The sequence below is a fragment of the Lampetra fluviatilis genome, chromosome 3 (assembly GCF_964198595.1).
Source record: "Lampetra fluviatilis chromosome 3, kcLamFluv1.1, whole genome shotgun sequence".
NCBI lineage: Eukaryota > Metazoa > Chordata > Hyperoartia > Petromyzontiformes > Petromyzontidae > Lampetra > Lampetra fluviatilis.
Window position 1 is genome coordinate 27,775,451 of NC_136277.1, and position 70,483 is coordinate 27,845,933.

The 70,483-nt window shown below is 48.2% G+C and overlaps 3 protein-coding genes, 1 long non-coding RNA gene and 2 other non-coding genes across 6 annotated transcripts in view; 5 read left to right on the plus strand and 1 right to left on the minus strand.

Moving 5' to 3' along the window:
* Positions 1-1,967: 1,967 nt before the first annotated feature.
* TMC3 (transmembrane channel like 3) lies at positions 1,968-35,900 on the plus strand. Its single transcript, XM_078880254.1, has 26 exons — positions 1,968-2,083; positions 5,140-5,289; positions 5,764-5,839; positions 9,548-9,629; positions 12,231-12,337; positions 13,333-13,431; positions 14,372-14,514; positions 15,434-15,581; positions 16,207-16,250; positions 16,388-16,535; positions 18,305-18,414; positions 19,222-19,300; positions 19,664-20,266; positions 21,684-21,812; positions 22,514-22,581; positions 22,945-23,073; positions 23,986-24,096; positions 24,570-24,695; positions 28,141-28,219; positions 29,388-29,430; positions 29,969-30,444; positions 33,444-33,463; positions 34,161-34,355; positions 34,865-35,035; positions 35,159-35,372; positions 35,526-35,900. Exons 1-26 carry the CDS (start codon positions 1,968-1,970, stop codon positions 35,898-35,900), a joined length of 4,041 nt encoding a protein of 1,346 aa, XP_078736380.1.
* A 6,268-nt stretch (positions 35,901-42,168) lies between these two features.
* Positions 42,169-47,598, plus strand: RPL4 (ribosomal protein L4). The gene is made up of 10 exons (XM_078885987.1): positions 42,169-42,287; positions 43,524-43,695; positions 44,503-44,609; positions 44,874-45,012; positions 45,273-45,397; positions 45,536-45,665; positions 46,210-46,366; positions 46,602-46,685; positions 46,871-46,991; positions 47,279-47,598. The coding sequence occupies exons 1-10, from the start codon at positions 42,285-42,287 to the stop codon at positions 47,501-47,503; spliced, it is 1,263 nt and encodes a 420-aa protein (XP_078742113.1). The 5' UTR covers positions 42,169-42,284; the 3' UTR covers positions 47,504-47,598.
* LOC144931131 (small nucleolar RNA SNORD16) lies at positions 44,695-44,795 on the plus strand. The gene has a single exon (XR_013636528.1). It is a non-coding gene; the product is annotated as a small nucleolar RNA SNORD16 (small nucleolar RNA).
* A 2,701-nt stretch (positions 47,599-50,299) lies between the features above and the next one.
* Positions 50,300-56,665, plus strand: LOC144955804 (uncharacterized). The gene is made up of 9 exons (XR_013641809.1): positions 50,300-50,351; positions 52,282-52,367; positions 52,906-53,161; positions 53,407-53,507; positions 54,285-54,418; positions 54,661-54,780; positions 55,531-55,665; positions 55,942-55,991; positions 56,408-56,665. It is a non-coding gene; the product is annotated as an uncharacterized LOC144955804 (long non-coding RNA).
* Positions 52,720-52,818, plus strand: LOC144931130 (small nucleolar RNA SNORD16). The gene has a single exon (XR_013636527.1). It is a non-coding gene; the product is annotated as a small nucleolar RNA SNORD16 (small nucleolar RNA).
* Positions 56,666-60,022: 3,357 nt separating the features above from the next.
* Positions 60,023-70,483, minus strand: part of MAP2K1 (mitogen-activated protein kinase kinase 1) — a 23,930-nt gene continuing 13,469 nt past the window's right edge. Inside the window, exons 5-11 of the mRNA XM_078885988.1 lie at positions 69,976-70,027; positions 67,814-67,938; positions 65,411-65,615; positions 63,433-63,497; positions 63,186-63,247; positions 62,533-62,578; positions 60,023-60,553 (exon numbers count right to left, since the gene is read on the minus strand). Coding sequence (XP_078742114.1) covers positions 60,440-60,553; positions 62,533-62,578; positions 63,186-63,247; positions 63,433-63,497; positions 65,411-65,615; positions 67,814-67,938; positions 69,976-70,027 — 669 coding nt within the window. The 3' untranslated portion in view covers positions 60,023-60,439. The remainder of the gene's footprint in view (positions 60,554-62,532; positions 62,579-63,185; positions 63,248-63,432; positions 63,498-65,410; positions 65,616-67,813; positions 67,939-69,975; positions 70,028-70,483) is intronic.

The following is a 70,483-nucleotide window of genomic DNA, read 5'->3' on the forward strand; positions in this document are numbered from 1 at the left end:
CAACAATCTGTTAAGGCTATATGGGGGATCCTTGTCTTGTGTGTGTTTGAGGGGCCGTAGTTTAGTGGTCAGCGCGCTGTGCTTCGAACCAACCAATCGACCCGAGTTGGTGGTTCACTGCTCACGATCAACATCAGTGGAGTATATCTAATCCGTTCCGAAGCCGGAGAACTCCGTGCCAACGGGGCTTGTGGTGGAATTCATCTCGAAAATATTAGAACCGTGCGATAATCGATAGTCTATCCCTAACCCTAACGCCACTCTCGCACAACACAGCGCTCTTATTATTCAAATGCAAGCCACCCGAGATGCAAACGTGGAAAGTCATGAACCATCATGGGGTGGTGGAACAGCGACGTAAAGGGGATTCATTCATTCATCGTGTCGTTTAAGAGCCTCAATTATTAGGCGAGACAGACGTGCGCGGAGTGGTGAGCACGCGCGCACGTGTGCGTCATTGCACCGTGTCTTCTGTCAATCCACAGCGGGGAGAGCAGTGGCGTGCAAGTGTGGGTGGTGGCCGCGGCTGAGCTGCGAGTTAGATTCCCGACACCTGGCTCTCGTCGGTGACGATATCAAAAGCGGCCCCACTCTCTCTTTCGCTCCCTCCGCCTCCACCAACCCCGAACTGACGAGCGTGATGAAGTATTGTGTCGTCGTGACGCCTCCTCGACCGAAAACGGAGACCTTCCCGAATTAAAGAGACCTTCCTTAATTATTGCATTAAACATCAAAGCTAGTCACATCACCTCCTCCTGCAGGCCTTAACAAAGAACATGTTCTCAATTTCCTGGCGGTGGTGCACAATATAACCCAGTACTATGCCACGGTAAATTGAAATCTGAACACATCCTGAACCTCAAATTTAGTAGATTCCAACCACACAGACTTTGGGGCGAGGGTCCAAGACACGATCCTATTGACAATATTTCCGTGACCCGCAGGGAATCTAACCGAGAGGGCCTGGTTTGTATGGCAGTGCATTAACCATTGCAAGATAAAGATCCTCCGTTTAGCCTTAACATGAGTTTGGTGCAAGTGCTGTTGGTGAGCCACTATGAAGGCCGGCTTGGCACACGAAGAAGTTGGTTGCCAGCACCACGCACGGCCGGTCGTCTTTATCTCCCGAGTAGCGATGTTTATACATCCCACCAGGTACTCGTCTGAGTCGACCTAGGAAAGGTTCAGGACTGGTTCAGATAATTGCCACTGGTGTTGGCTGTGAGCGGGAATCGAACTCGGCTCAGCCGGATTCGTAGCGCAGCGTAGCGCTAACAACCGCTGTGCCACCCCCCACACCCATCCATTCATCTACCCAGTAACCTACCATCCACACACACATCTACCCACCCATCCATCCTTACACCTACCCACATACCCAGACATACAGTCCACACAACCCTCCACATTCACACCTATCCACACACACACACACAGAGCCATCGGCAACCTACCCAGCCGCCCATACGCAAATCCACCCACGCGCCCAATCGCACACCCACCCAGACACCCACACAACCCTCCACAACCGAACCTACGTGCACTTACGCATACGCACACTTGTCCATATATCAGCCCATGCATCCTTCGCAACAACTACCCAGCCACCAACCACCCCGCACGCACTCATCCTACCCATGCACCCACCCACATCCACCCACCCATACCCACACCCACCCACCCACACTCACGCAGTGGCTCGAGCCCAACACAGGCGGCTGGCTACGTGAGCCGGAGCTGTACGCAGAGTCGGGGAGGAGCGCAGTGGCAGTGGCAGCGGCGGGCGGAGGGGTGTTGGCGCTGGGTGGGAGAATTCCACGTCGCGGCAGACAAGGCGGACAGCCACCGGGGGGGTCCGCTCGGCCAGACAGACGGGCAGACAGCGGGGGGGGTCACGGGGGTCAGATAGACAAGCGAGGGGATAAGCGAAGGAGGTAAGGGGGGGGGGTCCAGGACCGGGGGTCACGATGTCCGAAGCCAGCAACGCGCGCATGACCCGGGCCGCTCGGCGGCAGAAGACGGTGAGGAAGAAGTCGGTGAGTCTGCGTCTCCTCGCAGCTTACGAGGATGATCACGACGGCAGGTGAGTGTGCGTGTGTACGCGTGTGTGTGTGTACACGCGTGTGTGTGAGCACGCGTGTGTGTGTGTGAGCACGCGTGTGTGTGTGTGTACGCGTGTGTGCGTGAACACGTGTGTGTGTGTACGCGTGTGAGAGTGTGTGTGAGGAGCGGTGGCGTAGCGGTTAGCGCTACGCTGCGCTACGAACCCGGCGACCCGAGTTCGATTCCCGCTCACGGCCAAAATCAGTGACGATTGTCTGAACCGGTCCTGGGCCTCCCCTTGGTCGACTCAGCCTCAAATGAGTACCTGCTGCGGTGTGTAAACATCGCCACTGGGGGAGACAAAGGTGGCCGGGAGTGGTGCTGGCCACCCACCCCCTCGTGTGCCATTCTGAGCTTCATAGGCGCTCGCTAACAGCACTTTCCCCAACAGTCTGTTACAGGCTATACGGGGAATCTTTGCCTTTGTGTGAGAATGTACGGCTGGGTGTGTACACAGTAATTGTGTGAGCGTGATTGTGTATGACTATGTGTATGTATGTGTGAGACGGTGTTATTGTGTAACTGTGTGTGCTATTGTGTGACTGTGTGTATGAGATTGTGTGTTTGTGTCGTGGTTAGCGGATTAGCACGCTGTGTTACGAACTCAACCACCCGAGTTCGATTCCCGCTCACAACCACCAACACCAGTGACGAACATGTGAACCGGTCCGGGGCCTCCCCCTAGGTCGACTCAGCCTGAAATGAGTACCTGGTGCGATGTGTAAACATCGCCACCATACGGAGACAAAGCCGGCCGAGCGTGGTTTTGGCCACCCACCCCCTCGTGTTGCTGTGCCGATCTTCATAGGAGCTCGCAAACAGCCCTTGTCACGTATACCGCTATACGGGGGATCTTATGTGTGTATTTATAATCCTGTGCACAAAGAATTGTATATATATATCACATTAAGTGTGAGAAATATGATGCATATTGATTATGCTTGAAAGGTTGTGCAATATGGATTTGTATATGTGATATTGTGTATTTGATATACCGTATATAATTGCGTTATGTTTCTCTATAATTGTGTCTATAGCGGGGAGCTGCGGCTAGCGCATTTCTTTTTACGAATCCGAAAATGTGAGTTAGATTCCCGGCCATGTCTGATGTCAGCGGTGAGTGACATCTGAATGAAGAATGGTATCATGCACAGGCGGAGGAGTCAACCTATGCGGGAAGAGCCCGAGAGCTGGATATTAATGATATAGCTACAATGTTTTTCACACTCTTTTGGGCCGGTGTAATGTCGTGGTTTACAACGGGGGTTAGCAACCCAGAATATCTCAAGAGCCACAACGCACTCGATTGATTTAACGCCACGAATCAGTCCTCAAATAGCCTACACGCGGCTCCGAAGCTGCAGTTTGCCGACCCTTGGTTTCGGAGGTACACCCCACGTATGTATACGTTTCAAGAATAGCGTCAACGCAATAAAAGTACAACTGTAGGCAAGTTGAGTCGCGAGCAAATTGCATACAAGACATACACCGACAGCTTTATGGAAACGAATCATTACAATGCCATACCTTTAGTCCATTATCAATACAGAATCCTTCCTGTATTAATCAGTAGAGGATATTTGACCATACTTCACCACGATGGTCAGTGCTGGTTGGTGAAGGAGTAGTTGGGTGGGACAGACGGAACCGGCTTAGACATCACTCACCACTGGTGTTCATCGTCGCTTGGCTGGCTAGCCGTTCACAAATCGCGCAGTGCGCTAACCACCGCGCCACCGCTCCACCGCATTAACTACAACCCCGAATAACAGTTAACGATGACGATAACTCCAAGCTATACAGAATGAAGGAGCGAGCGTGGGTCAAAACATAACCGTGCATCGACGGAGATAATTGCTCATAGATTATATTTTTTTCTCAAGATAAACAAGAGTATTAAAGTCCATTATTATTTACGGCCTTGCATTGATCGCCCAGGTGGTGACCCTGTGTGTGGCATTGGAATGGAGAAACACCAAATGATGCCTATTACGCGGAATAATCTAGATCGATTGATTTCCCGAGCTGGGGGGCAATTACCCTTTTAATTGTTTTTCTTTCCCCCCCCTCTATGCGTTTGTCACAATCACATGCGGCCAAGAGACGCGTAATTCACTTGGGGGGGGGGGGGGGCGGCGAGTGGTGGTGCAGAGGTTAGCACACTGCGCTATGAACCCTGGCGATCTGAGTTCAGTTGATTCCTATGCCACGGCTAACATCGGTGGCGAGTGATAGATGAACCGATCTTGATCACGCACACTGCCCCCACCACCCCAACACCCCACCCCTTGATTGGCACCTTCACCAACCCGCACTGACCATAGCGGTGAAATATGGTCAAAGAACCCCCTCGCTCGAATGACCGATACGATATGGGGAGGTCTTCGTCCAGATATTATTTGTAAAAAAAATTCAAATGTGCTTATATTCACCAATGGTGTTAGGAGTGGCACTGCAGTACATATTAATATTCCAATTGGTGGCTCCGATGTTGTTAAAACTGAACTGCTTTTCCTGTACTTTAAAATACAGCATTAGATTCCGATACATTTCCACGAGTCTTATGAACCTAAATAAATGGACACCATTGAGAGGAAGGTTCTATTATCGATGTGATCAATGTTTTGTTTTTGATATAAAATGGGGTCTGTATAGAATTCGACAATAATTCTTCTTTTCTATTTGATGTCATCAACGTTCTCGATTGGACGTGACAACGGTTCTGTATCAGAAGTGACCAACTCTCTCCGTATGAGATGTGAGAAGGGTTCTCTATTGGATGTGACAATGGTTCGAGTTTGGATAGGAAGAGCGACAACACAGTAGGTTGTGGCCGTTGTGCTCCCATAAGTGATGTCTGTCATCAGCCATATTCTAACTAACAGCAAGCCTGGTCGAGATTTACACCTCACATCACAGCTATCCTCATCATCAGTCTTCGCCGTTGTCACAATCTTCATCACAATCATCATCACAATCATCATCACAATCATCATCATCGTCACCACTATCACAGCGGTTGCGATGTTTCTCCAGGGGCTCGGATGATGATGGAGGACTCGGGGACACGCAGGCGGAGTGGAGTGACCAGGAGGAGATCATGCAGAACATCCAGATCCAGAAGGACATCATCGCCAACATCCGTTGCCGGCCCTGGCCAATGAAGCAAAAGCTTAAAGTGCTCAAGTGCGTGATTGCTGGTCCCAGACTGCATCAGGGATGTGATTATTGAGGAGGCCACGTGGCCCAGGGCACAGTGCGCGCTGAGCTGGCACTGCTGAGAACCTGGGTTTAAATTCAGGTTTCAGTGTTCAGCTGACCGTCATTAAACTGGCTTTTCGGGCGGAGCGAGTTGATGGCCTCAGCCCAGCCACCAATTACCGCAACACGAAAACCTTCACCACACATACTACATTTGGGTTTACACTCAATTTTAGGCAAAATTCCTGCTGAAGAATTAATTTAATGACCATGAGTAGTTGTGTCTGGTGCGAAGTGGAAACATCGCCACTGGAGAGACAAAGGCGGCCGGGCGTGGTGCTGGCCACCCAACCCCTCGTGTGCCATGCCGGCCTTCATAGGTGCTACTCGCTAACGGCACTTGCCCCGACAGTCTTTTAAGGCTACACAGGGAATCTTTGTCTTGTCTTCGCTGCGCAGACAAGCCCGTCAGATTGTGGAGAAGTACGAGGGCCGCTTGACCAAGACGCGTGGATACCAGGCGGCAGGAGTGGCGGTACGTTCACGTTTGCTGGGTTCTCAAAACAGCTGATATCACACCTCCATGCATTCTCTCCCTTGGTGTACACATAAAAGTGTGCAGGCAGTGCAAATCCACCACGGCCCACGAGCCAGAGCGGCCCAGATGCGGGGCTATGAAGAAAGGGGAAGACAGACAGGGGGTCCCTTTTTAAATCCTTTATATTAAGTTCGCTTGCTTGCTTGCGCGCTTACGACCGTGCAAATCTTTCGGTCATTTTTTAACCCACTTCCCGTGATCCAATCGAGCTGACATTTTGCACACAGACTCGTTGTGCGTGACAATGCATTTTCGTGAAAAAAAAATTTCCAAAATGTTACACTGTTTAGGGAATTTTTTAAAATATTTAATTACCAATTGTTTAATGCTGCCAGACAATCATCTGACCCATAGGTGGCAGCCATCTCAAGCCAGAGGACGAGAGGACTCTAGCCGCCCCGATGCCACGCATATAAAGGATTTATAGTGAAAAACTTTGTTTTTACGGGTTTACTTGTAATTCGTTGTGCCAGGGCCCTTGCTCACTATGCTACACCACTACTACTAAAACTATTTTGATGTATACCAGGTAAGGCCCACTAAGCCATATAGCTTTTTATCAGAAGCGACCTGGCCACAAATGATAGCTCAATTAAGTGGCTTATCACGTGGGAATGTATAGCAGCCAAATACACATGTTTCTAAATCTTGGAGGGGAAAAACGGGAGGACCCAGAAAAAAATCCACACGACCACGGGAAAATATATTATAGGCGTCAGGGTCGGGATCGGACCCACGACTTCCTGTATATCCCAATCCCACCTTCACATCCTCAAGTCGCACCTTGTCACCCATTGCTACCTCTTACTACGATTTGTCCATCATGATTTGGGATCGAGATTATATTCGGGGTAAAACATCAAACCCCAGCCACCTATACGGAACGGTACACAAGCTAATTTTTTGATAATAGCAGATATAAACATGATACATTTGTTGTATCTCCACATGTATATATAAAAAATGTCCATCGGCCAATTGGATTTCAATACATATTATGCAGCAGAAATTATATAACTAGCAACAAATGCTGCTGCGTAATATTTGTCTGTAAAGCCAATAAGGCTGATGGACTAACCCCTTTTAATATACAGTATGTGGAGATACCCAACTCCGTATTAGAAAACTGGGTCTGTCCATCATGAGGTCACAGAGCGGGGCCCCCTTGATTAAAGCAGTGGAGGGTGAGTGAGGGTCACGGAAGCTTCACATTTGTCAGCTGGCATTAAGGCACGCATATTGGGGGTTAAGGCCACTTTTTGTGATTTAAGGACCCATTTAAATGCTGAGTGACCACCCCCCCTCCCTCCCCACAAGCACTGGTTTTGTTGATCGTTAAAAAAGTGTCTTTGCTCAGCGAGCGACCTGACATCTTCATTGGAGGTTTGAGCAGTCATTGGTTGCGGGGTGGCAGGTGTGGGTGCATCGGCGAGTGAAGAGTGGGGGGCGGTATCAGCAGTAGCAGTGAAATCGGACTTCCCTGCTTCCACGGCGCTCCCGATTTTTTTTTTCATTTTAAAGCCCGACACCGAAGCCTTGGGCTCTCGGCTATAAATCGCTGCTCCGTGCAGCGAGCATTATCAGGGCGCCATAAAAAAACGGAATGGGAAAAAAATAAAAATAAAATAAAAACATCCGCAAGGCTTGCTGAATGCGTACAAATGTGTATTTATGCTCACGGGCAGAACCGAGTAGATGCCTGTTTTACGTCTCGGGCACGGTCGTCTTGAAGTGAGGACATGGACAGATGCACTTTCTGCGTTGTAACAGCATCCTCCGTATGTATATATATAGATGTATACACGGTATTCACGATAAGGACTACATATTTTCTGGAGCTCAGCCGCAGACGGCTCCGGCTGGCATTAAATCCTCTACATGTCCCCGCGCTACACAGCTGCGCGGTATGTTTTAGTGGCAGAAGGCAGATCGGAACACCTGTGAAAAGGAAGTATCATCATCATCGTTGTCGTCAGTTGTGGTCACTGCCAATTCCGACATGCCAGATAGGCCCTGGGACAAGGATCCTCCAACTGAACATTGAGGCGCTCTCCCATGCGGCGTGCGAGTATCTTTACACGTAACATTGATGTCCTGACGCTCCAAAAAACCCACGTCTTGGATACCCTCCATGCTAGTCGCAACCACCCCCACTGCCGATTCCCACGATCCTGCAATGCATTAATCCACCTGCACGCGAGCTGATTTCATCGCTCCATCTCCTCTGTTGTGGACTTTCTCTCGAACGCGTTCCATTCCTTGGCTGCCACTGTCTCTCTTCTTGACCACCGGCCATCATCTATTCGAGCAATATGTCCCGTCCATGTCCCACTTACTCTTCTTAACGCTTTGAATTATGTAATTCATATGAACAGAATTAATCTGGTATTCTACGGTTCTTTCGGTAAAGTCACGTAGATAGCAAAACATATAATAACAATTAAATAATACAAATAAAAAGAAAGTGAATAGAAATAAATATATCACGACGTTTCGATCGCAAAACAAGCGGTGGTCATCTGGGCTCGAGGGGTGGGCCGGCGAGCTGATGGGATTCGCTGAGAAGCAAATGAGGAAGGTTGGGCTACAGAGTAGCGGTTGAGAGGGTGAAAGTGGGTGCTATTTGGTGGGGTGATGGTGTGACAAGGGGTTGGACAGGTGGTTGTGTGTGTGTGTGTGCGCGCTGGATATGATCACGATTTGCGTCTAATTTCACGGTTTTGGCGCTGGGAGGCTCTGCCATCTCCATCACGGCCTCGCGCCACGGGAAATGACCTTCATCTGGACTCGCTGAATCCATCGCCACACGCGCAGTGCATGGGAATGGAGTCATTTGTGCCTGCATGGCTGCCTTTGCAGTACATATTATACACTCACTCGTAACATTCACTGCATGTGCTGTCGATGTAATAAACATTTAAAAGTGTAAAAACAAGCGTGGAGATGCAATTATGGAATTACATTTGGAGACAGAAATAGTTTAACACGTGGGTCATAGAACATGTGCAGGTTAACGACAAACTGTGCATGAATGTGGGGCTCGGTGAGCACACAACGCTGGAAGAGATGATGGTCGAGGGTCAAGAACAACGAATGGCAGCCGTGGAATTGAACGTGTCCCGATAAAGCGTCAACTGACTGCCGAAGGTGGCGGCGGATTGGGGAGACCTTCATCCAGCAGTGGATTGATGATGATTACACTATTTATCAGTTAAAAGTAATCCTGATATTGGGTCAATGTGAATAATCTGCACTGTCTATTTCTCTGTATTTCCTGCAGGTCCCCTCGTGAGCGTTAGTACAGGTGTTAGCGTTAGTACAGGTGTGAGTGTTAGTACAGGTGTGCGCGTTAGTACAGGTGTTAGCGTTAGTACAGGTGTTAGCGTTAGTACAGGTGTGAGTGTTAGTACAAGTGTGAGTGTTAGTACAGGTGTGAATGTTAGTACAGGTGTGAGCGTTAGTACAGGTGTGCGTGCCACCCCCGCGTGAGAGTTAGTACAGGTGTGAGCGTTAGTACAGGTGTGAGTGTTAGTACAGGTGTGCGCGTTAGTACAGGTGTGCGTGTTAGTACAGGTGTGTGCGTCGGCAGGTGGCACGACTCCCTCCTGACGTGTGGCGAATCTGTCCCCTCCGCGTGGTTTGCAGCTCTTCCGAAAATTCCAGCGATGTCTCTACAACTTCATCTCGCTCTTCATTCCGTGGGAGATGCGCATCAAGAAGATCGAGAGTAAGCACCGGGCAGGACCGCGCGACCAGGCCAGGGCATGGCAAGGGCAGATGGGTGGGCAAGACAAGACATGGATAGGGCAGGGCAATGCAATACAGTATCGAAATCTTTATTCAGACTGGAAAAATCCGATGAGCTATGAAGCTTTTTATTCACAGATGTCCAATAGAGGCGGGTCAGGAAATTACAACAACAATACAAAAACAGAAAGGAGTGCAAAGTATGGGAAAGGTAAGCAAGTTGCTAAATAAAAATACATTTTCTTGGTTCTTTCGGTAAAGTCACGTAGAAGGGAAGTAACAAAATAATAAAAATAAAACATAATAAAACAATTCTCACGACGTTTCGGCCACAACTCAAGCAGCCGTCTGCTTGCGTTGTAGCCGAAACGTCGTGAGAATTGTTTTATTATGTTTTATTTTTATTATTTTATTACTTCCCTTCTACGTGACTTTACCGAAAGAACCAAGAAGATGAATCCCTGCAGTCACGAAAGCTTTAAATCGAAATAAAAATACATTAGTACAAAATTGCATAAGTACATCAATTCCTGGCGATTTTTCAACACCAAATAAAAGCAAAATCCGTCCCAGACCACACCAAGATAACGTGCAGTTTAAAAAAAAAATTCTATAAAGAAGGGCAAGGAAGAGAAGAATAGTACAAGGCAGAGAGCAGCAGGGCAAAGCGAGTGCAGAGTTGTAGCGGGAGATAAGGGGGCATGGCAGGGCAGGTCAGCGCATTGGAGGCAATGTAGGGCAGTATCATCATAATTTCTTATTATCTATCCCATGCAGGGTATCTCGATGCCCCGTAATAAATGGGTATTTGAGATAATTACAAGAACCATACTGAGTAAGGACACAATGCAACATCGAGACAGTATCCACAGCAAATGAGAATCAATAATACAAAAACATGTCTTTAATTTTCATAGTGTATGAAATAGTGTATGAAAATTTTCGGCGAAGCTGTTCCGCCACTTTGGTGCCCAAAACAGCCCCTATCACTAAATCTTCATTCAATCTGCTGCTTTTTTGTAATAAAAAAATGACCGGGTCCGTGAAGAGAGAGAGGGAGGGAGAGAGCGGTGCAGGGAAGGGTGGTGCAGATAGCAGCGGACAGCGTGACCCTGTTTATAGGAGGTGTGCTTGTGAGTATGCAGGGTGATTTAGGTTTTTTGGAATAACAAAACCCATTCATGGCTATAAATTCTCAATAATGACTGCACCCCCGGTGAGTCCATTATCTCTTACACCCCCCACCCCCGACCCCACCCATCCGTCCTCCCTACCGCCTATCGAGATTCGTTGAGAATTCTCTCTCGATCTGCCAGTCGCTCGAAGCGCCAATATCTTACGTTCCTTTCGGTGATACTATTAACAAATAAAACCCCATCTGGTATTAATTTTAATTCACCTGTTATGACCAAATCACTCGGAATGAGCCCGATTCCGCGAGTTTTCTGAATCTGAGCAGGGTTCGGACTGTGCCTTGCTCGGGTTGACTGCAGCAGGGGGGTGGGGGGCTACATTGTCAGTAGGTCGCAGAGCAGCGAACACTTCAGCGTTGTACTTCGTTACGCTCCCTCGTCTATGCTCCCAACCTTTACCACTCAAACAATGACCGCTGCGGTGAAGTCTGGGAAGTGACGTTAAATGGCCCCCAAAGGACCCACACGGCACGAGGAGGCCCCTCATCCAGCAGTCGATTGACGAAAAATAAAATTGGCTGTACGCGTTCATCCTGATCTCCGATGTGTTCTCCGCCTGCGCCACGGCGTTTCGCTCCTACGCGCTGGGAGCTTCCTCGGCAACTGAAGTGTGGACAGCACGGGGTACTAAACACGCCCAAGGGCTATGGACCAAAAGGCAAAGATCCCACGTGTAGCCTTAACGGACTGTTGGTGTAAGTGCTGCTAGCGAGTAGCACCTATGAAGGCCGGCACGGCACACGAGGGGGTGGGGTGGCCAGCACCACGCCCGGCCGCCTTTGTCTCCCCAGTGACGATGTTTACTACACACCGCACCAGGTACGCCTGGTTCCCTGTCTCCCGACCCTCCATCCTGCTAACTTGTTTAAGGTGTTGTACGAGGGGTGACCATCCGGCCTCGAATTACCCCCCCCCCCTAATGCCGGATGAAGCTAGTACGGAGCCTGTGGCATGTGTTATTAGGGGGTCCTAAATAAATACAAAAATACGTAAATATTCAAACACAAATTTTTAACTCGCATAGTAAATTCATTGTATTTTTTCAATTGCTATATAGCCAGATAATATACGACAAATCGCTCACCTTAAACACCCAGTCGTTCATAAAAGTTGAAGGCAGTATAGTACTCTAGTAATTCAGCAAGTGCAGAATCACTTAACCGGAATTGATGGCTTGAAAGCATTTAGCGCGATGCCCTTGAAAGTGCGGGGCCCGTAGCATGTGTAGCTACTTTTGCTACGAGGACAATTCGGCACTGCCCCCCCCCCCCCCACTGACCGTGAGAGCGGTAACTTAACAAAGCCCAACAGCAGGACAGCCTCTCGCCTCCGATGTCACGTACCCGCGTGACCCCGTGACCCAACACCACGTGCCCGTCGTGGCGCAGGTCACTTCGGCTCGGGAGTGGCGTCGTACTTCATCTTCCTGCGCTGGCTCTTCGGCATCAACATCGTCCTCACCGTCATGACCGTCGCCTTCCTCGTGCTGCCCGAGGTGAGGGCTCGGGCGAGCGCGCGGCGCCTCTTGAGAACACGCCGGGTGCCAGCGGCCGCCAGTGTCGGGTTCGCAGCTGGTTGCGGGGCCTGTCGGCATATGTTGTTATAAAGGCGCCCTAAATTAAAAAAATAAAATTTACGTAAATATTAAAACACGTACATTTTTTTACTTGCACAGTAAAGTCATTGCGTTTTTTCACTTGCTGTACGGCCAGATGATACGACAAATCGCTAACCTTAAACACCCAGTCGTTCATAAAAGTTGAAGGCGGTATAGTACTATAGTAATAGAGCAAGTGCAGAATCACTGAAGCGGAATTGATATCTTGAAAGCGTTTAGCGCAGGGGCCCTTGAAAGTGCGGGGCCCGTAGCATATGTAGTAGCTACTACATATGTAGTAGCTACTACTGTAGTAGCTACTACAGTAGTAGCTACTACTAGCATATGTAGTAGCTACTACATTTGCTACTACATTTGTAGCTACTACATTTGTAGCTACTTTTCCTACTAGGACAATCCGGCACTGCCGGTTGCCCCGTGGCCCTGCTTCGCTGCGTCGACGGTATCGCGCGGGTGCTTTGGGCACCCAAGGCAATGTCGACGGGTCTTGAGCATGGAATTGAACAGGGGCAGGGAGTTTACCACACGGATGGCTGAGGAAACGGTGTTTCAGACAATGGGGCAGCAGAGGAGGAAGAGCGACCTCCTGCTACTTGACTTGACAATTCGTCAGAAAGTCTCGGTTGCGGGAGCGGAGCGTTTGTACTCTCTGAGTCTTTCGGTAAAGTCACGTAGATCGAAAAATAATTTTTAAAAAATCACGACGTTTTGATCGCAACACAAAGCAATCGTCTTCAGGTGAAAACATACAGCAGGCGAACTGCTGATCCAGGAGAAATGTCTGTTTGTGTGAAGGGGTGGGAGAGGTATTTCGACAACAACGACAAGTCGATTGATCTGTTGCTCTTCTTTGCGTGCACTCGTGAGCCCAGCTGCTGGCAGGAGAACCGTTCGGAACCACCAAGAGCAAGCGGATCCCCTCTGACCAGATGAACACGGCACAGGATCTCGACACCATCTGGTCGCTGGGAGTACGCGGCTGCCTCTCTCTCTCTTTGGGAACTCTCTGCGGATACTTGGTGGTCAAAGCCGGGCATAGGCTGCGCTTGGGCCACCACCCCGTGCAGGATTAGAATGGACTAGTGGCGACTTCTCGATTTCCAGATTATTCAGGAGAAAATGAAAATCGGGTCGGAATACGACGTTTCGGATAATGCGAAAGGTTTTTGTTTCATATTTTGATCCGACAGTTGGACTCACGAAATTACATCGCATACGTTACATCCCTTCTGTGCTTTTCACACCAAAAAAGCGGCGTCACGTGACATTAGGTGGCATCACTTTTGATAATTGGTTTTTTACCCTTTTATTTGGCAACAAAACTGACACCTTTTTTTACAAGGAGTCATGTTTGCATAGACCACAATACCTGCAGTCATAATGCAAACAAAAAACATAACTCTGATAATGTATGCACTGTCCTTGAAGTTGATTGGTCCACACCCGAGACAGCTTTCTTTAAGAGCCTAGTCTCACATGGTGTTTGACCAGTTATCACGAGGACACGTTCCGTTATTGCATCATATCAATGAGCTAAAAATCCGACAAAAGTTCCGATATTGTCTTCATGCCTGGTACGGATAGTACGTATGGGCCCATAAACGCACGCTATGTTGACTCAAGTACAATATCTTCTTGGTTCTTTCGGTAAAGTCACGTAGAAGGGAAGTAATAAAATAATACAAATAAAACGTAATAAAATAAAATAATTCTCACGACGTTTCGGCTACAACGCAAGCAGCCGTCTTCAGGTGAAGAATGAGACACTGCCAAGCTAGGAGCTTATATATAAGCTGGGTTGGAGGTACAATAATTTTCGCGTGCGATCTTTGTGCCGTATTGCGTACAATTTAACAGTGGCCATCACCGCACGCGTGTCGCCGTCCTCTCCCCCCCCCCCCCCCCCCCCAGGGCTATCTGCAATACTCGGTGCTCTTCTACGGCTACTACGGCAACGACCGCAAGCTTGGCCGCTCCGGGTACCGCCTGCCCCTCGCCTACTTCCTCGTGGGCATGGCGGTGTTCGCCTACAGCTTCGTGGCGCTGCTGCGCAAGTGAGCGTCGTGGCGTCGTCCCCCAGTAAACATGAAACGTCGTGATTTTTGATAATTGGTTTTTTTACCCTTCTATCTGGCAACAAAACTGACACCTTTTTTAACTTTTTTTGTTGCCAGATAGAAGGGTAAAAAAACAATTATTATATTTTTACTCGCAAATTAGGTTCCAATGGTGTCGTGATTTTTATTTTATTTAAATTTTTTACCTACGTGACTTTACCGAAAAAACCCAAGAATATGAAACGTCGGGCCAACGTTGGTTCCAACTTTTTGTCGGACGGTACCGGACACGTCGCAACGTTGTCGCGACGTTGGCTTGTTCACTGGCGTGGCAGTGACTGCGTCAATTTTTGATCGCGTAGGATTAGTCCACGTGGGGCCTAAAGCTCTTTCCGAATATATCGCTGGTGGACTGGGGTAGATGCCGTGCGCGTGACTCGTAGCCGCAGCCACAGAGACGGGCATCCTGGATGTGGTGTGTCAGGCGCAAAACTATTTAGCAGGTCACCAAAGTGGACACACCAGGCTGATATTAGACGCTGCTGTTTACCAATCATGCATGTTACACGAGGATGCGTCTGCGAGATTCACCAGATGACAGTGATGCGTGGTCAGTTTCATGTAAAGTTTACAAAATCAGCGGACGCGACCAATGAATTACGCGCACCAAAGAAACGCGTCATTTAATACGTTTTAATGACAAACAGCCCCACTGACTATTTTTCGTTCTTCCCTAAAAATAAACTCAATTCTTTTCCCTCGCTCACCCCCAACTCCCCCTCATCAATAATACCATCCATCCCTCCTTCCCAACTTCCCTACAAGAACGAAGAAGTCAGATAAGGAACTGAGCGCGTGCCGTGGCGGGAAGCCGGATGTTCCTCTCCGCCGCTGCGTCCCCTTTTTTTTTGCGCAGGATGGCGAAGAACTCGAGGCAGAGCCTGAGCAGCGCCTCGGATGAGAACTTCACGTTCTGCTGGAAAGTCTTCTGCGCCTGGGACTACCTCATCGGCAACCAGGAGACAGCCGAGAGCAAAGTGGCGGCCATCGCCACCACCATCCGCGTGAGGGCCCGTGCACACCACCAGCACCGCTGTCTCTCTCCCTCCCTCTCTCCCTCTCTTCCTCAAGAGACAGGAAGAGTTCCAAGTGTTCAAATATAAATCTAGAAATATGTTGAACTTCTTTGCCACCGTACGTAGCCAACCGTGCTAATCGGAGTTGCGGGAGGAAGGGCAGCTAAACTAACCACAAAAAGCAGTTCTAAAGGAATGAGTTTTAATTCTAGATTTAAAAGTGCATGGCTCCAGTGGCTTCCTAATATCGGAAGGAAGAGCGTTCCAGACGGCCACAGAAGCGCATCCGAAATCACAGAAAAAGTGTCACGTTGACAAAAGTAGTGAACTATTTGTCTTTTGTCAACGTGACACTTTTTTTTGCTGATTGGCCGTGTCGGGTGGTGGAGGGTTACGACACATTTATAAATCACGCGCTCTAACCCAAAAACCTTTATTATGACTAAGCACCCAGCTCGTTAAGAGCATTGGGCAGCGCTAATCCCGACTGTTCACCCTGTTTCAGCGACGGGCATTCTACACTTGTTTGGCAGGAACCGCCTGACCCATGAGAAACTCTATTTATATTTATTGAAAATCACGTGATCGTCTTTTGTTGTTGTTCGTGTTACAGGAATCAATCCTGGAAGAACAAGAAAAGAAGAAGAGTGAAAACAGGTGCGTGCGATCTACCTTTCCCCGAAGCGACCGCACGCCCCTGGAAGTCTGCATCTCTAATCGTGAATCTCTAATTGTGAGTTTTTAGTTTGATCTTATCTCGCGTGTTCCCCCGTGTGGTCTCCGCGTGTCCCAAGGACCCTGCGGGTTTTCCTCCGCATCCTCGCCAACATCCTGGTGCTGCTGTGCCTCGCGGGCAGCATCTACATCATCTACTTCGTGGTGGATCGATCGCAGAAGCTGGAGCAGATGAAGGACGAGCTCACGCTCTGGGAGAAGAACGAGGCGAGTGGCGCCATGCTGATCGTCGTGTATTGATCATCTGCTGATTGTCGTGTACTGATCACCTACTGATCACCGTGTACTGATCACCACCTGATCACTGTGTATCGATCACCATGTACTGATCACTTGATCACCATGTACTGATCACCTGATCACCGTGTGCTGATCACTTGATCACTGTATACTGATCACTTGATCACCATGTATCGATCACCATGTACTGATCACCTGATCACCGTGTACTGATCACCTGATCACCATGTACTGATCACCGTGTACCAATTTCCATGAGCCAATCGCCGATAACCGATCGCCGTGTAGTGATTACAGTGAACCGATAACATAGTGCGGATCTCCCCTTGCTCGCACAAGCATGAGATGGCACTCATCTCGATTGGTAGCCCTGGAATTTTGTTTGAAATTGCACATTTATATGCCGAGGAACAGTCCATTCATAGGACAACCACTGCATGCACACATAGGTTCACATATGCTGCACACCTGCATGCAATGTATAGTACACCGCACAGAATATCTACGGCCCTTTTGCCAATCCACTGCTGGATGAAGGCCTCGCCGTGACATCGTTTGACCATTCTTGACCACATTGGTCAGGATCAGTTGGTGAAGATTGGGGGGGGGGGGGCGGGCGGCTTGGGATGCTCGCCACGGATGTAGCCATGGTGGAGTGTCGAACTCGCGTCGCCAGGTTCATAGTGCGGTGTTTGCAGATCGCTCCCCCACCTCCACCGCATACGCAGTTTGTGTATATCTCTGCGTGCGTTCTTGCAGCCTTCGCCCGAAGGACGAGTGAAAGTGATGAACGGTAATTGCTCGACTCGTAGAATGGGAGTGCGTTGAAGGTTAAAGAGAAGCGTGATTTACGGGCGGAGCGCGCCCCGTGCGCGTGCGCGTCGCAGGTAACGCCGCCGCGTCGTTATTTTTCCGCGGTTGTGCTCTGCGCCTCTTCGGTGTCTTTGAGGTTCTGCTGATCCGTTACTCGGCTTATCTCACAAGGGACAGCCGTGGTGCGTGAGCACAACAACAACGAAGACCCCCCCCCCCCCCACAAAAAAAACACCCCTACAATATTGCACGAGAATCGGGCTCTTTAAGGAAACGTTGCACAACTAACAAACGAGGTGCGTTTTGCCCGCACGCGGCACAACCCGAGAAAGTCCGTCCCCGGCAGCAACGTTCTCGCCGACGGCCTTGAGTGCTCACTAACGGCATCAAACTCCGGGGTCCTTTTCGATTTAAAGCTTTCGTGACTGCAGGGATTTATCTTCTTGGTTCTTTCTGAATGACGCTGTTTTTCCGACAGACCTGTTCTTCACCGGAGGACGGCTGCTTGCGTTGTGGCCGAAACGTCGTGAGAATTATTTATTATGTTTTATTTTTATTATTTTATTATTTCCCTTCTACGTGACTTTACCGCCATCTACATTACAACGGCTCAGTTCCAGCAGCAGTACTGACCATCTCACAACAACTCCTCCTCCCGCGGCCCATCTTGGCTCCTCCCCCCTTAACCAGTATATAAGGTCGTGCCTCTTGGGACTTCTCTTCACTTGACACAGACATTTTGCTGTGACGGTTTCACCTGAAGACGGAAGCTTGTGTTGCCTCCGAAACATCGTGATTTTTATTATTTATATTTATTAATTTTAATTTCATTTTTTACCTACGTGACTTTACCGAAAAAGCTAAGAGTATTTACCGAAAGAACCAAGAAGATGACTCCGGGGTGCTGTGTCGCCTTGCCGCAGGTGAGCGTCGTCGTGTCCCTCATCACCATGCTGGCTCCCTCCGCCTTCGAGATCATCGCGGCGCTGGAGCAATACCACCCGCGCACCACTCTCCGCTTCCAGCTCGCCAGGTGCCAGAACCCCGCCCACCCGCCCGCCCGCCACCCCTCCCCCCCCACCATTTATTGTGAAAATTCCGTCACAGTCCCTATGATCACTGTTTCATTGGTTTCATGGCTTTATTTTGGTGATTTCGAAAAGTGTATTGGTTTAGCCATGTTTGTTTGTTGTAGTACAGAGTTAGACCGATGGCCTTAATCTAAGTTGTCTTGTGGTTGTTGTTGTTGGATGTTTGACTTGCATCCCACTGGGATTTTTGCACACAGCGTTGGTGTACGGTGTTTTTTTCTGCAATATTTTGCTGTCTTTTCTTGGATTTTCTGTTTGCACTCATATTCACTTTAAGATGTTTTTTTGTTCATGTTTTTGTTTTTTGTTTTTTTGCGGTTGCACCCGATGCAAGAGCCGAATGGCTCGCAGGGCTATACCTAATAAATGAACTTGAACTTGAACCTTCATCTCCTCTCGTTATCCGCTACGAAACTAGTCCACGGGACTCCCTTCTGTTCCCCTCCAACCTCCTGCCTTGTGCATTCTCTCTCCGAATTGGAACTCCTCCTGAGAACACATCTCTTACACTCGGCTTTCCGCGCACTCTCCTCTGTTGCATTTCTTCTTCTGCTGCTGTCGTGCCCTCTGTGCTTTTTTATTCTTAGTTTTTTTCGGTGAAGTCACGTAGGTAAAAATTTAAATTAATGAAAGTAAAATAAAAATCACGACGTTTCGGAGTAAACACAAGCTTCCGTCTTCAGATGGAACCGTCACAGCACGATTGCTGTCCGTGGTGCTAAGCGTGTGGCGTTTGTTGTCCCTGGCAGGGTCTTGGTTCTGTACCTGGGCAATCTCTACAGCCTCATCATTGCCCTCTTGGACAAGGTCAACATCATGAGTGCCATGGTGAGATGCCACATGTCACGTGGATAGGTTACAAATCACCCCCGTTCCCCCGTCCCCACCGTCTGGCTTCCCCAAACCAAGAGGCTCATGGCAATTATGCTACCATCACTCACCGTGCTGGTCAGTGCATATTCGTGAAGGCAGTGAGAATAGAAGTACAGTACAACAATGGATTTTGCTGCACAGCCCGCTGCTGCCTATAGAGAGTCCCACAGGCTAGAACACCTGTCATTCATGGCGGTTGCCCATCCAAGCACTATCCAAAGAGATTGGGCTGATTCTGAATTATTTTGGTCACAGGGCCATCTCCTGTTAGGTAAGCTCCGGTTAAGGGAGACCGACAGAACCGTGGTTGTCCTTCAGGTGAACGGCACAGAGAAGAACGCGCAGGACCGCACGGTGCGTCTCGGCGGGGACACTCCCCACGTTGTCATCCCGTCCCACAACTCCACCACGATCGCCCCGGCGCTGACGTCACCGTCACCATCATCACCACCTGTCACGGCAGTCGATCTGGGCCAACTCACGAATTCCACCTTTGACCTCATCACCGCCGCCACGACCGCCGCCACCACCACGGCAGCCGCCACGGTCGCCGCCGCCGCCACCGCCGCCGTAAACCTGACGTCCGTGCTGGTGTCGACCTTCTTTGCCAACCTCACGGCAATCACGACCTCCTCCTCCTCCTTCTCCTCCGCCTCCTCCTCTTCACCCTCGTGGAACAACACGACGCCCGGACCGCACGATAGCGTCCTCGAAGGCCCCCGTGGCGGGACGGAGGCGACGGCGCTGAACTTGACGGAGGTGGCGGCGAGGGTGGTGGCGGCGGTGGTGGATTGGGCCAACCGGACGTCCTCCCTGGCGCTGAGCTCCACCGGGAATAAGCCCGTCTCGAACACGACCACCGAGATGTCGTACTCGTCCAAGTCGTCGGAAAACCAGTGCTGGGAGACCTACGTTGGGCAGGTGATTGTCACGTGCGAACGTGCTGTATGTGTGTTGAACTTCTTTTGCACCGTCACGAAGTCAAGCGTGCAAATCGGAGGTGCGGGGGAAGGACAACAAACTGAACACAAAAAGCAGTTCGAAAGAAATGAGTTTTCCATGTATATTTAAAAGTGCATAGCTCAGCTGGCTTCCTAATATCAGAAGAAAGAGCATTCCAGACGGCCGCAAAAGCGCATTTGAAAAGCGCGCGATGCATTGCCAGTCTTTGTTCGATGGCTAGCCAAAAGCTGCTGCGTAGAACGACCGGAGTTTGCCTGATGGTTTATGCTCCTCAACGAGATCAGCAAGGTATTGTGGTTCATTTGTGGCAAGCACTTGGTGTGTCATGAGTGTGACCTTCTAATGCATTTGTTCGGTAACTTGAAGCCAATGCGGCTCAGCGAGCATCGTGGTTACAATATGTCCTTGCGAAAGGAATGCTGTGGGGCCTACCTCTCCAAATTCATACCTCGATGTAGCTCATTGCCTGCGCCCCTACGCTCCTTCAGGGCTGTGGTGCAGTGATGCAAGTGGACATGGGCACAGAGCCACATTTTACACGTCCGTGTGCTCGTTGTTTTAGACGTGACGTGGCCACCGTGTAATTGATCAAAGTAATAAAAGGTAGAATTGTATCCCTATGCTTCGATCAATGAACGTATGACCAGGTGAGAAGCCTGCTAAGACTAAAATGTTCTTTATCAAGGGAGACCTGCTGGAAAAATGGGAACAGCAAAACAGAAACCCCACAAAACAAAACACATGAATCAGTGCTCTTCATTGCAAGGCCCGCGGGCCACTGGAGGCCCTTGATGGCCTTTAGTGCGGCCCCTGATGTGCGGCCCCCGACAAGACACAACACGTGAACACACCCCTTGCATTCTAGATTTGAAGCTTTCGTGACTGCAAGGATTCATACTCTTAGTTCTTTCGGTAAAGTCACGTAGGTAAAAAATGAAATTAAGATGAATAAAAAATAAAATAATAAAATCACGACGTTTCGGAGGCAACACAAGTCTCCGTCATCAGGTGGGACCGTCACAGCCAGATTTGCTGCAGCAAATCTGGCTGTGACAGTCCCACCTGGCTGTGACAGTCCCACCTGATGACGGAGACTTGTGTTGCCTCCGAAACGTCGTGATTTTTTTTATTAATTTTATTTTTATGTTTTACCTACGTGACTTTACCGAAAGAACTAAGAGTATATAACACCCCTTGCAGCGGGCGGTGTGGCGCACCTCAAACTAAAAGTGGCCCCCCTCTAAAAACTAGTGAAGAACATTCACATGAATAAACACCACCATAACAACAAAAATGGGTGTTGCCATTATTCTTATGTTCCCTGCTGAAACCCGCGTCACCCCCCCCTCCTCCCACCCGCCACGGTCTCATCCAGGAGATGCTCAAGCTGTCGATCATCGACATGATCTTCACGGTGGCCAGCGTGCTGCTCATCGACTTCTTCCGGGGCCTCTTCGTTCGCTTCTGCAGCGACTGTTGGTGCTGGGACCTCGAGAGCAAGTTTGTGAGTTTCTGACGGTTTGTGAGTTTACGACGAGGTTTGTGAGTTTACGACGGTTTGTGAGTTTACGACGAGGTTAAAAGAGGCAGCGCTAGGGCAGTGTGTCCATTACCGCTACGGTCACCTCTCAAAACGCTGGTCAGTGCGGTTTGCTGAATGTATGTACTGTATGTTGTACTGTATGTTGAACTTCTTTTGCACCGTGCGTAGCCAACTGTGAATGGTGGGTGGGGGGGCAGAACTAGGGACCAGTTTTAAAGATCACGCTCCACTGACTTAGCCATGGCTAGGAATTGAACCTGGACAGCTGAGATTCAGTGAGCGGTGTTCGAACTACCGCACCAACAGTAAACTATTTCTAAAGTGGATTTCAGCACTCCACTTTATCAAGGGAGACCTGGTGGGAAAATGGGAACAGCAAAACAAAAACCCCACCAAACAGAACACATGAATCAGTGCTCTTCATTGCAAGGCGGTGTTCGAACTACTGCACCAACAGTAAACTATTTCTAAAGTGGATTTCAGCACTCCCGTTTTGCACGCACCGCTATTTTAACGATGATTTTTGAAAAAAAAAACATAATGACGGGCGTGCATCGCTACGTTGTTGCTGTGTCGCATCTGAAGGGGCCACTGCCTCGGTTGAAATTGTCGAGGGCCTGGCGTTGGGAGAGGCGAATGTGAGCGTGTGCCTCTGCCCTCAGCCCGAGTACGGAGAGTTTAAGATCGCCGAGAACGTCCTCCACCTCGTCTACAACCAGGGCATGATCTGGTGAGCGAGCTCGCGCGCGGCGGTTAGCACACTGCGCTCAGAGCCCACTCGCCTGAGTTCGAATCCCGGCCACGGTCACCGTCAGCGGCGAGTGGCATCCGGTTGTCAGTCGCCGTTGAAAAATATCTTCTCGGCTCAATGGGGCTTACCCAAAATAAACCGACTCACTGATCTGCCGAATATTAAGAAAGCAGTTTTTTTGCCAGATTGATAGTGCAGTTCTCTAACCACTTTGCCACCACGACGGTAGGGACTTGGTGAACGTAGAAATGCCACTCCTCGGATTTTTGCCAGCTTAATGTAGGTTCAAGCCCTGCCCGTTGACCACACCGTAACCCCCCCCCCCCCCCCCGCTTCCTGCAGGATGGGCGCTTTCTTCTCTCCCATTCTGCCCGCGTTCAATGTGCTCAAGCTCATCGGCCTCATGTACCTGCGCAGCTGGGCCGTGCTCACCTGCAACGTGCCTCACCAGCAGGTGTTCCGCGCCTCGCGGTGAGAGAGGCCGCCGGCGACTCGCGAGGCTATGCATGTTGAACTTCTTTCGCACCGTACGTAACCGACCGCGCTAATCGGAGGTGTGGGGGAAGGCCAAACAAGATAAATGCAACAATATGATAATTGTTTTTTTACCCTTCTATCTGGCAACAAAACTGACACCTTTTTACAAGGAGTCATGTTTGCATAGACCGCAATACCTGCAGTCATAATGCAAACAAAAAACATAACTCTGATAATGTATGCACTGTCCTTGAAGTTGATTGGTCCACACCCGAGACAGCTTTCCTTAGAGCCTAGTCTCACATGGGTTGGCGTCATCTGGTCCAACCCATGAGAGACTAGGCTCTAAGGAAAGCTGTCTCGGGCGTGGACCAATCAACTTCAAGGACAGTGCACATTATCAGAGTTATGTTCTTTTGTTTGTATTATGACTGCAGGTATTGCGGTCTATGCAAACACGACTCCTTCTAAAAAGGTGTCAGTTTTGTTGCCAGATAGAAGGGTAAAAAACCAATTATCATATTTTTACTGGCAAATGAGGTTCCCATAGCACAAAAAAGCAGTTCTAAAGAAATTAGTTTTCAAATCTAGATTGAAAAGTGCATCATTCCAGTGGCTTCCTAATGTCGGATAACGGTGGAAGTCGTAGAGATTACGATGATGGAGGTAATGCTGATGATGATGGCGCTAATGGTGGTAGCGATTATGATGATAGCGGTAGTAATGATGATGACACTTATGGTGGTAGCAATTATGATGATAGCGGTAGTAATGATGATGACACTTATGGTGGTAGCGATTATGATGATAGCGGTAGTGACGACGATGACGATGGCGGCGACGGTTTTGGTTGTGGTGCACTTGTGAAGATGCGAAGTGAATTGAGCGCTTTGCGTCGCCTTGCAGCTCCAACAACTTCTACTTGGCCATGCTGCTCTTCATGCTCTTCCTCTGCATGCTGCCCACCATCTTCTCCATCGTCAGATACCGCCCGTCGAGTGGATGCGGCCCCTTCAGGTAACGCTCGCTGCCTCCCCCGTGTATTTCTCGCTGTCGCTCCGTCCGCACAGTCGCTCTGGCGTGTGCAATACAGCCCGTTCAGAGCTAATACCAGCAAACAGGCTTCACGCTGGAACGCTATCCATCTCCGGAACAATTTAATTCTAATTAACTGCGTCTATTCGGGTACAAAGACATACATTTGAAAAGGCGGGATAGATCTAAAATCCCCGACGTGTTTTCGGGCCGCACTGCGTGTTGTTGTTCCGTCATTGACGTGCGACGCTCCGCACCATGAACATCTTCTGGAACCGAGGACGCGCCCAGCACGTGGAGAGACGAAATGTCGGACATCGAATTCGAACGGCCCCGAAGACACGTCGCGGAGACGTACGGCACGACCGCGAAAACCTACGCGGCAGCGGCGGTGCGCGTCGTCGCCGAACGAGGAGCGTGCCTAACGGTTCGCTTCCCCTCCCACCCTCCGTCAGCGGCCAGGAAAAGATCTACGACATTGTGTCGGACACGATCAAAACGGAGTTCCCGTCGTGGTTCAACTCGGTGGTGAGCTACGTGACCACGCCCGTCGTGATCCTGCCCGCTCTGCTGCTGCTCTTGTGAGTGAGTCAGCACGTGACTCATTGTGAGTGAGTCAGCACGTAACCCATTGTGAGTGAGTCAACTCGTGGTGCTTGTGAGTGAGTCAGCTTGTGAGTGAGTCACCTCATGGTGCTTGTGAGTGAGTCAGCACGTGACTCATTGTGAGTGAGTCAGCACGTGACTCATTGTGAGTGAGTCACCTCGTGGTGCTTGTGAGTGAGTCAGCTCGTGGTGCTTGTGAGTGAGTCAGCACGTGACTCATTGTGAGTGAGTCAACTCGTGGTGCTTGTGAGTGAGTCAACTCGTGGTGAGTCAACTCGTGACTCATTGTGAGTGAGTCAGCACGTGACTCATTGTGAGTGAGTCAGCACGTGGTCCTTGTGAGTGAGTCAGCTCGTGACTCATTGTGAGTGAGTCAACTCGTGGTCCTTGTGAGTGAGTCAACTCGTGGTGAGTCACCTCGTGACTCATTGTGAGTGAGTCAGCACGTGACTTATTGTGAGTGAGTCAGCACGTGACTCATTGTGAGTGAGTCAGCTCGTGGTGCTTGTGAGTGAGTCAACTCGTGGTGCTTGTGAGTGAGTCAGCACGTGACTCATTGTGAGTGAGTTAACTCGTGGTGCTTGTGAGTGAGTCAACTCGTGGTGAGTCAACTCGTGACTCATTGTGAGTGAGTCAGCACGTGACTCATTGTGAGTGAGTCAGCACGTGGTCCTTGTGAGTGAGTCAGCTCGTGACTCATTGTGAGTGAGTCAACTCGTGGTCCTTGTGAGTGAGTCAACTCGTGGTGAGTCACCTCGTGACTCATTGTGAGTGAGTCAGCACGTGACTCATTGTGAGTGAGTCAGCACGTGACTCATTGTGAGTGAGTCAGCTCGTGGTGCTTGTGAGTGAGTCAGCTTGTGAGTGAGTCCCCTCGTGGTGCTTGTGAGTGAGTCAGCTTATGAGTGAGTCAACTCGTGGTGCTTGTGAGTGAGTCAGCTCGTGACTCATTGTGAGTGAGTCAGCACGTGACTCATTGTGAGTGAGTCAGCGCGTGGTGAGTCAGCTCGTGGTGCTTGTGAGTGAGTCAACTCGTGGTGCTTGTGAGTGAGTCAACTCGTGGTGCTTGTGAGTGAGTCAGCTCGTGGTGCTTGTGAGTGAGTCAACTCGTGGTGCTTGTGAGTGTGTCAGCACGTGACTCATTGTGAGTGAGTCAGCTCGTGGTGTTGTGAGTGAGTCAACTCGTGGTGCTTGTGAGTGAGTCAGCTCGTGGTGCTTGTGAGTGAGTCAACTCGTGGTGCTTGTGAGTGAGTCAACTCGTGGTGCTTGTGAGTGAGTCAGCTCGTGGTGCTTGTGAGTGAGTCAACTCGTGGTGCTTGTGAGTGAGTCAGCACGTGACTCATTGTGAGTGAGTCAACTCGTGGTGCTTGTGAGTGAGTCAGCTCGTGGTGTTGTGAGTAAGTCACCTCGTGGTGCTTGTGAGTGAGTCAGCACGTGACTCATTGTGAGTGAGTCAGCACGTGACTCATTGTGAGTGAGTCACCTCGTGGTGCTTGTGAGTGAGTCAGCACGTGACTCATTGTGAGTGAGTCAGCACGTGACTCATTGTGAGTGAGTCACCTCGTGGTGCTTGTGAGTGAGTCAGCACGTGACTCATTGTGAGTGAGTCAGCACGTGACTCATTGTGAGTGAGTCACCTCGTGGTGCTTGTGAGTGAGTCAGCTCGTGGTGCTTGTGAGTGAGTCAGCACGTGACTCATTGTGAGTGAGTCAACTCGTGGTGCTTGTGAGTGAGTCAACTCGTGGTGCTTGTGAGTGAGTCAACTCGTGGTCCTTGTGAGTGAGTCAGCACGTGACTCATTGTGAGTGAGTCAGCACGTGACTCCTTGTGAGTGAGTCAGCTCGTGGTGCTTGTGAGTGAGTCAGCTTGTGGTGCTTGTGAGTGAGTCAGCTTGTGAGTGAGTCATCTCGTGGTGCTTGTGAGTGAGTCAGCACGTGACTCCTTGTGAGTGAGTCAGCTCGTGGTGCTTGTGAGTGAGTCAGCTCGTGAGTGAGTCAACTCGTGGTGCTTGTGAGTGAGTCAGCTTGTGAGTGAGTCATCTCGTGGTGCTTGTGAGTGAGTCAGCACGTGACTCCTTGTGAGTGAGTCAGCTCGTGGTGCTTGTGAGTGAGTCAGCTTGTGAGTGAGTCATCTCGTGGTGCTTGTGAGTGAGTCAGCACGTGACTCCTTGTAAGTGAGTCAGCTCGTGGTCCTTGTGAGTGTGTGAGGTTGTCTCTGCACAGATTGTGTAAGATTGTCTCCTGTGTTATGTTGTGTTTAACGCTGTCTGTTAGGTATTTGTGGCATATATTAATTACAATTCTTAAGCTCACGAGATATGCATCAGTATTTCAATATTCTTCAAATAACATACTCATGCTGTATGTAATGGGTTTCTGTGATTGCTGCGTTCATTAGGGACTGCATTTTTTAGTCCGCAATTTTAAATCCGATGTTTTTTTTTTATAATTGATTGTTGAATCAAATCGCAAACCCTGAATCGTATCGACGGGGGGGGGGGGGTGGAGTGCGAATTTCTCGGAGCCTTTAGCGTTTGTTTAATTACACACGACATGCCGAGACGCCACACATTTTTGCTAAGTCCAGAGCTGGCTTCAAAATTCTAACCTCATCCTCCGATGAGCGCGGCTGGCTACGTACGGCGCGAAGGAAGATCGTACCGACAGTGCGTAGTGCAAGAACCCTTGCTGCTCTCTGCAGCGTCGGTGCCACGAGTGGAGAACAGTTGCCCCCTGCTGTCTGACATTGCACCGCTGTCAAGCTGAACGACGCTGGGGCGCGTCAAGCGGGGGAAGCCTCAACTCACCCCTACGACTTACCGCGTTGGTTTTGTCAGGATGGCGACCTGCTTGCAAAAAAACGTTTCCAATTCCAGACTTTCTGGCACGCATTTGTGACATTGCCACAGCTCAGTTCGTATGCAGTCAAACTCTGTTTATCCGGGTTAAACCGGGGGTGGTGGGGGGGGGGAGTGCCCCGGTTCCAAGTGTCCGGGTCCCAACCGGGATTCACTCGTTTAGCCAGATGGTGTGACCGCGAATAGTCCTGTATGATGATGATGAGAAGAATGTTCTGGATAACTCTGTTTGACTGAACTCCGGATAGTTGGATGGCTCTGCCCGCTGGATATTTGAGAACAGTGTTTTTCCGAAACCCAGATAAACAAATTTCACGGACAATCGGGTCACAAATAAACTGAGTTTGTATATATATATACACACATACATACGTATAAGTTTGAATGAAAAAAATCACACTTTACATTTTGTGAGCTCAAGAATCGATGTTATCCGATGAATCAATGCATCGTTCCACCACAATTAACCGTACAACAGCCCACATGTTTAAACGCACGCACCTACTCCCTCGACACGAACGTCAGATGTTAACAGCACTGCCCTGTGTCTGTCCTCTGCGCAGCATGCTGATTTACTACCTGCAGTCCATCGCCAGGTCCCTGAAGGTCACGAACAATGACCTTCGGATGCAGCTTCAGTACGTAAGTACCTGCAAGGCCCACCGCGCCAACCCAGAGACAAAGTCACCGTGCCACGCTGGCCGTCTCACCCTGGAGCCACACAGAGAGAGAACCTGTGACCCACGGGGCAAGAGGCGTAGCTATCCAGTGTGCAGGCGGTGCAGCTGCACCACGGTCAGAGAAGCCCAGTCGCCGAGCTACGTCCGAGGGAGGCAAATTGGACAGGGGGCCTCCATTTCGTTCATTGAACTGGGGCCATGTGCCAACCACGCTGCTGCAACCCATTGGCTAACATATAACCTATTCTTAATTTGGAGCTTTCGTAACTGCAGGAATTACCCTTTGGTTCTTTCGGTAAAGTGACGTATAAAGAGAAAATAATAAATTAAATACTAGCATACGACGTTTCGATTGCAACACAAGCAATCATCAGCAGGTATAAATGAAATAGAAACACAAATCTAGTGTTATTTTATTATGTTTTATTTGTATTATTTTATTACTTCCCTTCTACGTGACTTTACCGAAAGAACCAAGAAGATGAATCCCTGCAGTTACGAAAGCTTTAAATCGAAAAATCTAGTATACTTAGAAATGTAATGTAATACAACAGAGAGTCGGATAACATAACAGTCAACACCCTACCTGGTTGATTACGTTCTTCCTGAACGTAATCATTCTTCCTGAACGTAATCAACCTATAGGCCAGCATAGCGCCCAGTGAGGTAGCTGTCCAGGGTGTAAGCGGTGGGATGGAACTGGGGCCCAGATGGCAGCGGGGGTCCTGAAGCTGAACTATGTGAAGAGGGGGGGGGGGGACAGGGTGCCCCCATTTCGATCCAGATGCCACTTGTCATTGACGGTAGATGTGGCCAAGAGTGGAACTCAGGTTTGTGGGTTTAGAGTGTAGAAGGGTAACCACTGCATTATTGCACCAAGTATATTAGATTAAATCGGTGAATAAGAAACTTCGATTTAAAGCTTTCGTGACTGCAGGGATTCATCTTCTTGGTTCTTTCGGTAAAGTCACCTGAGGACGGCTGCTTGCGTTGTGGCCGAAACGTCGTGAGAATTATTTTCTTATGTTTTATTTTTATTATTTTATTATTTCCCTTCTACGTGACTTTACCGAAAGAACCAAGAAGATGAATAAGAAACTGTTTTGCGTTTCCATGATTTTGTTTTTCAGGAGCGTACAGAGGACAAAAAGAAAGTGTTTCAAATGGCAGCAGGTAAATTTTGGTTTTATTATTTAATGTTCTAAATTGATGAGTATGAATTTACGAACGTGAATTTCTCTAATCCCGTTGCAATTCCTCCCTGCTCCGTGGATGCAAACGTGACGTACTCCAGGCATGGCCAGTTCAAAGTTGTCAGATAGCAATCGTTTAAGAGCCCACCCTAAGCACGATAAATAAATGAAACGGCAGACAAGCACTGCTTAACAAAATGAGACGCTTAACTAACTACAAAGTTTGTCATCTCAAAAACGTTTCCTCACCATCACCCGAGATCAATAACACTGCTGGGTGAAGATCTCCCCGAGTTGCCACCATCCCACACCATCTCGTGATACGATAATCCATACAGCTCTTTTCGCACAACCTGGTCTCATCGCTCCATCATCTGCACTGCGGTCGTGCCCTCGAACGCGTGCCCCTCCTTTCGTCTGCCACTCCACCCTCAGCCTCGACCATCGTGTGTGCACCCATAACGGCGTTTGCTTCCCTGTGCGCGGCGAGCGGCCGACCTTGCCCCTTGCGCCGTCAGCGCGGCTGCAGGAGGGCGGCGAGCGCTCCTCCCCGACCCACGAGCCCCAGAGCCGCGGCTCGTCCGCCCCGTCCTCGCCGACGCAGGAGATGCTCTTCATCCCCTCCGCGGAGTCCACCCCGGACATGCCGCGCTCGCACGGCCACCCGGCGCCCGTGACGGGGGTCGCCGCGCCGCGGCCCGCGGGCCCCGCCGGCGGAAACGGAGGATCGGCGGCGTCGGTGGGCGCCGCGGCAGCGGCGGCTGCCGCGATGCCGGCCTCCGTCGGGGGTAGCGGCGGAGGCGGCGGTGGCGGCGCGTCCGCGGGCGCCCGTCGCGGAGACTCGACGCCCGAGCTGGCGGCGCGCCCGCGCGGGGGGCACGAGCCGGAGCTCGCGAGAACGCCGGCGGGCAGGAGGCGGGCGGTGGTGGGGTTCCGGCGGGAGGACTCGATAGCGGAGGCGGCGGCCGCGGTGGCGGCGAGCGTCGGTGGCGGCGTGAGGCCAAAACCCGTTGCCCCGATGTCGCGCGGAGCGCACCCCGCGAAGGCCGGCTCCTCCACGCCCCCCGAGATGGCGAGATGTAGGACGAGCGCAGGCACGCGCACACGCGCGCATGTGCACACACGCACACAGCCACACACCTAACTGAGTGAGCACCTATTGATTAACTTTAACCATGCAGTGTTTACAGAATGAATGCGTTGTAAATAGCTCTGCTTTCCTCTATAACATTGTGTAGCTCCTTCCGATGGCTTAAAAAAAACAATTACGTTATTGGCATTTTTTTTTTATAGTAACCATCAGAAGTTTACAATTTATATTTTACAGGTTTCAGGAGTTTGTGAATGTTACTACCAAAGGCCACATTAATATTTTGGATTTGAAAAGGAGCTTGGTAGTTCATAAATTATTTGTACGGCATCGACAACGTTCCGGAAAACTCTCATTTATATATATGGGAACATTATCAAGGGACGTTCGTTTACACACACACAAGATCGGACTCTTGATGCACTCTCTGCACATCACGTGTGACACGTGACACATGCAAGATCTCCATCTTGCTTTGAATCAACACTCTCTGCACATCACGTGTGACACGTGACACATGCAAGATCTCCATCTTGCTTTGAATCAACACTCTCTGCACATCACGTGTGACACGTGACACATGCAAGATCTCCATCTTGCTTTGAATCAACACTCTCTGCACATCACGTGTGACACGTGACACATGCAAGATCTCAATCTTGCTTTGAATCAACACTCTGTGCACATCCAGTGGTGGAAATGGGTGGCAGTGAAAAATTGATCCCGACTGCGTTCTAAAAGGAAGCAAGGATTCATCTTCATTTATTATTTATTTGACTCGCAGACAGACCCCTAGACTAACAGAGAGACACACAGACACGCTCAGAGACCCACGCACTAAGCGTAGATCTCCTCCACCACAGATCTAGGGGAGGTTGGGGTGGAATCATGAATGAGTTCCCCCAGCCCTGTTCACATCACATGGAACAGACACACACACAAGATCACAATCTTAAATGTAATCAGCGTTCTCTACGTCACGTGTTGTGCAATCATCAGGGCGTGTGCATCTTTTAACCACTTTATATGCATTTGACCACAAGTGAATTGGTGAATCTGGGGAGTCGCGAGGACTGGAGTTAGAAAACAATAATGTGAAGCCCTTTTGTCAATCCACTGCTGAATGAGGACTTCCCCAAAAACATGTAGGTCATAGGGGGTTATTTGACCATACTTCACCTGGCTGGTCAGTGTGGGGTGGTGCAGACAGGAAAAACATACATCAGAGCACAGAATGTGGCACAGCCCTGCCACCACCTAGAAAAACAAGGCATGAATCACGTCACCCATGTGTGTGTATGTTGAACTTCTTTCACACCGTAAGTAGCCAAGCGTGCTAATCAGAGGTGCGGGGGAAGGAAACAAACTGAACACAAAAGCAGTTCTCAAGAAATGAGTTTCCATGTAGATTTAAAAGTGCATAGCTCCAGTGGCTTCCGAATATCAGAAGGAAGAGCGTTCCAGACGGACGCAGAAGCACATTTGAAAGCGCCCAATACAGTGACTCTCTTTGTTCGATGGCCACCTACTGTCCAGGCTCATCCCTGCTTAACTTCTGAAATCATGTGGAAAGGTCTTGAGCCACAAATAAGCCCTCAAACTTTGAGAAAACCTGCCCTAGAGTTCTACGCTGTTTGTCTGTCTCCTGAGAAACTCTCTGCCCTGGAGTTCTACGCTGTTTGCCTGTCACCTGAGAAACTCTCTGCCCTAGAGTTCTACGCTGTTTGCCTGTCACCTGAGAAACTCTCTGCCCTGGAGTTCTACGTTGTTTGCCTGTCACCTGAGAAACTCTCTGCCCTAGAGTTCTACGCTGTTTGTCTGTCTCCTGAGAAACTCTCTGCCCTGGAGTTCTACGCTGTTTGTCTGTCTCCTGAGAAACTCTCTGCCCTAGAGTTCTACGCTGTTTGCCTGTCTCCTGAGAAACTCTCTGCCCTAGAGTTCTACGCTGTTTGTCTGTCTCCTGAGAAACTCTCTGCCCTAGAGTTCTACGCTGTTTGCCTGTCTCCTGAGAAACTCTCTGCCCTAGAGTTCTACGCTGTTTGCCTGTCTCCTGAGAAACTCTCTGCCCTAGAGTTCTACGCTGTCTGTCTGTCTCCTGAGAAACTCTCTGCCCTGGAGTTCTACGCTGTTTGCCTGTCTCCTGAGAAACTCTCTGCCCTAGAGTTCTACGCTGTTTGCCTGTCTCCTGAGAAACTCTCTGCCCTAGAGTTCTACGCTGTTTGCCTGTCTCCTGAGAAACTCTCTGCCCTAGAGTTCTACGCTGTTTGCCTGTCTCCTGAGAAACTCTCTGCCCTAGAGTTCTACGCTGTTTGCCTGTCTCCTGAGAAACTCTCTGCCCTGGAGTTCTACGCTGTTTGCCTGTCTCCTGAGAAACTCTCTGCCCTAGAGTTCTACGCTGTTTGCCTGTCACCTGAGAAACTCTCTGCCCTAGAGTTCTACGCTGTTTGCCTGTCACCTGAGAAACTCTCTGCCCTAGAGTTCTACGCTGTTTGTCTGTCTCCTGAGAAACTCTCTGCCCTGGAGTTCTACGCTGTTTGTCTGTCTCCTGAGAAACTCTCTGCCCTGGAGTTCTACGCTGTTTGTCTGTCTCCTGAGAAACTCTCTGCCCTGGAGTTCTACGCTGTCTGCCTGTCTCCTGAGAAACTCTCTGCCCTGGAGTTCCACGCTGATTGTCTGTCCCGTGCAGCGCACGCAGTGGAGAGCGTGAGGCCACGGCCACCCAGGTCCCACGCGCACGCGGTGCCGCACCCAGAGCGGCCGCTCGAGGCCAGGAGGCCGCAGGTGGTGACGCGAGAGCCCGGTCGACGCCCCGGGGCCTTCTTCAGGTGCTGACGAGACAGGGCCCTACGACCGCAGCCGTGGAGACGCAGACGGGATGACTTGTGGGCACCGCGTTGCCACAGTCGCTCCTGTGCCTGGTCCAGTCGCATAGCGATTGTCGGGTGTGCCAGTGGCAGGGCTTAATTAATCGTAACATTTTCTGTATGCTAATTTTTTTTCGGACCGTACGAAGCCAAACTTGCTAATTGGAGGTGCGGGATCACTGCAATGCAAGGCCCACCGGCTTACAAACCACGAATTAAATACTTCCAAAGACGCACGCATGTCGAAGAGCGTCACATAATCCATGCGTACGTGTGATATTTCTCCAAGCTTGTTTCACTGATAACACTGGTCAACACACTTTTTCTGGCATAAGGTATTCCAACGGTTTTTAGGTAATTCCAAATCTGGCATCAGTTTTTGTCTATCACATCAGGTTTTTGAGATATCAAATATTGCATTTTCAATAAAAACTGCAGAAGAAAAATATTAAATAAATGTGGATATCTACATATAATTATATTATAAACACACTATCCTAAAAATACAGCACCATATTTAACACTAAAGCAGTCACTGACTCGCAACAACTTGCAATCATAAGTGACAGAGTTAATTTCGGGTAAAATCAATGAAAATGGGGTATGCCGATAGCATAAAATGAGATGTGATAGAGCAAATCTGAGATCAGATTTGGAATCAGCACCCTGAAATTAGTCTAAAACAGCTGCAAAAGTCCAGGCCAGTAAAAAAGGTTTTTTCTTTGTTGACCAGTGTAATCAACCCGTGCTGTGCAGGCCACCACCTCCGGGCATGGAGTGGCTCGGTCCGGGCCCCGCCGGATACTTGATGCGCATGCCGGGCGGCATGTACGTGTCCGAGCGGCACAGTGACCCCTACCTGCAGGAGACCGAGCTCCTGCTGCCCATCAGCCGCAAGGCACAGAGGATTCTGGGATACTACCCTGGCGAGCCAGTGCAGAGGGGAGTCCGGTGAGTGCCACTCGTTTTGGTCTCGCTATGCGCTGACGGGGACGGAATAACTAAACTTGTCTCTCCGGAGTCGTATACTTTGAAAGGGAGCCAGTGTCCCACGATGTTTGATTCACATTTGAGACGCTTTAAAGATGCGGGTAATCATCGGTATGATCACAAGAGGAATTCTTGGTCATAGCACATTAACCAAATTGGACTAGTTCATAACGTACCAGACATACTCAGACCAACTGACTTTTTACTCACACAAGGATGGTGATGGTCCATCCACATTTCTAAACACAATTTGGACATTTGTTAAGAGCGTGGCAGTGGACTTTAAAGCCATGTCTCATAATTAAAGGGTTCACCTCTGACCTGAGATGCAGAAATCAGATGCGCTCACAACACATTTGTAAAGATGGAAAGCACTGTTGTATCTTCCCACCAATTTTTACCTCTGGCGTGCTATTGGCGTCACATCACGAGAACAACGAATCCACCGGGATGTGACGTGCGGTGCGTAGGTACGCCTCGCCCAGAACCCGCGTCGTGCCGCGGCTGCTGCCCCCGCACCTGGAGGCCAAGTGCTACCGCTCACGCCACGGCCCCCCGCCGGGCGCCGTGCATGCCGCGTCTCCTCGTGAGAAGCGGCGACGCTCCACCCGCGACTTCCACGGCGCGGAGGAGCGGCCTCCGTCCCGTGACCACCACCACCATCACCACCACCACCAACAGCAGCAGCACCAGCAGCAGCAGCCGCATTACTACCAGCAGCCATCGCAGCAGCAGCAGCACAGGCACCGTCGCCGCATGGAAAGCATGCGCGCCGCACGCTTCTACATCGGCGAGGGAAACCGCTCGCGCTACTCGGACGAGGAGGAGGAGGAGTACGAGGACGAGGCGAATCCCCGAGCGGGGATGTCGCGCGCGCAGACGCGGGTCTTCACGGCGGAGACGCACCGCGCTCCCGAGGGCGATCTCCTCCTGCCGGACCCCGATGACCTCCGCTGGCCCTCGCCGCCACCGCCACCGGCATCCCCGCCACATCCGCTGCCTCCGCCGCCAGCGCAACCACAGCAACAACCGCAGCAGCAGCAGGGGCCACCGCAGCAGCAGCAGCAGCAGGCGGAATCGGGTCGCCGGTCTCACACCTCGGCATCAAGCCGCGAGTCTTCACGGGGGCAGCGCCAGGGCGGGGACGCGAGGTCGCTGCCACCGCCGACGGCCCCGGCCGCGCTTACCGCCGCTCACCCGTCCGAGTCGGACATGTCCAACGCATCGAGCAGCGACCAGCAGCACAGCGGCGGCACGGACCAGTACCTGCACATCCACCCGCACCCAGAGCGGCGGTCGCACGCGGCCGCGCATGCCTCCGACGCCGCGAAGAGGGCGCGGCCGAGGGTCAGCGGTGGCGGCGGGGAGGAGGAGGCCGAGCGGGCCTCCGTGAAGACGTCCAGCGGCGGACGTCCCGACAAGGGCCAGAGGAGGGCCGGGCCCAGCATGGAGGAGACGGCGGGAGCCGGGAAGAAGGCGACGGACTTGGTCTGCTCGAACGTGTGAGCGGTGGAGAGAATCTGCGATGCCGAGCTTGGTAGGGGCAGGTTGGAGTAATTTGCAGAGTTGGCTCGAAGTGCATCTAATATTAAATGAAATAAAAAAAGAATACAGCCTCTTCTCTGTCCAGTTCTTGCTTGTATGAATGTTGAACTTCTTTCGTACCATATGTAGCCAACCGCGCTAATCGGAGGTGCGGGGGAAGGACAACAAACTAAACACAAAAAGCAGTTCTAAAGAATTCATACTCTTAGGTTTTTTTTTCGGTAAAGTCACGTAGGTAAAAAAATGTAATTAATAAAAGTAAAATAAAAATAAATCACGACGTTTCGGAGGCAACACAAGCTTCCGTCTTCAGGTGGAACCGTCACAGCAATCGTGCTTTTTAAAGATTTTTTATTTTATTTAACTTTTATTATTTTTCTTTTTTTACCTACGTGACTTTACCGAAAAAACCTAAGAGTATGAATCCTTGCAGTCACGAAAGCTTCAAATCTAGAAGTTCTAAAGAAATGAGTTTTCAATCTAGCTTTTAAAAAAGACCTCCTCCGCACACAATATCGAAAGTGGGATTTGTTTGACCATGCTTCACTATGCTAGTCGGTGCAGGTGGGTGAAGGGGGGCGCCCAGAACTGGTTCCGATATCACTCGCCACCGCTGATGTTAGCCATGATATCATGAATGGGTGCGCGATCAATGTTAATCTATAAGACAAAACTGCCGCAAAGTGCACATGGAATTCAATCACGAGATATTAAAACCACCGCTACCACCGGTAATTGGGCATTAGTTATTTAATATGCCAATGCATTGCAGAAAATGTATTTTCGATACTTTTAGAAATAATGAATGATTAACATGATGTGTTAAAAATAGTGTAAGTTTGGAGAATGTGCACGTGAATATAGCAATAGCAATGTTTGTAGCTCATGCTGGATCACCGCTCAACCACCATACGTTTTGCTAAACTTGATGCAACTGGAAAAGTTGTGACCCAGCGCGTCCGTCGACCGTATGTCCCGTCACGACCGATTTCTGAATAAAGCAATACTTGCACTGTTCTAGGCGTTGCGTTTGTGTTTTACAAACAAAGTGTCATTCCCAACGATTGGCAATGAGCAGCACACGGGGCTGAACATAATTGTGTTGCGATCGAAACGTCGTAGTTTTTTGTTATTTTATTATTTTCTTTGAACCTATCTCCGTGACTTTACCGAAAGACCCAAAGAATATGAATAGGATTACAGCAATTGCAATTATACGGTAATTGAAGGAAAATTGCAATTGATTTACTAATACCACTATTACAGCTGTAACGGTATCTTCCTAACCTTTTAAGCTCAACATTGGCTGAAGCAGCGTTCTTCACGCGTTTTCAGAGGGGGGAGGGGGAGGCCACTTTCGCCGACAAGACATCGTCGTCTTCTTGGTTCTTTCGGTAAAGTCACGTAGAAGGAAAATAATAAAAAATAAAACATAATAAAATAATTCTCACGACGTTTCGGCCACAACGCAAGTAGCCGTCCTCAGGTGAAGAACATTGTTGTATTAATCTTAATTTTAGAACTTTCGTGACTGCAGGAATTATTATTTGGTTCTTTCGGTTAAGTCACGTCTAAAGATAAAATAATAAATTAAATTAAATAATAGAATACGACGTTTCGATTGCAACACAAGCAATCATCATCAGGTATAATGAAATAGCGACATAATATCTAACCAGAAAACTATAGACAGACATATTAGCAGACAGATATCACAAGATACATACATAGCGAGAGCAACACAGGTGACAGAGAGGGGTGATCGTCTCTGTGGGGTGGCCTTAAATAGACAGAGGGGGGGCGGAGGCAGAGAGAGGGAGGGGGGTTAGAAAAAATTAGCATATCAATGAGTGGTCCAAAAGAAAACGTGGTGCTGCGAGTACGATGGCACAGCAAGCAAGCCTGAAAATCAGGAGAAAGACACACTAAAATTAAGTAACCTAGTAAAATATCGAAATGTAATGTAATACAACACAGAGGGTCGGTCAACACACAATTAACGCATAGCCTGGTTGATTACGTATTTCAAAGATTGCTAAGTTAAAATTTAAGTGTGAACATTCTAAAGAGAACACAGGCAGAGAAAACAAGTCGCCAGAGAGAGAGAAAAAAGATAAGCTTAAAACTTCCCCGTAGAAGTGGTTCAATCTTAATTTTAGAACTTTCGTGACTGCAGGAATTATTATTTGGTTCTTTCGGTTAAGTCACGTCTAAAGATAAAATAATAAATTAAATTAAATAATAGAATACGACGTTTCGATTGTCGTATCACCCCTCTCTGTCACCTGTGTTGCTCTCGCTATGTATGTATCTTGTGATATCTGTCTGCTAATATGTCTGTCTATAGTTTTCTGGTTAGATATTATGTCGCTATTTCATTATACCTGATGATGATTGCTTGTGTTGCAATCGAAACGTCGTATTCTATTATTTAATTTAATTTATTATTTTATCTTTAGACGTGACTTAACCGAAAGAACCAAATAATAATTCCTGCAGTCACGAAAGTTCTAAAATTAAGATTGAACCACTTCTACGGGGAAGTTTTAAGCTTATCTTTTTTCTCTCTCTCTGGCGACTTGTTTTTTTGCCTGTGTTCTCTTTAGAATGTTCACACTTAAATTTTAACTTAGCAATCTTTGAAATACGTAATCAACCAGGCTATGCGTTAATTGTGTGTTGACCGACCCTCTGTGTTGTATTACATTACATTTCGATATTTTACTAGGTTACTTAATTTTAGTGTGTCTTTCTCCTGATTTTCAGGCTTGCTTGCTGTGCCATCGTACTCGCAGCACCACGTTTTCTTTTGGACCACTCATTGATATGCTAATTTTTTCTAACCCCCCTCCCTCTCTCTGCCTCCGCCCCCCCTCTGTCTATTTAAGGCCACCCCACAGAGACGATCACCCCTCTCTGTCACCTGTGTTGCTCTCGCTATGTATGTATCTTGTGATATCTGTCTGCTAATATGTCTGTCTATAGTTTTCTGGTTAGATATTATGTCGCTATTTCATTATACCTGATGATGATTGCTTGTGTTGCAATCGAAACGTCGTATTCTATTATTTAATTTAATTTATTATTTTATCTTTAGACGTGACTTAACCGAAAGAACCAAATAATAATTCCTGCAGTCACGAAAGTTCTAAAATTAAGATTGAACCACTTCTACGGGGAAGTTTTAAGCTTATCTTTTTTCTCTCTCTCTGGCGACTTGTTTTCTCTGCCTGTGTTCTCTTTAGAATGTTCACACTTAAATTTTAACATAGCAATCTTTGAAATACGTAATCAACCAGGCTATGCGTTAATTGTGTGTTGACCGACCCTCTGTGTTGTATTACATTACATTTCGATATTTTACTAGGTTACTTAATTTTAGTGTGTCTTTCTCCTGATTTTCAGGCTTGCTTGCTGTGCCATCGTACTCGCAGCACCACGTTTTCTTTTGGACCACTCATTGATATGCTAATTTTTTCTAACCCCCCTCCCTCTCTCTGCCTCCGCCCCCCCTCTGTCTATTTAAGGCCACCCCACAGAGACGATCACCCCTCTCTGTCACCTGTGTTGCTCTCGCTAAGTATGTATCTTGTGATATCTGTCTGCTAATATGTCTGTCTATAGTTTTCTGGTTAGATATTATGTCGCTATTTCATTATACCTGATGATGATTGCTTGTGTTGCAATCGAAACGTCGTATTCTATTATTTAATTTAATTTATTATTTTATCTTTAGACGTGACTTAACCGAAAGAACCAAATAATTGTTGTATTACATTACATTTCGATATTTTACTAGGTTATTTAATTTTAGTGTGTCCTCCTGATTTTCAGGCTTGCTTGCCGTGCCATCGCATTCGCAGCACCACGTCTGTTGACCACTCATTGATATGCTATTTTTTTCTCTAACCCTCCTCCCTCTCTCTGCCTCCGCTCCCCCCTCTGTCTATTTAAGGCCACCACACAGAGACGATCACCCCTCTCTGTTACCTGTGTTGCTCTCGCTATGTATCTTGGTGATATCTGTCTGCTAATATGTCTGTCTATAGTTTTCTGGTTAGATTTTATGTCGCTATTTCATTATACCTGATGATGATTGCTTGTGTTGCAATCGAAACGTCGTATTCTATTATTTAATTTAATTTATTATTTTATCTTTAGACGTGACTTAACCGAAAGAAACAAATAATAAGAACAGGTCTGTCGAGAAGACAGCGTCTCGACAGACCTGTTTCTTCACCTGAGGACGGCTACTTGCGTTGTGGCCGAAACGTCGTGAGAATTATTTTATTATGTTTTATTTTTTTAATTTTATTATTTTCCTTCTACGTGACTTTACCGAAAAAACCAAGAAGATGAATCCCTGCAGTCACGAAAGCTTTAAATCTAAATTTAAGACATCATCGGTGTGTGAGAGTCGCCACACATTTAAGACCATTGGGGTTTGACAGCAGCACCATGATGATGGTGGTGGGGTGTCCACGTGTTGCGTCAGGGGGCCGCACTAAAGATCCACCAGGGGCCGCCAGTGGAGCCCGCGGGCCTTGCGATGAAGAGCACCGGGCGAAAGGACATCGGACAAAACTGCTGCAAGGAAATGTCTGGCATCCATAGTCATTTAATACCCAGATCTTGATTTGAAGCTTTCGTGACTGCAGGCATCCATACTCTTTGGTTCTTCGGTAAAGTCACGTGGTTAGAAATAAAATAAAACAAATCACGACGTTTCGATTGCAACACAAGCAATCATCATCAGGTGGGAAAACCACAGCACTTCAGCAATTTTGTATTGCTGTGGTTTTCCCACCTGATGATGATTGCTTGTGTTGCGATCGAAACGTCGTGATTTGTTTTATTTTATTTCTAACTACGTGACTTTACCGAAAGAACCAAAGAGTATGAATACCCCGAGTTAATTGTAACATTTTTGGGCTGTAATATTCCCCACAGTATTTCATCATGTGTGCAATATTGTTTCCCATTTGCGGATGTGTAGTGGGTATCCACGGAGACACACACACTAGAACTTGGGGGAAACACGTTCATTATAACACCCCAACAGGTCAACTGCATCAACGTACACTTGGTTATCTAGACCACAACGAGGTAGTACACTTGGTTATCTAGACCACAACGGGGTAGTACACTTGGTTATCTAGACCACAACGGGGTAGTACACTTGGTTATCTAGACCACAACGGGGTAGTACACTTGGTTATCTAGACCACAACGGGGTAGTACACTTGGTTATCTTGACCACAACGGGGTAGTACACTTGGTTATCTAGACCACAACGGGGTAGTCACTACATAACCGGGTCAGTCAGGAACACACTGCCTGACCCACGAAGCCGAGCGGAAAGATCGAAGACCGGATCGGCCCTCGGGAATTCTCTTTCATGCCTCTAATAAATTCACTCCAGAGGAGGAGAGTGCTCGCACGTGCAATGAGATTGGTGGGAGACAGCTAGAGGTTTTTTTTTTTAAACATAAATTGGTTGCTTTCTCTACAAATGTTCATATTAATTTAGCATGGTTATGGGCATTGCCGGATTAAGCTAGTACGGGGCATGTAGCACGTGTTGTTATAAAGGGGCCCGAAAAATGTAATTAAATACACAAATAAAAAAATACTTTATTACTTGCATAGTAAAGTAATTGTAGTTTTCATTTGCTATACAGCCAGATAATACGACAAATCGCTAACCTTAAACGCCCAGTCGTTCATAAAAGCTGAAGGCGGTATAGTACTATAGTAATAGAGCAAGTGCAGAGTCACTGAACCGGAATAGATAGCTTGAAAGCGTTTATCGCGGGGGCCCTTGAAAGTGCGGGGCCCGTAGGATATGTCGCTACTTTTGCTGCTAGGATAATCCGGCGCTGATAGTGACGATTTCAAGAGATCGATCACCAATGTAGCTGCAATTGGGCAGCCTCTGGCACTAATCACATTGACCACGCCCACCGGCGATGTCCCCGCCCCCAAGAACCGCACAACACGCTCCACCAACAACAAAAAAAACATCCCCACGCAAACAAAAAATAATCCGCACGCTAAAATTCAAACGAGCATCACGCGAACACGGCGATTTTACATCACGCACGCACACACACAAAAACACACCGCGCAATTTGTTTCAATCGTTCAAATCAAACGTAAAACACGTTCACTGCGGATATTTTATTCTTATTTCGTCGTGGGTGGAGGCGGTGGTGGGGGGAGGTGACGCGGTGACGCGGAGGAGGATGGAGGCGTGACGCGGCCCCTCGCGCGCTACTTGCGGCCTCTTCCTCCGTTACCGCCGTCAGGAGACGCTGAGGCCGCGGAGCCGCGCTAACGAGAATCATGGTAACGTGGCGTTTCTCGCGCGGACGAACGTCTTCTTCGGTCCCTCTAGAAGCACGGGCGGCGGCCTTTACCATGAACGCCAGTTCGGTGTCTCTGTGAATCCGTGCCTTGAGGGGGGAGGTTGTTTTTTTGATGTGGTGGGTCAGGGCCCAGCGCGAGTAGTGGAGCCTGGGCCTTGCTCAGGCGAGGACACGTGGGCTGAGAGCGGCTCCTAAGCGGAGTTAGATTTTATTTTTTTAAACTGCGTTTGTAAATTGTGTTTCAAATTAGTAAAGGGTTGTGGCTGCGTGGTCCGGCAAAGTATAGTTTTTTTTTGTTAAAGATGGACTGGCTTTTCGTAGCAATGTGGAATTGCCATCACAACGGCCTTAGAGGGAGTTGAGCAATGGGTTAAGGGAGGTATTTTCTCCACTGCGGCTTTAGATTTTTATTTTGTTGTGCTCTTAAAAGAGTGGCGATTTTTTTTATATATATGAGGCAACTGCTGTTGGTAGACCAGACTGCGAAATGACGCGTTGCGGCGATGTTACAGTAAAGCATAAATGTGGAAGCCCATAGGCCAATCGATGAAATGTTGCGGGTATCATGTTTACCGAGACCTTTTAGACAAAGGAGAGGCCAGGTTGTTAATCGAGTCGGGCATACGGCTCATACGAGATGGGCCTAGGCCTAACATCAACACGAGAATCGGACTTTCGATATGCACTCGTTTAATCGTCGAAACTGATAATCCCCGCCGTCTATTTGTAATGTGTTTAGATCAGGGCCAAACACCAGTACAAGGGGGAAGGTTATTGTATTTGTCAATCTTTATTATTTACAAAATTAGTCCAGTAATTAAACTGAGCTGTAATAAGGCAGCTAGCTCTCAGCTCAACGACGCCTTGGCCCCTAGGTAAAACGTACTGAAATAGACCTCACTCAACAGTCATAACCAAGCTCTTAGTTTTTTTCGGTAAAGTCACGTAGGTAACCAAAATTCCAGCCCCATGCCACGAATCTAGCCCAGCCTCTTTGCTTGCTTGGACTGCTTCAATTTTGCCTCGTTGAGAGTAAAATACCACTCTTGCTGTGACTCATAATGGCGAAGTACACGCTACTTGGTAGACACGTGCTGTTTATTCTACCACGCGCATACATTTATTCGTGGGGTACCCATGACAAATGTAAATCAAAACATGAAACGTTCAAATGCGCTCATTTTAAGTGCGTTAACTTGTGTTTGTGTTTTTACAGGCGTGCGCACGCCCACTTATAAGCATATACTCTGAGAAGGGGGAAAGCTCTGGCAAGAGTGTGGTCATGCCGGCCGTGTTCAGGGCGCCCATCCGCCCGGACATCGTGAACTTCGTGCACACGAACCTGCGCAAGAACAGCCGGCAGCCCTACGCCGTCAGCGTGAATGCAGGTACGGTGAGCCCGGGACCGTACTTCCCCCACCAAATCACCCAATCACCCAGCAGTCTTAACGGGTTTACGTCTTCTCTCTCGGCCGCCAATAGTCGACGTCCGTGGAGATGTGGGATCACACGTGGTGGATTAATGAGCAATCGTCGTGGACTACACAAGCCGGAAAATCACGAATAATTGATGTAGCTTGTGGTCCTAAAAACTCTGGTTTTAATGTAGTCTCTGCCTCTTACCTTTATCTAGGGATATTAAATAGCCTTCAAAGTTAAAAAGTACATACCAATTTGCACTATTTTGACTGTACAGTGCCATTCATTGGTCTATTAAAATGGTATAATTATTGCCTTGATTAAACATGCTCTAGTTATATTTACTGTTTAGCCATTTTGATTTAAAGCTTTCGTGACTGCAGGGATTCATATTCTTGGTTCTTTCGGTAAAGTCACGTAGAAGGGGAAATAATACGTGACTTTACCGAAAGAACCAAGAATATGTTTAGCCATTGCTGACGAAACTTTAAACAAAATGCACCTAATATATAATCCGTAACATAACGGTCATTAGGCTCGCAAGTGTATCCTAGGCATCAATGTGACGAAATTGCTCATTCGCTGTTATAGCACAAGTGCCAATGTGAAACAACGCCTTAGTGGAATGGCAGTGAAACGCAAATGCTAGGCATCAATGTGACGAGATTGCTCATTCGCTGATGTTATAGCACAAGTGCCAATGTGAAACAACGCCTTAGTGGAATGGCAGTGAAACGCAAATGCTTATAACCATCGTCGTGCGTTGTCCCTTGCAGGTCACCAGACCAGCGCCGAGTCGTGGGGTACTGGCCGAGCTGTGGCGCGTATCCCCCGTGTGAGGGGTGGCGGTACGCACCGCTCCGGACAGGGTGCCTTCGGAAACGTATCCTTTCTCGCGTCTTGTCATGGGGTGGGGGGGGGGAGTAGAGCGTCGCAATTTTACGAGTGCCTCAGTCGCGCCACCGCCTTGCCGTGTTGCTGTAATTTGCAACTTACTGTGCGTCTGGTGGCGGTAGCCTGCCGTCGTGAAGCCAACGCACGCGGATGCTGAAAACTAAACCACTGAGCAAGGCGCTTGGCAGCTGTTTGTGCGGGTCGTGTTTTGGTTCGTGCGTAAAGATGAATCCTTGACAGCTCGTCCATGTAGATGTGCCGAGGAGGTCGCATGTTTGCGCCAACCAAGACGTGGCGTCGCTGGCACCGGCGTGTGAACGTGACCCAGAAGCGTTATGCCATATGCTCCGCTCTGGCCGCCACTGCTCTCCCTGCGCTCGTCATGTCCAAGGGTGAGCACCAGTGGGATCTTTTTCACATGACAAAAATTTCAAGTGGAATGAAATCTTAATTCGTGGTATTTGGAGATGTGATGAGCCTTGCTTTTTGGTCTGAGTTGCAGATGCACCCTGATAATAATTAAGTCCTGATTCTCCAAATGTTCACCTAAAAGGGACTGTATTTTGAAGGTTATTTCTATAAGACTGTTTGCATGTTTAGTTGATACAGCTGCTGAATGCATCTGTGGATTCCACGGTGTGTCCCCCACTAGGCCATCGCATCGAGGAGATCCCCGAGGTGCCACTGGTAGTTGAGGACAAGGTCGAGGGCTACAAGAAGACTAAGGAGGCTGTGCTGCTGCTCAAGAAGCTCAAGGCCTGGAACGACGTCAAGAAGGTTTGTTCAAAGTGCCTGGCGAGATGGTTTTTCGATCCCCTTGTTATGCAAGGCGTGTCATATGCTCAAATGTCCTTGTAAAAACAGTACACGTGTACTGCACGGTTACACTGTTTAAAGCGTGTGTTTGCTTCGTAGGTGTACGCCTCCAAGCGCCTGCGTGCAGGCAAGGGCAAGATGAGGAACCGTCGTCGCATCCAGCGCCGCGGGCCCTGCATCATCTACAACGAAGACAACGGCCTCACCCGCGCCTTCCGCAACATCCCAGGTACCTTACTGCCTGGGTTGTGGTCGTCCAGTATAGGTCTCTAGCGTATTTGTATGTTTTACCGCGTGTTGTTCTGACTTCATGCCGTGGGGTACAACGTAAAAACAATGGAAAGATATTCGGAGTATCCTGTCCCATTAGCCAGTGTACCCTCATATAGGCAGGAGTCGATGAATAATTGTAAAGATATGAATTAGCATCGTGAGTTAAGCGTACTCTTTTTTTAAATCCTTTATATTAAGTTCGCTTGCTTGTTTGCGCGCTTACGACCGTGCAAATCTTTCGGTCGTTTTTTAACCCACTTCCCGTGATCCAATCGAGCTGACATTTTGCACAGACTCGTTGTGCGTGACAATTTATTTTCGTGAAAATTTTTTTCCAAAATTTTACACTTTTTAGGAAAAAATTAATTATATTTAATTACCCATAGGTGGCAGCCATCTCAAGCCAGAGGACGAGAGGACTCTAGCCGCCACGCATATAAAGGATTTATAGTGAAAAACTGTGTTTTTACGGGTTAATTTATTTTTTTTTCCACGCGCAGGCATCACACTTCTGTCGGTGAAGAAGCTGAACCTTCTGCGCCTGGCGCCTGGTGGGCACGTGGGCCGCTTCTGCATCTGGACCGAGAGTGCGTTCGGCAAACTGGACGACATCTACGGCACCTGGCGCAAACCCTCCAAGGAAAAGTCCAACTACAAGTAATGCTGCGGTCTTAATACTGGATGTTGGTGGAAAATCATACGGAGGCTCTCCTAGAGCTCTTAGATTTTATGGTGTTGTACTAGAAACAGTACGTATGTTGAACTTATTTTGTACCGTGCTTAGTCAACTGTGCTAAACTGAGGTGAATAAGTGTGTGCGCGCGTCATTGTACGAAACTTGAACTATGCAGATCTAAGTTGTCGATGGATTTATCCCGTTTTTTTTTTGCAGCCTACCCATGAACAAGATGACCAACTCTGATCTCAGTCGTATCCTCAAGAGTGAAGAGATCCACAAAGTGCTCAGACCACCAAAGTAAGTGTTTCGTTTGCAGAATTGACTGATATTTCCTTTATGGTTCCCCCCACAAGCACGTTCATTAAGTTTAAAGTAAACAATTGCACAACATTAGGTGTTTTCTAATCACTGTACGTTCTTTATCAAGTAATATTTTTTTACAAAATTGCTTGTTTCGGTTACCTGCTCGCTGTCTTTTACAGCAAGAAGATTGTGCGTCGTGTGCTGAAGAAGAACCCACTTAAGAATCTCCGAGTGATGATCAAGCTCAACCCGTACGCCAAGACGGCTCGCCGGAACGCTCTCCTCACAGAGGAGCGCCATGTAAGTCTTGAGGACATGCGTGACCTGCAAAATCGCATCCTGCAACCACTAAACGAAATGTCCCCATTCATGCAGTTGATTGTAATGGGTGTGTAATTGTGCTGATCTCTGACTCTTAGAATGATGATATTATGATGTTATGTATTTATGTAATGAAGTTGCATTTTCGTTCTGTTTTATTTCTTGCTGTTAGCTAAATATTTAAACTGGTGCTGGTAGTAGTGGGCAGGTGCATTTTTGTGATCTACATTGACATTTAACACGGACTTCTATTTCTCCAAAAACAGAAGAACAAGGATACTGTTGCTGTTAAAAAGGCTGTCAAACAGGCCAAACAGGCCAAACAGGCCAAAGCGGATGCCAACAAAGACCAGAAACCCGCAAAAGAGCCAGCCGTCAGGACGCCAGCCGTCAAGGCGGCCGCAAAGAAGAAGGCAGCGGCGAAGAAAGCGGCCAAGATCGCAGCCAAGATAGCAGCCAAGACAGCCAAGACAGCCAAGACCACCGCATAACTGGCCCTGATTGGAGCCACCCATGCAGACTTGCTGTGCCGGCCTTGTTCGTAACACCTGGTTCGTTCAAATAAAAGGCAATTAATGACAATGGATCTTGCATCGTGTTGTCCTTTGCTTCAATTCAGCACAAGTTTTCACTAAAAATGAGATTGTTTTTCAACTGTATTGTAATCAATATGTTGCTTAAGTGTTTATTTAAACCTTCTTGGTTTTTTCGGTAAAGTCACTTCTACGTGACTTTACCGAAAGAACCAAGAAGATGAATCCCTGCAGTCACGAAAGCTTTAAATCGAAATGTTTATTTAAAATTGTGATCGTGCAGATGACAGATTTTGTCTAAATTAATGAGCTCAGGTTTTCTGAAACTACAGACCTCGTTACCCACCACCTACATTTTTTCGCGTTTACCAATTTACTCCCCATGCAGATGCAAATTAACTGGTGGCTCGCAAGGATTGGACTTTGGAGAAACTGTATGAGCGTGCATGTTTGTGTTTGCATCTACTACAGTATACACATTACATAGTTGCTGCTTTGGTGAGCTGTACATGAAATTAATAGTTTAGTTTAAATACTGTAACTCGGTAAAGGAAGATTTTATGGGTAAAAAATTTGGAATGCCAGTTTCCCAAAACTTTATTGCAGTGACTTTCAAATTACTCTGTCCCTTCGGTAAGTCGCGTAGAAAGAAAAATTAAATAATAGAATACGACGTTTCGATTGCAACACAAGCAGTCATCGGGTGGAACTAAATTTGAGAGACAAAACAGACACGGAGACAACATAGACACTGTTTGCTTGTGTGTGTGTCTCCGTGTCTGTTTTGTCTCAAATTTTATTCTACCTGATGACTGCTTGTGTTGCAATCGGAACGTCGTATTGTATTTAATATATTTTCTTTTATTTTCTTCGTGACTTTACCGAAAGAACCAAAGAATAATTCCTGCAGTCACGAAAGCTTCAAATCGAGTTTGACTTTCAAATGTTACTGGTATACCAATTTGCTACCTTATTGAATTCACCCTGACCAGAATCATGCACTTTTGTCCACGGTTGGAGAATTGACTTCAGACCTTTGCAAACGAGTTATGTGGAAAAAAAAATTAGAATTTGTGTTTTTGAGCTTTTGACTGCATATCAGTGGTGGCCCCCATATCAATGAGCGTTTCAAATGTCACGTTCCTATCGGGGATTAATAGAATAACCACTTGCATACAAACTTGACTGGATATCGTTCAGGGAAAGGATTGGTCCTGAAATGGTTAACGAGCCAAACTCCTAAGACATTTGAAATGACGTATGATGGATATCCACGTTAATTTCAAAGATAAGTTTTATTCAGCTGAGAACCCATCTAGGTGACATTTTCCCCGCTGGATGGTAAAAGCCCTTTCCGAGCTTGGTTAATGTATAAACAGCAATGTCTACGAACTAATGGAAGACTCTTATCCGTTAGAAACCATGCAGTTCCTGCATGTAGCGTACGTGATGGCCAATGGAGGGTGTTGTGTTGGCACGATATAATTGTGGCACAGCTAGGTTTGGTCATAAGACTCCTTTCCGTAACTTTTTGTAATATAATAGCTATTATAATAGCCGAGAGCTGAGTCAAACGTTGCGAGTCCAAGTGACTTCAAAGTAGCAGTGGGTGGCCAGTCTCCTTTGGAGGGCCAGAGCAAAAGCGGGAATTCCACATTCCCATGAAAATCTGTCCTCTTGACAATGACGCAGTCGAGCGGTTACGCACGCGAGGGCATGTTAAGGGTGCAACGTGATAAGCCACTGGCATGGACATTGTCAGAGAGAATGAAACAAGTTTATAACACGTCGGCTTTCGCGACCAATATTCATAATATACATTTTTTTGGGTGAGAGCTTATATGGGGCCGTCCATAAATGACGTCACGCACCTGGGGGGGGGGGTGAGAAATGTGACGTCACATCAAAATGCGCAACTTTAAATAAATATAGACAACACGTTCTACTTAATTAAATATACTTTTTAATAAATGTTTTCTCTTAACAGTGCAGCGGCACATTAAATACGCACTACAATGACAATAGTTTAAAGAGATTTGAAGCATGTTTTTTTTTTTGGGGGGGGGGGGTAGATCTTTGTGACGTCATTTGAGGGGGGGTCTGACTTTTTGTGACGAGGGGAGGGGCGGTCAGAAATCGTCCAAAATCGCGTGACGTCATTTATGGATGGCCCCTAAATATAAATGTGTCGTTAAACCCGCCACCACCCGACACAGCCAATTAGTAAGGTTTGTCACGTAAACAGAACGTGGCCAATTCGTTACTAGTCCAGCACATCGGTATGTTGGTGAGTAAATCCGCAACATTTGCAATCTTGAGTACGACGTTTCGCCAGTAATTACAAGCGGCGTCATCAGGCGGACAGCCAGATCTGTGTCTGCCTGGAGATGGAGCAACAATATAAAGTCGTGCAAGAGGCCCGGTGAATTTGACGCCTTCATCCAGCAGTGGATAAGTCGAGGACAACGACGATTTCGAAGCTCCGCCTCCTTACGACACCACGTGGTTAACCGCCGAAGCACCTCAAATCTGTAACACTTCGCCGACCGAAAATAATTCCTCGACGAAACTGCGGTGGTACCGTGGTTTGTGTTCGCGCGCGTATATATAAACATCATTCGAGGTGCGTCGTATTCTTTGCGATCCGCTAAACGTCCGGTGGGGATTACGTTTGTTCTGTAGAAGGTGGTGCAGTAGGCGGATCACTTCCCCCCCCCTCCCCCCCTCCGCGGAAGGTTTTCTCGGGCTATATAAGGGCGACGCCTCGAGCTCACGGGTCTCTTTGTTTCGTGGGACCTCCTTGTGGGTAAGATTTCTTGGCGATGCTCAACTCATGCAAACGTGAAAATGTGCGATCGTAACTTTTTTAAAATTCTACTTAGCGACACCAACAACAACGTGCGACGTTTAGTAAGAGTCGGGGCGGTATGTTGTTTCTCCACTCTCCAATTAAAATCTCGGCGAGGCTATTTTTACAGGAAATTTGTGTCGAACACGTGGTCCGCACGCGTGTTTCTCAGGCATTGTGTGGGGTGGTGGTGGTGGGACTTGCCGACCTACAGCCGTAGTCAATTCACTGCTGGATGAAGGGGACCCCCCCTCCCCTCCGAATTCGCCACCGCAAATGCGATGCAGCGAATCGGTCGTTTGGGAGCCTTTGGCCGCACTCCATTCTTGGCAAACGCGGCCGAACACTTCACCCTGGGCGGCCGACGTTTCGTGCCCAAGCCCACTTGGGTTGTTGATTGTGACCGAAGTAAAGTTTGCGGTTTAAACACGTGGGCTCCGGAGGGTTGGTGAGCTTTGCTTGGCCCATTGCGTTTAAGGATTTCCAAAAACTTGGTGAAGCTTTTGGGCCCGGCTTTTTGTATTGAAATGGCGAATTCGATGGGTTGATAACCTGGTGTTTCACGTGAAGGGCCTTGGTGTTTAACCGGTCGCAATTTGGTGCGTTGCCGAAAAAGCTTTAATACTCGATAACGTAAATGGTTACAATTAATCGCTAGTTAAAATAACAAGTGTGGATTTTTGAAGGATGGGCCACCGTCTGGAAAATGAGTGCCAACCGGAAGCCCCCACGATTATAAAATCTTTACATTTTAGCCTGATTAAGTACGCGGCTTTTACGTTGATCACCGTTTTGAGTAAAATAAGACGGCGGTGGAATGCATGGTATAAATATTTAACACGGTAACTAAAATGTGCATCTTGTTAAACAAGCCAATTATATTTTGCTGAAGTCGGGATTTTTAACGATTGCTATTTATGAATCGCGTTTAGTGTGTAGTCAACTCTGTTAATGTTTGGCGGATGTACAGTTATTTTTATTGATAGTGTTTATATAAGTATAAAATGTTCACAATTGATCCACATCTGAGCTTGTACTGTACCACCTTGAATTGTATTCTAATTAACCGGAAGTTTAATCCCAAGTCCTTGCAATGTGAAAATGTTACTAAAGATGTAAACGTTACTAAAACACTTTGTGGGAGCACAAAGTATAGCGTTGAGAAATCGATTTCTGGCCACTGTTACACTAAACCAACGCGAACTGGCCGGGGTGATGAAGTATTTGGTCAAGCAACCCCCCCCCCCCCATGACCGACACATGGCGTGAGAGCCTTGATCCTAAGCGGTGGTTTGAAGGGGAAGTTCCTGAAGATTGTATTGCAACGAATACAATTTCCAGCAGAAATGGGGTTCAAACCCGGGTTTGTGGCTTCATGCGACCACGTGTTTGTATACCAGTAGAGGGCGCGTTTTAAGCCGTAGGGGTTATTGGGTGCAGTGGAACTCTGGAGATGTTTTAAGCATTTAATACCGAGGCTGTGTGTAAAATCACTGCCTTAAAGTGTCGTTGACTTAAATAGTTTGCACTCCTTTGACTGCAAACGTTTATGGCAGCGACCTGATGAATGACACGATTTGATCTCCATCGATTTAGGGGTGGGGGATAGGGAGGTGGAAATTAAAAAGGCACGTTGAAGAAACGCTGAAAAGTAACCGAAATGTGTTGTAGCTAAATGAAAACGTTAACCAGATGGTATTGCAGTGGTGTAGCGTCCACTGCGCGTTGGAGACGTGATGAGATTCCCACTTCGGTCCGTGTTGCTGATGCACCCTGATAACAACGAAGTCCTGATCCTCCAACTATTAAAACTGCAGCATTGTTGTCGCTTTTGGTTACTGCAATTACATTTTGACTTGACCCCCCCCCACGTGTTTGTCGGTTGCAGGTCACCTGACCAGCCATGTGTCCCTCTGGCGAGCGGCATTGGCGGCACCACTGGCCAGTCAAGGCGGAGTGCCATCAACCAACCACGTATCCTTTCGTTGTCACCCCACCCACCTTTGCAGCTCTGGGTTTCTTCGGGGGAGCAGAGTGAAAAATCCAGTAGCGTGGGATATTTGTCATGTGCCTCTGGCGCAGGGATTTAAATGTGGGGGCTCCTGTCGATTTCCCCCATCTCTACAATGTAGCCAGTACGTATGTTGAACTTCTTTTGCACCGGTACGTAGCCAACCATGTTAATTGGCGGTGTGGTGGAAGACCAACAATACAGGTCCCCCTTTTTTAGCACATTGTGGTGCGGTTGAACTCTGCCTGCACATTCAATAAATAGCTGCGCCACTGAAAGAATAAAACTTGGTCCCACATTCGCGCACCACCGCCTTGCCATGATGCTGTAATTTGCGACTTACTGTGCGTCTGGTGGCGGTAGCCTGCCGTCTTAAGCCAGCGCACGCGGATGCTGAAAACGAACCACTGAGCAAGGCGTGTGTTTGACGGGAGGAGGGGGGTAGTTGTGGGTCGTCAGTTGTGAATTGTGGCAATAATCCTTGACTATAGAAACTTACAGATGTCCTGGAAGACACGTGGGTGCCAGCAAAGATGTTGGTGAGCATCCATCCCGTGGGTGAATGCGGCGCTAGCTGCCTGGTGACCTGCCATGCATGGCCTCGTCACTGGTGTTGGATCAGGTCCTGAGGAAATCCTTGGAGGTGGTGCCCTGGTGAAGCCGTTGATGGCGACTCGAATGTATGCTGACCAACGCTAACAAGTTGAACAATCTGAAGCTGGTGTGGCCGGGCCTTGCTTGGCTACAAACCCCGAAGGTGAGCAGCGTTCTTCATGAGCATTTGTGTTGCGCATCGGTGTACGGGCGTCTGGAGAACGTGATGAGACAAACTAAATGTTCACTTGCCGTTCTGATTTTACGTGTTGAGGCTGAACAGGCTGATTTCTCCAGATGCAACCATGACACCTGAAGCATCGTCATAATGACACAGAAACTTGACGCTTTACTTTGAGAGTGATTACGCATCGGCTAACAACAAATGGGTGGTTTTGTCTCTTCCAGTGCGTTGCCCTCTGAGCGCTCCAACGGCATTCTGCAAGGGTGGTGTGCTGAGGCTGCTCAGTGGGATGTCTTCCTCCAGCAGCTCCACTCTGCAAGTTGAGGTGAAGTGTGTTTGTTGAACTGATAACTTTTCGTGGTGTTGATTTTATATAAATAAATGGGAGTTTTATCAGGCTATTAAAGGTTTAGATATAGTTTACAATTTGTGACCTGGAGGACGTGAAATTGGAATTCCCTTCTGGATTGCAGTCGATTGGACTTAATCCCAAATCCCAAGGTGAAATACAGCAGCAATGCGGGACGCATTTTTGCAAACATTGGCGCATTCACATGCGTAACGCAGACAAGTGTGCGCACAGACATTCTTACGAACTGTCTGGTCATGCGATCTTTTGCTCGTTCACCGATTGGATGAATATTGGATTGCATTCACGATCGATTTAAAAAAAACTAGAATCTCACCCAATTGAGGTTTGACGTCCTGCAACTGCATCGCCACCGGTGGGTGTCGATATTGATTAAATCGATTAGCCTCCATGGAATGGCAACCGAAATCGTGCAGTGTTACGGTCATTCAGATGGGCTGGCCTAGAAGGTTGTGGGTCTGAAGGGTGGGGTGGGTCGTAAGCATTTGGAGAACGTGATGAGACAAACTAAATGTTCACTTGTCGTACTGATTTAACGTGTTGAGGCTGCACAGGCTGATTTCTCCAGATGCCGACCTGTGCTATTGGCTATTCAAGTTGCATGATATGCAGTTTTAATTGCAATGGATGAGGTTGGAGATTGGATTGTGCACAGTCGATCTCTAGCAATCATCTAAGGTGAAATATTGTCCCAATGCGCACATGCTAACCACATTTGCACTGCGTTATCAGGGTCCTTGGGAGCGGTGCCTGGTGCAACTCATTATTGAAACACGGCGTGCTGCACTGGGCCACACTTGTACCGACCTACACCAAGAAGTGACTGAGCTGGTGTGACTGGGCCTCGCATGGCGATAGCCCCCAAGGTGAGCTACGGTTTTATTTTTTTTTCACGAGCCTAAAGGTGCGGGTCGTGTTTTTTTTTTTAATTGGTGTTGTCTGGAGAACGTGATGAGACAAAATAAATGTTCACTTGCCGTTCTGATTTTATGTGTTGAGGCTGAACAGGCTGATTTCTCCAGATGCGTACTGACGCCAACTGCATTTCATGTTTTGCTGGGTGAGGGTATTGCTCTTGAGCTTGACAAATGGGTATTTCTCTTCCCAGTGTGTAACTCGTTGTGCTGAACACCCAAATGCTGCCATCTTACACGAGCTGAAGATGAGACTCCTCCGTTGCCGTGACTGCTCAATGGCGGGGGATGGTCTTCTAGGAGGGCCCAACTCTGTAAGTTGCTGCAAAGTGCGTGTTAACTGATCATCTGACGTTATGAAAAGAAAGTTTTGCTAATTCCTGGCTGTAAAAGGTTTTAAGACATGTTTTACAATGTTGGTACAATTTGAGGGGGGGGGGGTGCCATTTCGATTGCTTTGGATTCGCACAGTCGATAGCAAACTAATCCAAGGTGAAATACTGCAGCAATGCAGTTGAGTGGTAATTTGAAAAATAATGATGCAAAAATGTACAAGAGTAAATTCCTCGCATGTTTGCACAACGTGCGCACACGCGCCTAAACAAACTGTCCACGTGGTCACGATCTTTGTGGTTCGCTCACCAGTTGGATGAATCTAAAGTAATCTGGCTGAATTGGGTGCAATGGCGTTGCAGCTGCACCGCGACTGATGGAGATGCAGTTCTCTCCTCCATGGGCTCGCAGCGATGTTTAAACTGTTTCGGTGTCGAGATTGAGTGGCGAAGAGGCGCGTGTCCTGAAGCGCAGTCTTGTGTGTCTGGAGAACGTGATGAGACAAAATAAATGTTCACTTGCCGTACTGATTTAACGTGTTGAGGCTGAACAGGCTGATTTCTCCAGATGCAGACTCGTGCTATTTGCCTATTCAAGTTGAATATGATTTGCAGTTTTAATTGCAATGGATTGAGTTTGAGATTAGACTGCACAGTCGATCTCCTAGCAATCATTTAAGGTGAAATATTGTCCCAATGCGCACATGCTAAACACATTGGCACTGTTATCAGGGTCCTTGGGAGCGGTGCCTGGTGCAACTAATTATTGAAACACGGCAGTGCTGCACCGGGCCACACTTGTACCGACCAACACCAAGAAGTGACTGAGCTGGTGTGGATGGGCCTCGCATGGCGATAGCCCCCAAGGTGAGCTACGGTTTTATTTTTTCACGAGCCTAGACGTGCGCGTCGTGTGAAAGTGTCTGGAGAACGTGATGAGACAAAATAAATGTTCACTTGCCGTACTGATTTTCCGTGTTGAGGCTGAACAGGCTGATTTCTCCAGATGCAAACGTCGTGACACCCCGACGCAAAATGTACAATGGGCGTAACTGCGCAAATTAGACGTCTTGTACATGCTATATGCTTCGATACTTTTTTTATTGACCCTGCTGAGCTTAACAGATGTTTTGTTTTTTTTAGTTCATGCGGGGACTGCTCATTGGAACATGGATTTCGAGAACTTAAACTCTGTAAGTGGAGGCGTTGTACACGCGTGCGTTTTCCGTGCTCTCGTTTTCCGAAAGCCATTGAACTGATGATATTCCGTGTTGTTGATTTTGATGAAAACAAATTGAGTCCTACTGATCTCTGGCTATCAAAGGCTTGGACACGTTATGCAATCTTAAGTGAAATCCGATGGTGGGGGATCGCGATCTTATTCCTCTACATTGCATGCAGATGGAGTTGAACTACTGCACCAAATTGAAACTAAATCCCAAATGTGCGAGTCTTTAAAATCTAAAACTTGCATACGTAAATGCCAGCATTATCTCTTCCATGAGATTGCATAATGTTTTGGGTCTTTTTAATATGGATGAAATATACCTTGTGACTCCAATTGAAGTCTTGAAAAGTGAAGGTGTCTCGTGTTCTTGTTTCACACCAGGTTGAAAGAGGAGGAGAGAGGGCCCTGCTACCGAAGTTGCCAAGAGGCTGACACGAGGCTGGAGCGTGCCCCCGTCGTGTTGTACAGCAAAGGGAAGACGACTGGCCTTCGGCGCGTGCAAACGGCGCGGCTCGGCAGCCGTTTCTAATATTTTGTTGTGAAAGTCGCGTTTTTCTTTGAATTGTCACATTTGCTGTTGCGCTCTAAAACGGCTTGACTTGCAAAGTTGATAATAAAAAATCTGAGCATCACACGCGGTGGTTGTGTTTTTTTAGTCGACATTTTTCAGCATTACAACGGTGGTACACTTGACAACGGAAAGCTTTCACTTTTTTTCACTTTGCATGTCATACAGAACAAGTCGCACAACATGGCAGTTCTAACCTCCCCTTGTGTGGGGAAACAGGACACGTGATAAGCAAAAACGGCATCCTGGGGGTAACCTGTTACAGGGGATGAGTGCTTGAGCTGATTTAAAAGCTGCAATTTTCCCGTAACATGTTGGGATTTTTGTGGTTTCCCAACGCCTGCAACCCATGGCTGTAAGAAAACGGTAACACCTCCATCGGCTGCCCTGTTGAACCTTAAATATCAGTCATGTAAATTAAAGGGACTTATAAAGTAAAGAAACTGAATGCTGGCAGTTTCGAAATGTAATTTAACTCAATAAATGGTGCGCTTTAACTCGTTCTGAAATCGCGGTAATGTGTGTTGTACAGATAGCAGTTTTGCTAGCTTTATTTTAATATTTGGCTTGTTGCACATTAAGGAAAATAACGAGGTCTTTTAGGATTTGTACTGACTTCGAATGGCAAGCAGCAGGAAATTATCTTCAACCTTTTTATTTTCAAACCACTGGCTACTTTCCCCACGCACACCTTACTTTTTAAAATCCTTTATATTAAGTTCACTTGCGCGCTTACGACCGTGCAAATCTTTCGGTCGTTTTTTAACCCACTTCCCGTGATCCAATCGAGCTGACATTTTGCACACAGACTCGTGCGTGGCAATTTATTTTCGTGAAAAAAAATCCAAAATTTTCCACTTTTTAGGGAATTTTTTTTCTCATTTAATTTAAAATACCAATGTGATTAAACTCTTGCTCAAGAAAAACAAATGAATAATAAAATAAAACCGATGCCACGCATGTAAAGGATTTATAGTGAAAAACTTTGTTTTTACGGGTTAATTTTTTAAACCGTGTAAACCATAAATGATCTACCATCAAAGTGGATAACTTTTTTGCCTTTAAATCCCCTTTAACCCGTGAACATTTGCAGGACATTATTTTAAGACGCGTTACAGCAGTAGTTGACTGCTAAAAGGAGCCGAAGCGCAACATGTCGGCAATGTTCCATCTCGCACGTGTCCACAAGTTACAACCGCAAGTATCTGCGAAAGCTCCAATGCACGTGGGGGCCGAATGGCCGTCTTAGCACGAGAAGTGAGGCCCTTGAAATGGAGTGGATTTGCTGTGATGGCGTCGGCAGCCATTTAGCGACGTGGGATGGATTTCTTGTGATGTGGACACGGCACGGAGTGCATGCAGAGTCGGCAAACGCGAAAGTCTACTCGGCTCTGAGGTTTTTGACCAGTGGTGAAGTTGCTAATGTGGTAATGTATCTCGTCTCGATAAAAAAAAAAACATTTTGGTAGTGGTGCACAATTAAACCCAGTAACATCAACAACACTGCCTTATGCATATCTTTTAAGGTACTGTTATTGACGGATGCGAGGTGTATTTTCGTGCTCTTTAGTGGGAGTTTGTATTGAACCATAGAGGCCATTGTGATTCTAATCCATTTAGTTCCTGGTCTTGTGCCCCTTGTTCAAGCTACCCCACTGGGTGATCCCATCCCAAGGTTGCCAGTCGTAAAAGTCCTAAACCAAACAGTTTTAATATCGGTGGTCACCAAGTAAACCCACTTTATACTTTATCTTTGTGGCCAAGCTCTCAAGTAACAAGAGACGAGGTGAGCGTCACGTGGTCTGTCGCAGTCGCCGCAAGTTGCGCAACGTATTTGAATCGGGCCGTTTTAACTCGTTCCCCTGACGATGTGTGCCATTCCCACCACCATTGCGCCCCTTCACTGCCCTCTCTCGGGCCCACGTGTCAGTCGTGTGATTTGCTTGGCCACACCTCACCAACCCTGGTGGTTGTGTGGGTTGGTGAGGTGGCAAGTGTCGAGACCGGTTTCGCTGCCACTCGCTGCAAGGGTTATAAAGGTTAGCCGAGGCCGGAATTTGAATTCGTGTTGCCGAGTTCAAAGTTCAGCGCACTAACCGCCGTTATGCCACTCCGCCCCAATGTGTGTGTGTGCCAGAGGTCGCAAACGGTTTTTGATTCCTTACCCGTACCCGGCCGCACCAGGGTCGCAAATGGGTACCCGTACCCGGCCGGGTACGGGTAGCCGTTCCCTACCCGTACCCTACCCGAAATGAGTGACAAACGGTGACTCACCAGTGACTCACGGCCTACCCGTACCCGTACCCGGCCGCACCAGGGTCGCAAACGGCTACCCGTACCGCCGGGTACGGGTAGCCGGGTATCGGGTAGGGGCCGGGTATCGGGTAGGGTACGGGTATCGGGTACCCGGTTGCGACCTCTGGTGTGTACGCTTGTGGATGTGTTCACGAGACCATTCCACCCTCCAGCGACTCGCATGAAGCGTCACGAACTGTTGTTATGATTCTATTCACCATTTTTTGGTTCTTGTTTTAACGTCTCGTTTGTACCGTTGTTAGCTCCAGCAGCCTAATTGTAACAATGTAATTTGCACCAACGTAGATAATCGATGATCGGGTACAATTAGAGTTGATTTTCATTGCATTGTGAGCATAGGGATACATTTTAATAGACGCTGCATCGTGTTACATTCATAATCTTCACCCATCCAATATTTCCAACATTTCAGCCCTGTCTACTGATAACAACCATCATCTGGGAAACATGGAACCCAAGACAAAATGTTAAGCACGTTACACAAAAGACTAAACGTTGGCAATAACACGAAGCCTCACGCTCCGCTAGACCGCATGTACCACAAACAGCTTGATGTAGCCACCACATGATTTATTTTTGTCTTTTTACCTCATTTAATTCCAACTGCTGTTGGTGTCATATCATGAGACGGAGTATCCATACCGATCTCGTGCAGCACAGCCCAACTTTCCATGTAGGGTAAGGGCGGTGAACGTCCGGCCCGCGGGCCGTATCAGGCTCGCAAAATCATTTGGCAGTTCCAGCCATCACATTAGGGGTGAGTTAATTAAATGTTTGACCAAATATAACAGGCTAATCTTTAAGTTGATACTTTTGTATGGCCCGCGAATGATGTTATTAATGTCCAAATGGCCCTTGGCAGAAAAACGGTTCCCCACCCATTGTAGGAGAACAGCCCGTGGAAGTGGTCCGCGTAAGTAGGGGGTGACACTTTCCCACCCGCTGCCACCGTTTGTCTTGTGACAGTCAAACTGACGGTTACAATTTTCAGAGCAAAAATGTTGCCAAATTAAGTGCTGAAACAAATGATTACGCAATGGGTTTTTTAGTGCAGCTATTGGTGACCAGGCTGAGGCCATCAAAGCTCAGCACTCGAGAACCCAGTTTAATCGCAGGCAGCAGCTGGCGCGAGGACCTCTGAGCCACCCCGTCCACACCTTTGATGTCGCCACCATCTTAAAGCTACATTTGTGGCTACTATTTGCTGAACTTAACCATTTTAACTTTTTTTTTTGCGGAACACTGGCTCTCGGTTATTTTCTCACAACTCTGTGCATCTTATACATTTCTGTTGTCATGGTGTGCCTCGGTCATGATGACCTCTTGACCTGGAGTGTGCACTATTTGGTTGGATGATTGTGCGGCGCGTGGACATGTGTCTGCGGGCCTCCGTATCCACGGCTGTGTGCCTCTGTGTCCCGCGAGTCTTTTTTGTGTCTTATGAGTCTGCATCAATCGGGGTCTCTGTCTACTCCGTATATATCTCGATGTGCTCACGGATCTGGCTCCGCGAGTCTCTGCCGAGGTCTTTACTGAGTGGCGGGCTGCGTGGGGGTGGCGGGTGGCTGGAGGCCGATGGTGCTGCACAACCAGCCGGCAAAGTCCACCTCCTCCGCCTCCGCTCCGCGGATGAACGGGTGAGCCTGAGGAGACACGGAATGAGGGCAGCTCTCTGTTAATACCGGTAGGAACCTCCTGGTTACACCAGCCCACAGGGGATTATTGTTTCCGTCGTGCAGGGAGGGGCTGGGTGGGGAGGGTGGGGAGGGTGGGGCTGGGTGGGGGGGTGGGAGGGGTGGGGCTGGGTGGGGAGGGGCTGGCCACCCCGTGGTGCCCTTATAAAACTCAACGTTTAACCTACTCACGCCGGCTTGTGGCCGCCCTCAGTCGGGCATATTTGCGGAATACACCACGCCGTCGTTGACCCTGGCCATTGACCGAGCAACCCAACGTTCCTACCAGCTCCCTCCGCAGGAATGTGTTTTTCTCAACAATGCACAGCACTGTGGGTAAATATGACCCACGAGAGCCGTGGCTTAATTTCTCACTCAATATTTCCCGTGTTGCTGGTAAAACTGGAGAGGGCACGTTGACGATTGGCCACGTCCACAGCTTTCGAGGAATACTGGATGTGGCGTGCTGGGTGCGGAAATGTTTTCTGAGTCGCTGGCCCAGACAGACCCGGCTGAAATGAAAGACCTGGGGCTCAGCCATCGAGTGTGCGTGCAGGCAAGTGCAACTGCATCGGGCCCCATTTTGTCACTCAACGTAGCACTTGTGGTGTTGAATATGTCATGACAATACCACGTGGGCCCGAGAGAGGGCACTGCTGTACCTCCACAGCGGCCTCGACTTTGAACCGCGAACGGTGTGGCTCATTTAAATTGTGGTGTTTTAAAACAATGTTTGCAAGTTGGACCCTTGTTAGGGATCACCGGTGTTGCCTTGTTTGTTTTCGCTCTGCTTTTGACAATGTGTTGCAATTTCCGATTAGAAAATTACGTTGCGCATGTTGTGTTTAGCAAACCTGTCAACTCCTTATCGGTGCCCTACCTTATTACAGACCAATTCAGACACCTTATTGGTCACCCCGTGCCCCTTATCAATACCAACGTTCATCCTACAAAGTCCCATCGCCACAAGAGAGAAACGCAAACAAACAGACAGAAATATTTTTGGCCGCATTGAAACGGCTGTGCGCCGTATAGACCTGAACACTCAATTTCCCTGCACAAGAATACGGGGTAAACCGTACGGGGTTGACAGCTACGTTTTAGGTCTAAAGAGCAAGGCATGGCTCTCACTTGACCCAGGTCACCGCTTCCTTTCAAGAGAGGCGCGGTGACCCAGCGGGGCCTCACGCTGGTGAAACACAGTCAATCGCTACGTCCAAGCCTGTTAATCAATTGCCACAAATTGCTTCTACAGTCGCGGTAGACACAGCGGCATATAGCCATCGGGTATATAGGCGGCGCAACTGCACTGGAGCCCATGGGCTGTGTGTGCCTATGCTGAACTTCTTTTGCACCGTGCGTAACCGACTGTGCTAACCAGAGGTGTGGGCTAAAGGAGCCCGAACGCGAGGCCACAAAGAGGAGGAAAAGTGGACTCATTTAATTCCTTGCACCAGGACCCATGCCAACCCTGCTATGCCACTGGGTTTGAGAAAGGGCCCACACCTTTGCAAACTGTGGGATTTGTCAACGCGATTCAAAACGAGGTTGAGAACTTACAACGGGGGGTGGCAAGCGGCAAAGAGTACGTGAACCGATTCTTGTTGTTGACACCGAGTGCAAACTTGTGAGTCGGTGTGGCAAGTGCAGGATCAGGGCTCGCGTTAAATCTGCCCCATTTGGTCTCTCCCGGTCGGCTACTTGGAAAAAATAAGTCTGCACCCAGCTCCGGCACACCACATCCTGTATAGAGGAGTACCACTCGCTTACAGCTTGTGGCTTGGCTACTGGCCACGTGCTTACACTCCGGTCTGCCGGCGAGCCGGAAAATATTCTGCAAGTGTTAAGTCCTGTCCGTGCGTGTGCGACCGCCGGTCAAGTGTTCGAATGTGCAAGGGGCACACGTGCGTTTCGCTACAGAACACTGCGGTGTGTGAAAGTGATTTTACCATGAGAGTCTTGAGGTCGGCGCGTTCAGCAGGATTCTTTATCAAACTAAAAGAAAAAAAACATAGATGTTTTTAATCACATACAGATGATATTTTCTTTAATCCACGGTTATATTTCATTATGTAACAAGCACGTGCTCTGCATTTGATGGAAAAGTCTCAGACTTTCCGTTTTGGTTTAGGCTGCGGTACGGATGCATTTTTGGCAGCAGTGCAAATCCATTGTTGTACTGTACTATACTTCCACGTCTATGCTCCCAGTACGATGTTACCCATTGTATTGTGCGTCTATACTCCCATTGTGTATGCTCCCCGCCTTCACCAAGCCGCACTGCCCTGCGTGGTGAAGCATGGTTTGAAATAACCCCCACGGCCTGCCGGGTGTGGGGAGGCCCTCATCCAGCAGTGGATTGACAACAGAGCTGTTGCGCGCGTGTCAATCTCGCCTGCGCCTCAACCTTTGTTGACTCTTCCTGTACCCGGTGCTGTGGTGCGGCCGCCGACGACAGCGCAGAAGACAGAGGAAGCTTAGAGTGGCGCTGACCCCACAGACCTCTTATTTAGCTGCTCGCTAACAGCTTATAGCCCCAAGAGACTATAAAGCCTAAGCGGAGGTATTTTGTCTTTGCGTGCGTGGAGAGAGGAGCACCCACGTTTTATTGACAAAGTCCTGGAATTCCTGGCTGAAGATGCCCGGGGGCAGCTTGGGAGGAGGCTGCAATCAACAACAACAACAACAACAAGAAGAAGAATGTCGACATCTTAAAGTCCACAAACGATGAGCTGCATCGCCGTTGCATTGGAACTGACAATGTTGATGCATCCAATTATAATCAATGTTCACCTCTGTGAGATGGATGTATGTTATTGATTAACACACAACACACAGAAGGAACTCACCTCATTTACGATGTAGTCCAGAAGTTCAAAAATTGCCATCGGTGCTCCTCCTCCTCCACCAAAAGCTGAAAGTCACATTTGGTGAGTGTCAGCTGCATCGTACGCTTTTGTTTGTAGCGTACGTTACGACACATAACTAACATTACGACACACACATATGTTACGACACATATACTGGGAAGCCCTGCAGAGGGGAGGGGGGGGTGCAGGGTGGAGGGTAGGGGGTGGTGGGGGGGGGCAATTTGTCCCGGAAGTCACAAAAGGGCCCCACAATGGGCCTGTGTTTTGTCACTAATGAATAACGTGGAATATTTCCCCGGGCCTCAAGCCCAGGGCCTCAAAGAACCTCTAGGCTGCCCTGTCGACCTGTCTTCGCTGTGCATGTTAGGTGTGCATTACACTATTCTGCTGTCTCTTAGTTTTGAAACCTAGGTCTGCCTTGTAAAACAAAAAATGTATGTCCCAATGGGTTCATACCCGGTGATGTAACGTTCAAAATGATTTCGATTTAAAGCTTTCGTGACTGCAGGGATTCATCTACTTGGTTCTTTCGGTAATGTCACGTAAAAGGGAAATAATAAAAAAAAATAAAAACCATAATAATAATGTTTTATTTTTATTATTTTATTATTTCCCTTCTACGTGACTTTACCGAAAGAACCAAGAAGGTTCAAAATGATATTATTTTGTTCTTATTTTTCACGTTGGCGATGGTTTGTATTTGTCGCCGCTCCACAAGAAGGGATGACCGGTGGTGGTTGAGACGTACGGTTGAGTGGCAGCCATCCACCTCTGCGTTCACCGTGTGTCCCACTAGGCGCTAGACGATTTGTCGCATCGCAAGCTCGTGACTGATAGTGACAGCTTGGAATGTTGATGTTGATGACGAAGAATTTACAGTTTTCGCCTATTGGAGTGGACAGATGTGGATTTGAGCTTTGCATTGAGTGAGTGGGGAAGGTTGTGTTTATTAGACTATTTATTTTTACAATTTTTATTTAACCAGGTAAGGCCCACTGAGTTATGTAGCTTTTTCTCAGAAGCAACCTGGCCACAAATGATAGGCCAACAAAGTGGATTACCACGTGTATATTTATAGCAGCCAACTACTCTAAACGCACGTTTCTAAATGTGGAGGAAAAAACCGGAGGACCCGAAAAAGAAGAATCCACGGGGAGAACATGCAAACTCCAAATATACAGGCATCGTCAAGGTCGGGATTGAACCCACGATCTCATGTTATACCAGGCGAGGTAGTTAACATCTCTCAATTGTGGTGCCCCAAGTATGGGGCGGAAGTGTACAGATTTGGAGGAAGGCCGATATAGATAAATTGCTGAGCAGTAAGGGAGGTGTGGGGAGCGGGGGAGCAATTGCCTGTGGACATAAAAAAACCCCAACAATACAATTCATTGAGCTGGGGCCCCCAAAATCAGATGCTGCACTGGTTACACACTCCTCCGTCATGTCGACCGCATTCCTGGACTCATGGCCTCAAAGTCCGACGATAATATATTTTTTCTTTGATATAGCGCGTCAATTCAATTGCATCTGAAGACGCTTGACATAAATTCAATAAGTAAGACTGCATTAGGGTGGAATGGGGGGTCGGGTGGAGACAGCGCGGGGAAACATTGGCATAAGGCAGTCTCAGAAAGTCCTCGGGCATCCTTGGGTGGCCAAGGTCCTTTATCGACAGGTGTTGTAGTATCAGCTCTATACATTGAACACAATTGTCTTGACATCAACTCAAGACCCAGGCCTTAGTTTTAGCCCGATCTGCGTGGGTCAGTGACCCGGAAAATACTTCCACACCCGGCATACCACACCCATCATAACTCTGCGGCTACTGGTCATGTGCCAACCACTCCATCCAGACCGTCAGCGACCCCGAGATAAAATAAATCCTCAGGCGAGAAATTGAGCGACGGTCGGCCCCGCGCGTCGAACTCCGTCGCGCGCTGCCGCCACCACTCACAGCTGATGGGGCGGCCCGGGGGCCTGGGCCTGGGGGCCGACGACCCCCCTGCGCCGTCCGCCACCGCCTTGCCGAAGATGGCCTCGAGCTCGCGGGGCTCGGGCGGCGGGATGGGGAAGCGGCCGATGGCCATTTCCACGAGCGAGAGGCCCATGCTCCACACGTCCGACTGCACCGAGTAGTTGGTGCCTTGCAGGCGCTCGGGCTGCGGGCGGCGGGCGGGGGGGGGCGGGGGGAGTGCAGGAAGATCGAGCGGCGAGATGTTAACCACATCGCCTGATGTGGAGCAGGTTGATCCCGAAACTGACGCTTGCGTGGATTTTTTCTCCGGGTCATCCGGTTTTTTCCTCCGCGTTTAGAAGCAGGTATTAATTCTAGATTTGAAGCTTTCGCGACTGCAAGGATTGATACTCTTAGGTGTTTTCGGTAAAGTCACGTAGGGAATAAATAAACAATAGAAAATTTTGCAATATTAATAGAAATAAAATAATAAATCACGACGTTTCGGAGGCAACACAATTCTCTGTCATCAGGTGGGACCGTCACAGCTAGATTTACTGTATCAAGTGAGGCAAAATTCCAAGAGACAAGCTCTTAAATACAAGTTAAGGGGGGAGGAGGAGGGAGGGGCTTATCTGAATGTGGTAGCCAATGAATGGAACGTGTTGGGGGGGGTGGGCGGGGCTGAAAGAGAACAATAGGTGTACAAGTTGTCGTTCTACCCGGTGTTGATTGACAATCCAAATACAAAAAGGAGAGTTCTGTTAAACGCTGGGGATGTCAACACTCGGTAAAATAGAATAGTACCTGTCAGATAAGATGGTCCAAATATGTGTAGTTAAAACTTTTTTGCATGGTTAATAACATCTTTCCAATGATTACTCACTTTGTACTCATCATCACGTTTGAAGCAGGTATTTGGCTGCTATATGTGTCCATGCGATAAGCTGCTTCGTCGAGCTATCATTTGTGGCCAGGTCGCTTCTGATAAAGAGCTATATAGCTCAGTGGGCCTTAACTGGTAACATTTACACCATTGGAACATTTATATAGGCGTAGTTTTTTATTTAGTTTACTGCGTAGGTGTTCACATTTGTGCTTTGCATAGTTTCGCTCCGCGTGCCCTGAGAGTTTCTCCAGGAACTCAGTGAAGTTCAGTTCCTGGAGAAGCTCCGAGCGCGTGGAGCGAAACATCCGGACGTAATGCCGTCAACTAACGTGCGGCACTAAGCAAAAAATCACATCGGGGAGTTGAAGAGCAGAGTGCATGTAGAGGAGAGCGGACGAAGAAGAGGAGAAAGCGAATGAAGAGGCATTCGGACGATGGTGGCAGTTGGGGAAAGCGAAGGAAGAGAAAGAGACCATCTTCTTGGTTCTTTCGGTAAAGTCACGTAGAAGGGAAATAATAAAATAATAACAATAAAACATTATAAAATAATTATCACGACGGCCACAACGCAAGTAACCGTCCTCAGGTGAAGAACAGGTCTGCGTTGTGGCCGAAACATCGTGAGAATTATTTTATTATGTTTTATTTTTATTATTTAATTATTTCCCTTCTACGTGACTTTACCGAAAGAACCAAGAAGATGAATCCCTGCAGTCACGAAAGCTTTAAATAGAAAGAGACCATTTCTTCCAGTCACCTGTGCGATTGTGACGGCCCAATTCATTCCTACTGAATTGGGCCGTCACAATCGAGTTCCGTTGGTCATGCGGGGGAGGAGAGCGTGGCCCCGGGCGCTGAGGAATTGAGCCTGCTCCCTCTGGGATTTAAACTTCTCCCGTCAAGCCGCTCGTAATTTCGGTTGTGGGGGGGGACGCCCGGTGTGCTTCTACTTGATTGCAGCTTTTATTTAAACCAAGCGAGAGTCGATTCAGGTATCATTGACTCGTTGCTTCAGCTACAAATGAGCCGTGCACAATAACGCTGACCCTCTGAATATTCAAAGAGTTACCTTTGTGCGGTCAATTCTACGAGAATTCTCAGCGTGCCCTGGAGAGACGCACAGAGGTCGAATTTATTGACTGTATTATCCGGAATGCTCCACGGCGTTACGTGAGCTGTCGGCAGGGGGCAGTGCAGCTAAAGCCATTGTTGTACTCTACTGTACCAGTACCCCAATATCTATGGCTCTGCACCTTCACCAACCCGCACTCAGCAGCGCGGTGAAGTATGGTCAGACGACCGAGAAAATCCACACGACCGAGAGACACACGGAGGCCTTCCACCGCCAGCGGATTGACAAAAGGGGCAATGCTCGTGTACAATGGGCCCACGACAACACACGACGTTTGCATAATCCCAAGCTCTTGGGTAAATGAACGACAAGCAGGAATGTCACGTGGGCGGGTGGGCGGCCAGGCGTGGCCAGGCGGGCGTGTGGGTGAGCGACGTCGCACCGACATGTACGATCGCGTCCCCACAAACGAGTTGGCCATGGAGTCGATGAGCTGGCCGCTCACGCCGAAGTCGCACAGCTTGATCTCCCCGCGCGAGTTCACCAGGATGTTCGACGGCTTCACGTCTGTACGAGGGGTCAGACGCGCCAAGGGTCAGGCACGAGGGGTCAGACGCGCCAGGGGTCAGACACGCCAGGGGTCAGATGCGCGAGGGGTCAGGCGTGAGGGGTCAGGTGCGCCAGGGGTCAGACACGCCAGGAGTCAGACACGTGCGGGGTCAGGCGTGAGGGTTCAGACACGCCAGGGGTCAGACACGCCAGGGGTCAGGCGTGAGGGGTCAGACACGCCAGGGGTCAGACACGCCAGGGGTCAGGCATGAGGGGTCAGGTTCGCCAAGGGTCAGGCTCGCCAGGGGTCAGACACGCCAGGGGTCAGATGCGCGTGGGATCAGACGCGCAACGGCACGTGAACTTAAGCTCCCCACAACTGTGAATTTATATTCTCATATCGCCAATCATTCATCTCTCTCTGAAGCTATTTCATGATAACTTTCATTGTTTGATGTATTTAATTCGGCAAATTGAATTTCACGCGCATGCGGTTATTCCTATTCAATTTGTTGAGGGAGAAGTTCTTGCCCACGGATTTAATTCATGCTCCTGCTCAGAATAAAAACAAAATTACAGCCAAAAAAATTATAAATAAAATAAATCATAATAAAATAATTCTCACGACGTTTCGGCCACAACGCAAGCGGCCGTCATCAGGTGAAGACCAGGTCGGTCGGGGTCTTCACCTGATGACAGCTGCTTGCGTTGTGGCCGAAACGTCGTGAGAATTATTTTAATATGTTTTATTTTATTATTTTATTGTTTTCATTCTACGTGACTTTACCGAAAAAACCAAGAAGATGAATCCCTGCAGTCACGAAAGCTTTAAATCGAAATTTAAAATTACAGCCATTTGCCAGTCCACTGCTGGATGAAGGCCCTTCCCACACTGTCTCACACACAGGGGGTTGTGTTTGGCCACGTGAAACTGCGCCGGTCAGTGCGGTCTCTGCCGAGGCGGGGGAAAGGACATGGAAGAGTGTTCAGGACCAGTTCAGGTCTCACTTGAACTAAGTTCGCCAGCTTCGTTTGTAATGTGCTAACCGCTGCACCACTGTTCGCCCCCTTTCGCCCCCTTTCCAGGCCATTACTATCGTCGACGATGGACACATGCGACGGGGGCGCAGGCCACGGACGAGTGTGGAATTGGTTGTAACAGCATTTAAAAAAGATTCACCCCTGACATGAGTGACGCAACGTAGCCGCGTCTTCGGCATTTTACCGGTTAAATTTCGATTTGAAGCTTTCGTGCCTGCAGGGATTCATCTTCTTGGTTCTTTCGGTAAAAAAATTATCCTCACAGTGAGAATTATTTTATTATGTTTTATTTGTATTACTTTATTATTTCCCTTCTACGTGACTTTACCGAAAGAATCAAGAAGATTTTACCGGTTGTTGGCAATGAGTAACGTTAAACGCCACGGTGGGGCTATTGGGCAATGGGTCAGTACAGTACAATGGCACCACAAGCTGTACTCCAGGACAATCTCCCATCCGGTGTAAATAGCAAAGTGGGAAGTGCCATTTCTTTGTGAAACGCAGACACTTTCTGAAAGATAAAGCAAGCATATAAATATATATATGAGAAGTTTTCAGGGAATTAATCGAAATGAAAGGTACGAACCAAAACTAAACGTAATGCAAATCTTTCGAGCAGATTTATGCTCAACACGACAGTGGAATTTTGTATCTCTTGTGAAGTTCATCATCTGTCGGAAAGACAGCGTCATTCAGACGCTGTCTGACGCTGTCTTTCCGACAGACCTGTTCTTCACCTGAGGACGGCTGCTTGCGTTGTGGCCGAAACGTCGTGAGAATTATTTTATAATGTTTTATTTTTATTATTTTATTTCCCTTCTACGTGACTTTACCGAAAGAACCAAGAAGATGAATCCCTGCAGTCACGAAAGCTTTAAATCGAAAATCGTGTCAAGTTAACAATGCGTGCAGGTTATGAAGCGTACAAATGTGGGGACCACCTCTTTGTGTTAACCGCAAATACAAATTGCAGCGTGAGAACGTCTCAGGCACGTCATACAAGAGCCGACGTACCTCTGTGCATAATCTGATGTTTTTCGCGGAGGTAAGCCAGCCCTCGAATCACCTTCAAAAAGCCACACACATTCACCTCACGTCATTTTATTTTTGGACAAAAGGTGCATTATACGGTCATTCAAAAGCGGTGGGAGAATAGTCGCGTGAGGTGACCTCTCCTCCCATCCGCTCCACCACAATGGAATCGTCCAACGTAGGCGCCATTTTAACACGCAGCCTTTCGCGACCAATATCATCCATAACACAGGTTTTATGGGGTAGATCCCGTAAATATGTAAATGTGTCGTTAAACCCGCTACCACCGGACACAGCCAATTTGTAAGGTTTGTTATGTAAACAGAACATGCCAATTCCTTACTTGTACAGCACATCACAACATTTACAATGTTGTGGATTTGCTCTCCAACACACCAGTGTGCTGAACTAGTAACGAATTGGCCACGTTCTGTTTACGTGACAACCCTTACTAGTTGGCTGTGTCGGGTGGTGGCGGGTTTAACGACAC

What these genes read in the sequence shown, in the direction of transcription:
- RPL4 (XM_078885987.1), top strand. An exon ending in CGCCGTCAGCGTGAATGCAG is followed by an intron (nt 43,696 to 44,502) that starts GTACGGTGAGCC and finishes TGTCCCTTGCAG; the next exon opens with GTCACCAGACCAGCGCCGAG. An exon ending in CCTGGAACGACGTCAAGAAG is followed by an intron (nt 45,398 to 45,535) that starts GTTTGTTCAAAG and finishes TTTGCTTCGTAG; the next exon opens with GTGTACGCCTCCAAGCGCCT.
- TMC3 (XM_078880254.1), top strand. Translation starts at nt 1,968, where the DNA reads ATGTCCGAAGCCAGCAACGCGCGCATGACCCGGGCCGCTCGGCGGCAG. An exon ending in ACCAGGCGGCAGGAGTGGCG is followed by an intron (nt 5,840 to 9,547) that starts GTACGTTCACGT and finishes CGTGGTTTGCAG; the next exon opens with CTCTTCCGAAAATTCCAGCG. An exon ending in CCCGCTCTGCTGCTGCTCTT is followed by an intron (nt 24,696 to 28,140) that starts GTGAGTGAGTCA and finishes TCCTCTGCGCAG; the next exon opens with CATGCTGATTTACTACCTGC.